Source organism: Wyeomyia smithii, chromosome 2, assembly GCF_029784165.1.
Source record: "Wyeomyia smithii strain HCP4-BCI-WySm-NY-G18 chromosome 2, ASM2978416v1, whole genome shotgun sequence".
Taxonomy (NCBI): domain Eukaryota; kingdom Metazoa; phylum Arthropoda; class Insecta; order Diptera; family Culicidae; genus Wyeomyia; species Wyeomyia smithii.
The window spans coordinates 48,630,294-48,701,444 of record NC_073695.1 but is presented as its reverse complement, the minus strand read 5'-3'; the positions used below and the strand labels follow the sequence as shown (position 1 = coordinate 48,701,444).

The following is a 71,151-nucleotide window of genomic DNA, read 5'->3' as shown; positions in this document are numbered from 1 at the left end:
AACCTGATTATAGATGACTGCAAAATAAGCGCTCAAAACCTGACCACTTTTCTCTGGTTTTCCCTGGTTGAATTACTAGATTTTTAAATTCAGGGGCCTAACTTCGATATAGACGTTAGTCAACGTCAAAAAAGTCATGATTCTTTGGTATCCCATAGCTTGGTGCCTTGGCCTGCGTTATGCCGCTAACAGCGACAACTAATGTATTAAAGTTGCCATTAAGAGCCACCTTGATTCCTTGTTGACTATTTCGAATGCACTTCGGATGGAACACATCACTTTCACGCTTTGTTTGGTAACTATAATCAACTATAACACTTGCGTACCCGACCCCTCAGGAGCCGAAAAAATGAAAAATTTTTACCTGCCATTCCGCAAGATCTGAACCGATTTTGATCGAACCTTTTTTAAAAATCACAAATTCCCAGAACCGATTTCCGGAACTCGGCCAGTAGTAACCAAAACACGCTCAATTGGCCAAATACCGATCACCGATAGTGTTCTTTGAAACTGAACTGAAAGTTTGATATGTCGCAAGCAAGGTTTCGCTACCGTTTTTAATCTAGCCTGTGTCTCTGGAAGAGTACTTACCCCACGGTTCCCCTTGATAAATCCGGAACAACGGAAAATTTCGAAATGTCTCCTACTGTTCCAAAAACTATGATAAATTTGTGATCTTTTGAAAAAGGTTCGATCAAAATCGGTTCAGATCTTGCAGAAAGGCAGGTAAAAGAATTTTCATTTTTTCGGCTCCGGAGGGGTCGGGTACGCAAGTGATAATCAACCGTCGCTTGTTTGGAAAACGTCACTCTGGCTTTGCTTATCCTGATCCATCGGAATCCGTTTTCTCACGGTACAACTGTTCTCTTATTGATGGAATGGACTTGCTAAATATGTTGCAGTTGAACACGGTTACAACTGAAGGTAATCGTACACTGGATCTCGTTTTCGGTAATGAAGAAGCCTCTACAAATTGTGTAGAGTCGGAATCCCTTGAGTCACTAATCGAAGCTGACGTTCGTCACCCTCCTTTGCTTGTACCTGTAGTAAAAAAATTCGTTTCGCTGAAGTAGCTGACAACAGACGACTTAGTTTTTCTAAAACTGATTCTGAAGGACTAACCTGCCCTCTCCGGAGCTTAAATTGGCACCTTTTACTAAACGACGATGGTGATGCTGCTTTTGAGAGTTTTTTCTCAGTTTTGATTGAGCTCTTCACTATTCACGTTCCTGTTTCACGTTCTCGGCCTTTTTGGTCGAACCGGCGACTTCGAATACTCAAACGTCTTAGAGCAGCTGCGCTTAGGCACTATACTAAGCATCGTAACCTAGTGACTTAAGGGGTTATATCTACCAAAAAAATTTTTTTTCGCCATTTATTTTTATTGGCCTAAATCATGCTAAAACTATCCAAGAATCAAAATCTACATCGCCCAAGTACAGAACTAAACTCAAAGTTCGTTTAAATCAATTTTTACTGAACAACTTTTATGCTCCAAAATAACATTTTTCGTTTATTTTGGCGATGCTCGTTTTTATTTTTAATTTCGAGGCTTTGCAAACTATTAGAAGTTACCTATGATCGATATCGTCTTTCAAGTTTGAAGTATAGATGTCGCTGCATCAAGTTTCGACCGTTACAGAGTCTCTACAGCACGTGTTTACTCACAATTTCCATTTGTTTAGTCGATCAGCCGTTCTCGTTGTGTACGTTCTTCGTTTGAGTTTTTATAATTTTTAGCTGTGAGTTATACTCAAAAGTACTTAAATATGAGTGACAAGTTTGAATTTTGCGTGGGATCGAACGCCAACCGCGTCAAAGTCACTGAGCGTCGCATGTCTGATACCGCGAAAGAGGAAGATAAAGCCCCGGAAGGACAACTTTACGGCACAGAGATAGTTGACTGAAGATTAAAAAATTATTAAGGGGATTTATTATTGCGATTCTTAAGATTTATAGCGTTTTGAAACTTTAAACGCGTTTTTCTCAAAACCATGTTTTCAAAATCGGCAAGCAGTAGAAATGAAATAGTTTACATCCGATTGACTTGAAATTTTAACTGTAGCTTCTTCATTAGATTATCTAGTGAAGTACACACGATTTAAGCGATTGATAAACAACAACTAAAGTTATAAACAATCAAAGTCGATTCTTTCGCCGAAACAGAACTTTTTTATCAAACCGTTGCCATTATGCGAAGAAAAATTCTAAAAATATAATCATGTGTACTTCACTAGCGACACTCATGTAGATAATGAAAAATTTTTTGTCTTGGTTATAGGTGGAGTTGGACACGACTTCTACTGCTCGCCGCGAAACAAATTTTAAAAAGAGCGGTTCACGGCAATCGCTGTACAGCTTCCATTTTGTTACAAAAATAGCAATAAAAATATTTTTTCTATTCTGCAATAGTTGCTCTACCCAATGATATATTATTTATATACCTTACATCTCAAATGTCCTGTAAAAAAATCATGAAAAAAGCCTTCCTTTTTTGAACATTTGGTAGATATAACCCCTTAATGCGAATTCAATTGCGCCAGTAGCAACAATAGAAATTACAACCGCTTTCTCTACAAACAATATGCGATAAAAATGTAATCAGATCTTGAACGAAATCCAAAATGGTTTTGGAAATTTGTGGACAAAAAAAGGAAAGAAACCGGACTCCTATCTACAATGTTTCTTGAGAACGAATCTGCCAGCTCACTCGATGGAATCTGTGATTTATTCGCCAAACATTTTTCGACCGTTTTCATTTTCAAGCTAATTCAGCCATCTCAGAACAATTCCAAAGAGCATTCAAGACGTTCCAACTAACTTGATTAGTCTGTCCAACATGCAGTTTTCTGACAACGATGCTAAGCTATCTACTGCTATGCGCACCTCTTAGAATTAACTTCAGCAAATCGTTGGCACAGTCATTTCTGTTCCCAGTCTTTACCACGGCCTCAAGCAATACATTCTGTGCAGTTAGCATAGCATAGCATAGCATAAACAGCTGTACAACTTCGTAGGTGGTGTCAGCAACAATACTCTGTTTACGAGAACAAATTACCCTCGTTTGTGAGCAGCAACATGAAATTTGGGATCTAATCAAATGTTGCTAAACAAAGGCCAGATGTCTCCAGAGAATTGTTACCGCCCTGACAACGTCCTTGCAACTGTTGGGGACCGGAAAAGGAATGTTAGTCAAACATTTACTTAAGAGAACCGCAGAGAACTCTGCGTGCCCTCATAAATGTTACGTGGGATGGGAAATTTTAGTAGGAAAGGGAGACCCTGGGATAAATCTGTTAGATGTTGCGGGTCGATAATTGATTATATTATTGGTATGAATCTTGAAAGCTACGAAGAGCTGAAGCTATTGTGATTTACCGACTTTTTAGTTTAATTTGTATTTTATCCGTTGAATTTTTAGAAATTATATAGAAATTTTACTGTTTTATGTTTTGTGGTTGAGGGTGAATGAATTCGTAGAGTTTAGACTCTTAATAATTTAGTTATACGCTTATTTTTATCCACCGGTTTGACGTAACTTTCATTAGTAGCAAATCAATCTTTAGTCAGCCAGCCTAAAGGGGCTTCACCTCTTAGTTGAACATTGTCAAATAAGACCTACGCGAACAAAGTCCAATGTTCTCCGAAACAAAAACCCGAAACTCTAAAAATATGTGCTAAGTGACAGATTCGTATGAACAAGACATCCTCTGTTTATTTACAAACATTTCAGTAAATAATTATTAGTTAATTTTTCCTCTACCCTCAATCAAAAATACATACGAAACAAATCTGTATGAATCTGCCTCTACACGTCGATGATCAAAGCAAAAAAATACAACGCCGCCTACATGTCAAAAACAATTGCAGTTGAGCATATAGTATGCCAACGCAAACAACTCGAACAGAAAAAAAAATCTAATGTAGAGCAACATGTCAAAAGGATCTATCTGCTTTGATCGATTTTTTGATCGATCGGTGTCTTTCAACCGCCACGGCTTATTAAATACGTTTTATGATATGTCCTTTACACCATTTGTTAGCGGAGAATCTAATCTAGCTTTTTAAATAAAAACCACGTTGGGAATAGTTACTTTAGCTGAACTATTAAACAGATGAAAAGTCAATCAAGAAAATCGATGAAAGTTGACAGACCCTTTTGACATGTTGCTCTACATATCACTAATCTCGCACGAAATCCTCCTAAGTCTGTATACTCCGATAGTTCTGTTATTTGGAACACCAACACTAGTAATTTTAATTGATTTCACCATTTATTTTCGCGCAAAACACACTTTTAATGAAGAAATTACGAGGAGATAAAAACGCGCACAAACAATCGGCCTCGTTGCCAGTTTTCCTCGCTCCAAGCAATACATTCTGTGCAGTTATAGAAAAAAAAGAAAAAATAGATTAATTATCTAAAAAACACTTCAAACTTGTTTCGTGCTATCTAAAAATCTTATCTTATCTTATCTAAAGAAGGTCATTTTTATTTTTTTTTATGAAAACTATAAAAGATCACCTAAACAATGCAACTGGTCCGATCATGTAAAAGAAAATCAAGAAAAAAAAAGATATTTAAAAAAAATAATTTTTTTACGGGGTACATTTTTTATGGAAGGACGAAATTATTATCAACAACTTTGCCAAAGAGACTATGCTGTTTCTATAAAAAATAGACTTTTAAAAAATGAGCTTTTTATATAATTAATTTTAAATTTTTCGGTCAACTTCTTTTCCAAAACCTAACACATTTTTTTAGGTGTATATTTCTTTTGGAAAGACAAAATTATTATCTACAACTTTGGTGAAGACGTCAAACAGATCAAACAAACCACTTTGGCCCTACAAATATTTGTAATCATCAATACCTTCCCAAAATAGAATTTTTCAATAGCTTCTCAAAAATGAGTCGTTCTCCAAAAAATCAAACCAATTGCACGAAATGGCATCTTTTGTTTTTAGAAACGTATATGCAAAGTTTCAGCCATGTCCTTTGCCTGCTTTTCCATCGTATTCTCGTTCGCTCTCTAGTTCGCATCCGATCCGAAACTATAACACGGGGACGGACGAACGGTGGTATGCGGTGGACAGCAAACAGCGAAGAGACCAAACGCCGAACTGTCCGCCGCCGCCTACCATCGATGCCGCCGCGCATATATAGCCGGAAGCATAACACTCGTCAAAAGATTCCCGCTTGGCGCTCTCTCTAAACACCCACACACGGTGTGCCGGTATTTTCTAAACTGGGGTCATAATACATGCTACTGCCGCTACACCCGTAACGTGGTAGCCGTATAACATTCATGCTTCTCCCTCTTCGCGCGCAGCACTTGTGAGACCACAACACACCGCCACACCGGGCGGTGAACTGCGGCTGCCACTCACAGACAACACGCGCACGCCTGTCTGTCTCCTCCCCACCAGCCAGTCACAGCCAGCCAACCAGCCAGCCACTACCAGCGGCAGAGCGGGTAAGCGGAGTGTAAGCGAGCGAACTGGCTGATTGACTACCCGCCAGCCAGCCAGCCAGCCAGCCACAGCCACGCCACACACATCACACCTAGTACCGTCGTCGCTCTGTGTACGCCCAACAGAGGTAGATGCAGCAGGCCGCATGCCACCCTACCTGTGTATGCACACACCGTGTCAGTGAGAAGTACTTTTCCGTACCAACCTCAGACTCAGACACCCTCCTATAGATACGAAAATGTATAATAATAACAGAATTCGACACACGCTTTGCCCCCTCATACTGCGCCCACAGACCGAACCGTAGTGTACGGACCGGCTAGCACGGCATTGCATGGTCGACCGTCACCCTACCATGCATCAGTGTGCGAGCCAACAGCCGGTCTGCGGTGTATGACTCCGCTAGCGCGCGCGATGGTCGAGCATCGTCATCGTACCGATGTAGCCGGCTCGCAGTGTACGGTTCCGCTTGGCCCGTATGCTGATCGGTGAGCATCGTGGTGGCCGACACTAGCGAACCAACAGCCGGTCTGCGGTGTTTGACTCCGCTAGCGCGCGCGATGGTCGAGCATCGTCATCGTACCGATGTAGCCGGCTCGCAGTGTACGGTTCCGCTTGGCCCGTATGCTGATCGGTGAGCATCGTGGTGGCCGACACTAGCGAACCAACAGCCGGTCTGCGGTGTATGACTCCGCTAGCGCGCGCGATGGTCGAGCATCGTCATCGTACCGCTGTAGCCGGCTTTAACTCAAGTTGTGCTGATAATATCTTGGAATGATAAGAGTTTTTCTTTTAAATTTTTTCTCAGAAATGCGACGAAATTATCTAATTGGAAATCGAAATATAATCATGTACCTAAACATGCAATTTCGTTTTTCAAATGCGAAAAGAATATAATTAGCGACACTGCTTCTTGAAATTGTTTTTTTTTTGGATTGCTTGACAATTTTTTTTAAATAATGTATCAGTTTTTTTCTAGACATTGATCATTTGTAGCCATAGTTACAAAAATGAGGGTTTTTGACGAGAAATGGAACTTTGATCAGAAAAGAGAGGTGCGAGAGGTGGCACCCGGCACCAAAGTTGGGATTTTTTGCATAGTGACCCTATATGAAGAACCGAGCGATTAACACAAATTAATCCTAACATAGGCCGGTTCTTTAGAAGGAAGTAGAATAAACGCAAGTGGCTTCTACAGGCCCATAAAAGCGAATACAAGAAATAATCTTCAATCATGCTCAAAATGTTCCGAAAACCAGAAAAGTTTAAACAAGAATGATCAGAATTCTAACCTGAAATTAGCACAACGCTTACGTTTACGCTTTCTGTTTAAAAAACAAGCTCACATATGCCAAAATGGTTGAGAGATGGATGAAATAATTTTAAATTCAACAAAAATTTTTTTGAAAGGTCCAGCAAGACTATAATCAAGAAATATTCTGAAATTTTAAACAAATATCGCAAAAAATCACATCTGCCGATAACTAGTTTTCCCTTCCTAATACATTGAGTGTGTTTTTTCCTTATATAACATGTTTTTGCATTTGGCATGTCACTCGGTTTCACATCATCAAGCAAGTGTCAGATCAGCCTTGAATCGATTTGTTCAAACACAAAGAAGCCCCGCAACCAAATGTGACTAACCCAACCAAACCGACATTTGTCATCCTTCAAAAAGTGAACCCAGTCGTATTGGTTGCATGTTAGATGAGCTTTTTATAAGCACCTCGATAAATTATTTCCCGCAGTTTCAACATTGCCCTGCATTAATAATTCGAATGTAAAAATCCACCGACTGCAGAAAGACGCGTGAAGGCATTTCGTTGGGAGGCGCGATCACCTTACTAACTGCCTCCCGCCCGCAGATCTGTCGCTAGGTGGGCTTTGCCATCAAGAATACGCAATTTAGCCCTATTGAATAAATATGAGTGGAATCTGACATCTGCGTCGGACACCCCAGACGAGGTTCAAAGGGCCTGGAACTGATGGTTTTGCTTCTCGGTAGCTCACGATGGTCATTTTACTCCACAGCCCCAGAAGAAGAACCGGGGCGAGGCAGATGAAGACGAGGATAAATCGCTAATGACACCGCATGTGACGTAAATAAAAGATCGCACAAGAAGAGCCTGAATAACGCCCGCGAACCGATCCGAGTGGATGGATGAGATTCTCTATAATCTTTTAATATGATTGGATTTGTTAGTAGTAAACAGGTAGAAGAAGATTTCAGAACTAAATAATTATAAATGGTGGGTAATGGATAAAATATTGCACACATAAATTTATGAACAAGCCTTACTTGAAGATCTTGATGATATTATGTTATGGGCGATAATGGATTATAATTGATAATATAAATTTAGAATATGTTTTCGCAATTTTCGATTCAACAAATTATGGTAGCTAATGCAACGCAGGAATGGAACAACAAACGGGTTTCATCGAGCGATCAAAATCTGACTGTACCTATAAGGAGAGAGAAAAAAAAAATACATTTTCCCATTACCTTGAGGAATTTCTCAGCAACTCTATTTGAAGCATTATTTCGTAACTGAATAGTTATGACAGCAACCGACCGTTGCATTCCACCGTTGCAGTCTTGGGATAAATTCTTTTCGATTCCACGAGTAAGTATTGTGGATTTAGTTAGAGTTTTGCCCGGTGTTACGTGCACTGCAATACACCGCAAAATCGCTTGTGCACGCGTGACTAAATCCAGAGTCTCATTCAGCTGGCAATGACAGTAGAAGGTACCGAACCAACCTACACAGAGATGTTGCTCTGACTAGGATCGATCGCGAAGTTACTGCAACGACGTTTATTAAAATTCTCCAGAGAATAGCTGCTGCTCGAGGCATCGCATGCAATAGTCTGATACAATTTGTCATATTTGACAGTGGCAATTCAAGCCTGCCGATCGATTGGTGAACTTAATTGCTGAACATGTGCCGCGTCTCTAGGCTCATTTTCCCTTTGGGTTTTACCTTTCTATAAGGGGAGTTAGTCGGATCGACTATGGTATCGTGAAGATCCATGAGACTAACTGCACAGTAACACCGCGGTTTGCTGAATGGATCTTGTTTGGGCTTAGCGTCAGTTTAATTAATCTGTACTGTGGATGATTAGTGACGTGAGAAAATCCAATGTTGTGCCAACGAACGTCAGATGTTGTAGAACGAGATCAAAAGCTAAGGCAGCATAAGCCTTGATTCAATTAGTGGATATAAAAACGAATTTCATCGTTTGTGAATGGTTGATGATTCAACGAATGCTTATTATCTTTAATTAACGATGAATGTATGGCTATTAGTGTGTTTCGCAAATCCGTTTCTTTTCGAATATTCCGAATACTATTTTTGGATAAAAACAAGGTGTTTTAAATCAATAATTGTTTTTAATTTTTAAAATGAACGGCCTCTATTATTACCGCGCTTTTCATTACAAGTTGCAATCAAATGTTTCATAAAAGGTCGACCCGAACTAGTTGTCAATTGTCCCTAGTTTACAAATTTACGGAAAATCTCCATTTGTCAAGACCAGTTCGATTCGGACCAGTTCGATTCGACTCCGCTCCAATTACATCCCGATACAGAGTCTGCCAACCAATACAATTCTAAAATTGACATTATTTAGAAAACGGAAGTTGTTTCTGATATGAATGTTAGTTAACCAAATGGAGAAAAGTTTGCGAATTTGAAACCACACAAGGATTTGTGGTTGGTTAAAATATCCTTCAATATGAGAAGAACAACTTTTAGAAATCGATTTCCTAAGTTATAAATTACGCTTACGTTCAGTACTTCCAATTCCGTTCTCCACGTTTTATACTTGGGAAATTTTAGGTTAAGCTTTGCGTTTTCTAATAATAAGTGAGTTTGATGACAAATCACGTCAGATTGACCGTTGATAAAAAGGGACTTTTGCGGGCATTTAGACTCTGACTTCACGATGAATGTAAACAAAAATAGAATGGAGTCATTTCGATTCGAACAGTTGAATTTTCATTTCTTTTCTTTCGGCTACTGTCATCGAATTACAATCAATATTTTGCTGTCAATCAAGTTTGAAAATGGGGTTCTTTGCCGCCGGTTCATTAAAAAAAAAAGAATAGTGAAAAACGCAACAGATGATTTTTAATTAAAAGCGAAAGTTAACAGCGTCACTATCGCCTGACGATTTTCAATTGAATGTCCTTTTCATTCCATTTCTAATAATGGGTCGGTTGGAGATGTTATATTAAAAATATCATGTGTTTCAGCAATTTTAGTGACGAAATATTTAACAAAAACCCAAACGGTCGAATCGAACATGTTTTGGTTTTTTTTGTTTAATGCTTGTTTTAGACAACATACATCTCTTCTAATAGAGTAAGAAAATTGCGGGCAGGTTGATCAATTTATTTTTATGGAAAAATCAATATGGCGGCTAAATTCAATAAGGCGATTACCCACTTCGATATTTGCCCTATATTTTCCCTTCCCAACGATTTGTTGATTTGAGTAATTCTATAGAAAAATTTGAGAACTAAAGCGATTTTAGTGTGCCGAGTTTTAACAAAAAACAAAAAACGAAAGGTCTGAAAAAAGTATTGATTTCCAATTAACGAAGGGGTAAGCAATTCGATCAACCAAATGCAGTTTCTACACTTATTCAACATGAGCTTCCAGAAAAACATAACAGTGGAAATTACTCACTTAGTAACTGTGAAAGAAAATCAACTCTGTGACTTAATTGCTCTACGACTAAATGTGGTTAGAGACCCCCCTTTTGTGAGTGAAAGTCTAGTGTCTCAAGCGTTTGATAGGTAGAGGAGGAAATATGAACAAAAATTTTTTCTTCGAAGGAATAGTCTGAAAAGAACTATTGAGTTTATTTTGAAATTATTTTTGTTAGTCGTTTCAACGTAACTTCTGGTTTAGGTATGGATCACTTCTTTATGTTTAGAATTGAAATATTAGAGATAGAAAAAGTTTCCATTCCTTGGTGTTAATAAAAATTGATAAGGCGTCTTTTGATTACACTGGTTAACACAGGTGCACTCCAAAAGCTCAAAGCGGAAAAATTGAATTTTTGACGGTACGGCTTTTGCTGGATGTTTTTTGTAATGTTTCTACTTTTTGAGAAATTCAAAGTAAACTAAAAGGAATCCATTCCATGGTTTAACAGATTGATTTATACAGGAGATATTTTTTTTAGTTTTCAATTGAATTAAATGTTGAAATGAGATTGAGATTAATAATGAAACAATCTCTATGCTAGTAGTTTCAAGCATCGTTCTAGATTTTCTTTAAGATAATAATGCAATTGTGATCAATTTGCGATTATTTACTTATCTTTTCGTTTGTGAAAGTATTTTCTCAATTTTTGTTCAAAAATGTGTATAACTTTTTAAAAAGCATTTTCAAGCATCTTTTATTTGTGTTCTTTTGACTTTGAGGCTATTCTACATTGCATTACCGGTGATAATTAGTGTTCGACATCGGAACGAAAATGTTGGGTCCGCGTTCCGGTCCGGTCCGGTAAAAAATCGGAATTAGCTCGTTCCGGTCCGATTTGGGTCCGGTCCGATTGGCTTCGTTCCGGTTCCGGTCCGGAGTCCGGTCCGAAGTCCGGGAACAAAAGTTGCCAGTTTTTTCGAGAGCGTTATTTTAGTGAAAAAAATATCATATAGACTTTTATGCATGTTGGAAAATGTTTAACTAAATCAGAACAATACAAACTAAATTATGTAATTTGTTTTTCTATTTTTTTTTATTATATTTTTTGCTAATTGAAAAAGTTGGAGGGTGGTGTCCCATACACGACCGCAAAGTTGACGTAGGACTACGATAGTTTCATATTTCATTTTGAGACTACAGGCTATATTTCATTCCGCGTCGAACACTCGACAGAAACGGACGTGCAAAGTGGTCGTTCTATTACAATCCGGTCCGTGTGTACGAATAGCCAAACAAAAGAGTGTATTATTCGCGCTAAAGGCCAACTAGATTGTGAGTTGTGTCGCTACGTTCTGTACCCGGCTCGCAACTTTGGCTGTATTGGTGCAAAATACCAGCTGCAGTTTTGATCTGTGCACAGTGAATAGATCTTTCTAATTCAAGGCCATCATTTGACAGTCGAGTCGTGTCGCTGTGCTGAGTGATCTCACAACCGGCTCACTGCTGGTGGCTGTATTGGTGCTGCTGTACTGGTGCTGCTGGCTGCTTTGGGTGCAGCTTCGAACGATCGGACAACCACTGCTGGAAGGGAGAAGTAAATAGGTACGTGTTCTTGTCGGCGCTAGTGCGCTAGTGCACTACATTTAGCGCGATGGATATAGATCCCTCGCCTCCCGTGCCACCATCCCCGAGCCCCCCTGACCCTGACCCTTCTGTTACCCCCTCCCTTGTTCATTCTCCAGTCCCCCCTCGCCGCAGGCTTTACCCGGACGGATCTCAACAGGGCAGCTATACTGTTTATTTTCGTCCAAAGGCAGGAGTGAATTCAAAGCGATTAAATATACTGCAAATTTCTAAAGACCTGACGAAGGGGTACAAGGCCGTGATCGAAATTTCCAAGGTCCGACCTAACAAGCTCCGTGTCGTGGTCAGTGATCTGACACAGGCCAATGCTATCGCTTGCTCTGAGCTCTTCACACGCGAGTATCGCGTTTACATACCCGCACGAGACGTGGAGATCGACGGTGTCATAACCGATTCGAGTCTGTCTGTCGAGTGTATCCTAAAAAGCGCAACCGGTTGCTTCAAAAATACCGAAACACAGGTGAAGATTTTGGATTGTAAGCAATTGCGGTCCATGTCTTTCGTCGGCGGTAAAAAAGTTTACACTCCGTCAGACTCGTTTCGCGTTACGTTTGCCGGATCTGCACTCCCTAGCCACGTCTCGATCGACCGGGTTCGTCTGGCTGTGCGATTGTATGTACCCCGTGTTATGAATTGCACCAATTGCAAGCAGTTAGGCCACACAGCCGCCTACTGCTGCAATAAGGCACGATGTAGCAAGTGTGGGGAGACTCATGCGGAAGATTCTTGCAGTGTTAATGCTGAAAAATGTATTCACTGTGGGGAAAACCAGCATGAGCTCTCCACTTGCCCGGTGTACATGCAGCGCAGAGATAAAATCAAGCGGTCACTTAAGGGGCGTTCAAAGCGTTCTTATGCTGAGATGCTGAAGAAGGCCGTGACCACTTCTACCATAACATCGAACCCCTTTGATCTGTTGTCCTCTGATGAAGCCGATTCTGACGATTCATCAGCGGGAACATCTTATGCCAATCCTGGGGAGTCTACGAAGAGGAAAAATGTTTCTTCTCCTAAACTTCCCCGTAAAGGTCCTAAGATTTCCCAAAGTGTAATGAAAAGTACGAACAAACCAAACAGTGCTGCGGAAAAACCGAAGCAAACTCCTCCTGGGCTTGCAAATTTAAAGTCCCAGAAGGAGTTCCCAGCACTGCCAGGAACATCTAAAACCCCAGTTGTTCCTTTTGCACATCCAGTTTATGAAACAAACTCTGGATTAGTGAAATTTTCTGACATTGTGGACTGGATTTTTGAAAATTTCAATGTACCCGATCCAATTAAAATTTTTCTTACAGCATTCCTCCCAACAGTTAGATCATTTTTGAAGCAGTTGACTGCCCAATAGCCCCTACTTGCAGCGATTGTATCCTTCGATGCCTAATTCAACTGCGTATATGAAGGATTCTATCTCTGTCTTACAGTGGAATTGTAGAAGTATTTTACCAAAAATGGATTCATTTAAAGTTTTAATAAATAGAAACAAATGCGATGCATTCTTCCTTTGTGAAACTTGGCTTACTTCAAATATTGATCTCAACTTCCATGATTTTAATATTATTCGCCTTGATCGAGACACCCCATATGGAGGAGTACTTTTAGGGATTAAAAAGTGCTATTCTTTCTATTGTATTAACCTCCCCTCGATTCCAGGCATCGAAGTTGTCGCATGTCAAATGACAATACAAGGTAAAGAGCTTTGTATTGCCTCAATATATATTCCTCCCAGAGCACAGGTTGGGCAACGGCTGCTCTTTGATTTACTAGAACTTCTTCCCTCGCCACGTTTGATTTTGGGAGACTTCAACTCTCATGGTGTGGCTTGGGGTCCCCCTTACAATGATAACCGCTCCTCTTTAATCTATAACCTTTGCGATGACTACGACATGACTATTTTAAACAACGGTGAAATGACACGTATCCCGAAACCTCCAGCGCGCCCAAGCGCTTTGGATCTATCCTTATGTTCGACGTCGCTACGGTTGGATTGCACATGGAAGGTAATCCTCGATCCTCACGGTAGCGACCATCTGCCTATTCTTATTTCAATTACAAACGGGTCAACTCGCATGCGACCAATTGACATTCCGTATGACCTCACACGGAATGTCGATTGGAAGTTATACGAGGAAATGATTTCAAAAGCGGTCGAGTCGATTCAACATCATCCACCACTTGAAGGATACAACCTACTCGCGGGCTTGATTCTCGACGCCGCGTTGCAAGCCCAAACGAAGAAATATCCCGGCGTAACGATCAAAGAACGGCCTCCCACTCCGTGGTGGGACCAAGAGTGCTCCGATGTCTACACGCAAAGATCCGACGCGTTTTTGGCCTTCCAGAAGGGAGGTATACCCGACGACTATATACGGTATTCGGAGCTTAATACCAAGCTTAAAAGCCTGGCTAAAGCAAAGAAACGCGGATATTGGCGTCGGTTCGTGAACGAGACGTCGAGGGAGACATCGATGAGCACTCTTTGGAACACAGCCCGAAGAATGCGGAATCGCGTAACGGTCAACGAAAGCGAGGAGTCTTCAAGTCGGTGGATATTTGATTTTGCCAGGAAAGTATGTCCGGACTCTGTTCCTGCGCAAAACTTTGTTCGCGATACGTCTTCGGGTCACGACGCGATAGAATCACCTTTTACGACGGCAGAATTTTCAGTTGCCCTCCTGTCCTGTAACAATAACGCGCCTGGGTTAGATAGAATCAAATTCAACTTGTTGAAGAATCTACCCGGCAATGCCAAGAGGCGCTTGTTGAACTTGTTCAATAAGTTCCTGGAGCAAAACATTGTACCGCAGGATTGGAGGCAAGTGAAGGTGATCGCCATCCAAAAACCAGGGAAACCAGCTTCTAATCACAACTCTTATAGGCCGATTGCAATGCTATCCTGTATCCGGAAATTGATGGAAAAAATGATACTCCGTCGTTTAGACCACTGGGTCGAATCAAATGGTCTACTATCGGAAACTCAATTTGGCTTCCGCCGTGCCAAAGGGACGAATGATTGTCTTGCGTTGCTTTCAACAGATATTCAGCTGGCGTATGCTCGCAAAGAACAAATGGCGTCTGCGTTCTTGGACATTAAGGGGGCTTTTGATTCCGTTTCTATTGACATTCTTTCGGGTAAACTTCACCGACAAGGATTTTCTCCAATTTTAACAATTTTTTGCACAACTTGTTGTCCGAAAAGCACATGCATTTTACGCACGGCGATTTGGCAACTTTTCGCATTAGCTACATGGGTCTTCCCCAGGGCTCATGTTTAAGCCCCCTTCTTTACAACTTTTATGTAAATGACATCGACGAATGTCTGGCAAATTCATGCACGATAAGACAACTTGCAGACGACAGTGTAATCTCTGTTACAGGAGCCAAAGCTGCCGATTTGCAAGGACCATTGCAAGATACCTTGGACAATTTGTCTGCTTGGGCCTTACAGCTAGGTATCGAATTCTCTCCGGAGAAGACTGAGATAGTAGTTTTTTTCTAGGAAGCATGAACCTGCTCAGCTTCAAACACAATTAATGGGTAAAACGATTTCTCAGGTTTTGGTACACAAATATCTTGGTGTCTGGTTCGACTCTAAAGGCACCTGGGGTTGTCACGTGAGGTATCTGATGAAAAAATGTCAACAAAGAAAGAATTTTCTTCGTACGATAACCGGACAATGGTGGGGAGCCCACCCAGGAGACCTTATAAGGCTTTACCAAACAACGATACTGTCTGTTATTGAGTACGGGTGTTTCTGCTTCCGCTCCGCAGCAAACACACATTTGATCAAACTGGAGCGAATACCATATCGTTGTTTGCGTATCGCCTTGGGTTGCATGCAGTCGACCCATACGGTGAGTTTGGAGGTCTTAGCTGGAGTACTAGCATTGAAAAACCGCTTCTGGAGCCTGTCTTCTCGCATTCTTATCAAATGTGAGGTCTTGAACCGTCCTGTGATTGAAAATTTTGAAAGGTTAATCGAACTCAATTCTCAAACCCGTTTTATGACATTGTATTTCAATCACATGTCCCATAATATTAACCCTTCTTCGAATATTCCAAATCGTGTCAACTTATCAAATACTTCTGATTCTACTGTGTTTTTCGATACATCCATGATAGAAGAAACTCGTGGAATCCCGGATCATTTACGCGTGCAGCAGATCCCCAAATTTTTTTCCAATAAATATCGAAACATCAACTGCGACAATATGTTCTACACTGACGGATCACTTCTTGATGGGTCCACTGGCTTCGGTATTTCCAATAACAATTTAACCGTCTCCCATAAGCTTGATAATCCTGCTTCTGTTTACGTCGCAGAATTAGCTGCAATTCAGTACACCCTAGGGATTATCGAAAAAATGCCCACGGACCATTATTTCATCTTTACGGACAGTCTCAGTTCCATTGAGGCTCTCCGATCGATAAAAGATGTTGAGCACTCTCCGTATTTCCTGGGGAAAATACGGGAACATCTGAGTGCTTTATCCGAAAAATCGTATCAGATTACCTTAGCGTGGGTCCCTTCTCACTGCTCGATACCGGGCAATGAGAAAGCGGACTCTTTGGCTAAGGTGGGCGCAACAAACGGTGATATTTATGAAAGACCAATTGCCTTTAATGAATTTTTCGCATTTGTACGTCAGAATACGATCATCAGTTGGCAAAATTCTTGGACCAAGGGGGAACTGGGAAGGTGGTTACATTCCATAATCCCCAAGGTGTCGACGAACCCGTGGTTCAAGGGGTTGGATGTAGGTCGGGATTTCATTTGCGTGATGTCCCGGCTTATGTCCAATCACTATAGATTTGACGCGCATCTCCGTCGTGTTGGGCTCGGGGAAAGTGGTATCTGTGCCTGTGGTGAAGGTTATCACGACATAGAGCACGTTGTTTGGTCATGCCCTGTACACCGTGACGCCAGGTCTAGATTAATAGCTTCCCTGCAGGCCGAAGGTAGGCAGCCGGCTGTTCCTGTTCGTGATGTCTTGGCGAGCCGTGACCTATCCTACATGTCCCTTATATACGTTTTCCTGAAATCCATCCACGCCCCAGTTTAGTCCTATCCCCTTCCGCCTACATCCAACCAAACGACAAGAACACGTTAAGACCCCGGATCCGGAAACAGCAATCAGACCCGCACGATACTCTCAAGGCCCGATAGAAACAACCCAATATGCCAGTCCGTAATATCTTGGCCCAGCAGCGGAACAAATTTAATATGCTGCTTACCTATGACAATGAAAATCATCAAACAGCAAACCTGTGCTTTTAATGCAAAATATTCTAGTTAGATTTAGTTTCAGCTCGTAGTCGGCAGCGAGGATAAAAAATTTGCTTTTAGTTATTAAGATACTTTAGAAAGTAAGCTACCAGATATAATTGGCGCCGTTAAACATTGAGTTGTATTTGTGCCGTGTCAAATAAACTATAGATGAAGAAAAAAAAAATACAGGCTATATTTGATTGAAGCGCGTTTTACTTTTGACACGGATCGATTTTGGCACACATGTGCCAAAAACGAGCGAATATTTTTAATCATATTTTTGAAATTATTGTTTTTTTTTACTAATTGATTTCTCCAACAGAAAGGTATTTTGATTCTCAGTACTAAAAACCGTACTACGTCTCTAATCACTCGGGTGGTCAGATTAAGTATCTAGGTCGTCATAGGCCACATGCGGACCTGTCCCCGTTGAGTTCCGGTTACTCTCAAATTATTGAGCTTAAATTCATCAAGCGAGACTTCTATCGACTTGGAACTATTTAGTCCAATATCTCCTGTTAAGGTCGTCATAGGCCACTTAAAATGTAAAAAAGCCATGAAAAGAGATCGATTCATTTTTGGCATGGTTCGATTTTGTTAATAGAAAATTTTTTTGGCGTCTTGGCAGAATCGAACGGGGGTCTGTATTTTGATTATTTATTTGCAGCATTTTAGAGGAAAAATTAAAAGGGTTGTATGGTTGTATGCAAAGCCACAACCGCAAGGTTGACGTAGAACTACATAAGATTGTTTGTTGCATTACTTGTATTGAATATGTTTGAAATTTTGTGCAAAAGAGGATTTGAAGTGCTACCGAATTTTAGTTTGCGCATACATCACTGAACAGGAATGAAACAAACACTATACAACGCAAACAAGTTTCAACAGTGAAAGTGCATGCAGATTAAAATAACATTTTACTTCTAATTCCAGCGCAAAACGAGAAAATATTATATTTTCAATAATTTGTTTGTTGTCCTTATAAGGACTGTTGTCGTACAATGTCATATAGGATATAATGTTGATCGCATCTTTTTGCTACCCCGACAGAAAAGATTAACACATTTTTCTGATAACACAGTTGAAAGCTGTTTGCACACTGGAAATTTGACGGCCCATGTACATTGAAAGCCAGCATTTATAAACCTTTGTGTGTTATCAAAATACTTTTCTTTAGAGGAAGTGCCGGCTAATGTAGCTACTATTGATACTGATCGCTACTGCACAAAAGCAGCTTTTACTAGAGGAAGTGCCGCTGCACCAGCTAGCCCCAATATCGCTGCTAATACTACTGCTGCTGCTGATGCTATCCGCTGCCACAGTTGGTACTGTTAAGTAAGGATTATTGTAGTCGCTGTCTAGGACTAATATGAGCAGGTTCGGTTGAACAGGCTCTTAGATAAGCCAAAAAGTGCATTCCGAATTACTAGGTCTATAATTCTGTCGACCGTGCTTGGGAAAGCAATCACATAACGGCCAATTAGGTCAATCGAAATTTGCTTTTCAACAAGGATTGGCCATTTTCAATAATATAGTTGCTTGTCATATTAGGCTTGACAATTTTTAAGCTTTCATAATGCGATAACCTATTTTTTATGCAGATAATGAAAACTTTCCGGTGTTGTGCTTATAACTGAAGGAAAAGATAATTCAGTACGTTCTGGGACATGGAGATGAAGTCAAATTTATAACTGTTCCAACATTTAAAGGTGTAAATTATTTTAAGAGAAATATTAACTTTTCAATTAGGGATTTATTTCATCCTGAAAAGGACAATTTGCTGTTTAATTCAATATCGGATATGATGCCGATCACTTCTCTGCGTTATCACTGACACTGCGAATAAGGTATTCCTTGTGATAGATAACACAGTGAAAAGCTGTTACACTCAAAATTAGACGGCCTCTGTATTTTGAACGCCAGCTTTCCAGAACGTTTGTGCAGTTTGTGTGTTGTCAAAATGAGACAACCTTTCCTTGGATGCATTTACTAGTGCCCGCTATCGCACAGAGACAGCATTTCACTAAAGGAAGTTCCCCACTGCATCAGCTGCCCTGCTACTATCGATGCTGAGCAAGGATGGTCAAAATCGTATCAGATAATTATCATGAGAAAATCCTATTGGATTCTGATCACGCATAACACGCGATTTTTTGTATCGTGTCTCGAGAAGAGACCTTATGTGACAAATAAATTGCCGAAAGAATTCTCCGAGAACTTCATAGCCTATTAACTATATGCGAGTTTGTCGTCGTTTGTTCATACGCTGTTTCGATTCTCTCATCGGCTCCAATCGGTAATTCATTATCGTCTCCCGATCCGATCGAACCGAGAAAGGAAAATCTTAGGTTTGAATTTGTAAATATTTGTTGTTACTTTTTAAATTTGCAAATATTTGTTTTTTTTTTTCGAATCTGTTTATATTTGCGCAAATGTATGCAGGTTTTTGCTTGTTTAAACAAAATTGCTTATTTAAATAAAGACATCGACCAACATACATCGGTGAAAAATCAGTGAAACGTGAAAAATCCTTCTATGCAAATGAAACCGACGAGAAAAGGTACATTGAGTTGACAATAACAATAGCAAGCAACATTTTCTCAAACGATGAAAAATCTATTTTACTGTCAACACTTGCGACTCAGAAAAAAGAGGGATAACTTTCCAAGCGATCGCAATCATTTCCCTCTTCCGATAATTATCGCCTCGCGATTCTTCTCTTTTGTTTTGACACTTCAATTCTATCAGTGAAGAGTGGACCATCGGTTTGTAGAGCTATTGGAAATTCAATCTCTGAAAGAGAATAAATTATTTCAACGAATCTCCGAATTGGCTCACTTGGACTGGCAATCGTACGATAATTGTTACAATCGCCTGAGAGCCGAAGTTGACTCACCCGCTGAAAAAGATCGAATGTTTTTCGCCGATCACCATTATTGATGCTGAGACCCGCTGCAACTGCCGCGCTGTTCGTTGCATTGCCACAGCTGCAGCCGCTATCCGCTGTCATTGGTATCCGCTGCACTGCTGCTGCTACTAAGGGAGTACTGCTGTTGTCGTTGTCTAGAACTAATATGAGCAGGTTCGGCTGAAGCAGGCTCTTATATGGGCTAAATAGCACATTTCAAATTACTAGGTTTATAATTCTGTCGACCGTGCTTGGGAAGCAATCATATAACGACCAATCAGAGGTCAAATTTTGCGTTTTGACAAGGCTTGACAATTTTTAATAGTACAATAGTTCGAATAATAAAATTTCAATTTTATGCATTTGGTAGGAATCTTAGAAGATTTTCTTATCTATTGCTGCAAGTACGAAGGAAATCCATCGAAAACTAACCGATTTATTAGCATTCCAAATTGGACATATTTTTCATTTTTTTCAGTTTTAAATTTTCATTTTACATCCCTATGTAGCCGAACTTCCTGAGAGACGTAGTTCTACGTCAAAATTTGGAGTGTAGTAACAAAAAAGGCTGGTTCTACAATTCTCAAACTGATTGAGCATGTATGCCGATGGCATTCAATTAAGCACAAACTCAAAACAAGTTGTGCGAGTCTATCAGTTGTTCACTAGTTTCGAAGTGATAGCAAGAGCAAAATTGAAATAGCAAAAAAAATGTAATAACCAACGTCTTTCTAATATTATAGGAACCATGTGATCAATTAAAGCATATATTACAGGTTAAAAAGGCGAGCAAGGCCACATGGGTTGACTTTCAATAACAAAAACGAAGAAAATCAAAAGGAATTAACAACTTGCTGCGTTTTATGACCTAAATTGAATAATTTTTTTCTTTCACCAAAAACGTTCGGGACCCGGAAAGCATTACCCGGTCCGTTCCAAAGTCCGGATGGCTCCGTTCCGGTCCGGTCCGGAAAAAAATCGGACTTTGAAGGTTCCGGTCCGATCGGACTTCGGACCGGACCGGACCGGACTTTTACCGCCGGACCCTACCCGGTCCGATGTCGAACACTAGTGATAATTATGCCCTCCTTCTTTCTCTTTATAACTGAATTTATTTCCCGCAACCATGTTTCGTCCATAATCTGGGTCAGTGCGGAATTTGAATGGTTTTTGTTGACAACACATGTACACACCTTGTCCGCGCTGCGCAATCATGTTCAGCCTATGGGCATCTATGTTTTAGCCGCACTTTTTGTTTCCAAACCTACCTACACGTAGGTAATATTGAAATATTAAGCATTGCTGCTATGTGGCAGCACAGAAAAAGGCGCCGCGAGTGATATCTGAAGGCGCACGGTCGCGGTCGCAAGACTAATGGTTACCCATTACTGAACTGGCGAAGGATTTCGCGGCCCTGCACTGGGCAAGGCATCCCCCATCGGCCAACTATCGTATGCTGCAGCCACCGACGTCTGAGTAGTGCTGGATGTCTAGTCGACAGGTGACAAAATTCTCGCCCTTCTACGCGAACTGGCGCGAGCAACTACTTCTCGTTGGGCTAATTTTGCTTATCGATAAGGATCGTGTTACAATTTATCACGAAAACATGCTATAAATTATGGAAATTGGTCGAAAACATGCCAAGTGCACAACGGAAAGCCGGCTTTCGTGATATAGCGTAGCAGAGCTGCTAGAGTAGTGGCGGAGGTTAGAGGCGAAAAATTGAAAGACTTGTGGGTTTTCGGTTTGGAGCAAGGCACGAACCCCGCAAGGAACACGTTTCTATTTAAAGACCGTTGGTTTTCATTGGGTGTTGTCGATATATTATCAATCATCATGTCAAATGTATTAGTAAAGCTTGTTTAAGTAAAGTAGCGAATATGACAGTGTGACAAAAGGTTTCGATTCATCTGTAAATAATCTATAGTTAGACAAATATGGTGTCCAATGTTCAACGATATATGATTGATTAGGCTACCAAGTGTCATCAAGATTTGTATCTAAGCTATCCTAGTGTCCTAGAAAACTTCAATTGTTTGCAAATGTTTCTTGCTCTGATGGTTAACTATTATGATAGTACTTCAAATTTTGCTTGATGAGTTATCTATGGATGTCATTGAATTGAGTATCACCCGAAAAAAAATAACATTAACAAAACATGAAAAAACCTTAAAAATTGCTGTAACTGTACATAGTTAAATTATGGTTTAACTATGTACATAGTTAAACCATAATTTAACTATGTTTTTCATTGTAGATACATACATCAATTTTACATTAAATATCATTGTCCAGAACAATAAAAAACATCGTTTTTGCCTTTTTTACAATGAAAAAGGGGGGTCGTTATGTATCTTAACAGCATTTTTTCAGGCATTTTTCCCATACATTTAGAAGTCACTGATAATGTTTTTCATGGTAAAATTATTGTCGGTGGTAGATTCAACAACAAAAAACCTTGTTAAAACTGGGTAATGACAACAATCCTTTACAAGCTTTTATGAACCATAAAAAACACGGTATTTTTACTGTAAGCTTGTAAACGATTGTTGTCATTACCATGTTTTAACAAGGTTTTTTGTTGTTGAATCTACCACCGACAATAATTTTACAATGAAAAACATTGTCAGTGACTTCTAAATTTATGGGAAAAATGCCTGGAAAAATGCTGTTGAGATACATAACGACCCCCCTTTTTCATTGTAAAAATGGCAAAAACGATGTTTTTTATTGTTCTGGACAATGATATTTAATGTAAAATTGATGTATCTACAATGAAAAACATAGTTAAATTATGGTATAATTATGTACAGTTACAGCAATTTTTCAGGTTTTTTTAATGTTTTGTTAATGTGATTTTTTTTCGGGCAGTTTTACATACTAAAGTTGGATTAATAGGATTTGGCTGAAATTTGGGAGTTCTTAAAAGGTTATTTTTTGTGCTATTGGAATCTCTTTTGAATTTGGGATTAATCTGTGAAAAGAGTTTAAATTGATGATTTCGAATATTTTTTGGAACAAGGATTTGTCTTTCCAAAAAAATATACACCGAAAAAAACTTTTTTTTAAATAATAAATTTTTAACCAAGGTCTCAGAAATCTTATTTTTCAAATTATATTTATGTTTCAAAAAATTAAAAAAGATTCCGGCTGAAAAATATCTTAGTAATGAATTTGCATCGTATAATGGATAGGCGCAATTAATTGCATTCGCGATAACATACCACGGTACTAGTTGGGAGGTTTCGTCAAATTAATCCAACCTTTCCAATGTAATGCATTGTATTATCAGTTAATCTACACGACTCCTTGTTTTTTTTTTTTCATTTAGACCATAGCCCTCGTAGTTTCACGAATCTGATACAAGAACTCCAGTCATGAAACAACAACAACTTATCGGCAAACAGTGACAGCGCTGCGAGAGAAAGATGTCATTATGATTTATCCTACTGCCACATTTCAGGGTGCAGTTCGGTACCGTGCTGGTGTCAAAAGCCCATGATTTACATGGGGCCCAACCCATGTTGCAACAATGTACTAGAAGCCGATACACGCACAAACGTCGGTCTGTCTAAGCGGATTACGCCAAGCCACCGGTGATCGCGTCCAGACAATCGAGAGACCGGATAACGATCCGCGGTAAGGATTCGAAGCATTGCTCGACCGTATGTGTGCGAATGGCATTTCTCTCGGTTGATCAGTAGAGAAAAACCGGCACTAGTTTTAGCCGTAACGACCTGTTGGGTCCTCATGCGAGTGATTATGCAGCCCATAAAATATGCCGTGTAACAGTTATTGTATTAATCAAAATCCAATAAAAAGGTTGCACTTTAAGCGAAACAAAGTATCCCAGTCATCATGGGACAGAACAGTGATAAAAAATCATATGATTTACGTGACACAAATCCTGCGGCAGTCTGACGGCGGAAAGGTATCCATGCATGATCCGGTCACTAGAGGACGGAACCTAAACTAGTCCTGTATAAAAGATAGACCGGTTCAAATGGGTGACACGATCGCTAGCGCTACAAAGTTGCAGTGATTATAAGGACCATTAGCGTTTCTGATGGATTTTTTATTGAAGGCCGTCTCAATGTGCATCCGGCACATTTCGTTTGCTGGTTCGAGTTCGTGAAACCTGACTGCGGTTAGTTTTTTATCACTGATTTAGAGAAGAGACAAAAAAGGCAAGCTTTGTCAACATTGTCATACTAGAGGTAAGCTTTTTGGTCTGGGTTAGATAAGAGCGAGCTGGATGTGTTTACCCGAATGATTTTTTGGAACATGAGAATATGCTGACAGATGCTTCAAAAAGTTTTATCATGACGCTCTTTATCATTATTACTGGTTTTTCATATGAAAAGCTGAAGTGATCCAGCTTACACTTCTTATAATTTATTATCTGCTTTATTTTTCTGCTTTATTTTTTATTGAATTTTGCAAAGTAATTGATATTTTACATTGTTTATATATTACTTTATTCAATATTAATTTATGCAAAGCAGACAGTGTATGTAAAAAGAAATGCGAAAACTAAACGTAGTGAAAAATGTGACTTGGGAAACACATCGAACTGGGATCATATCGTAAATTTTGGTAACTCAGATAGAACTATGGCTGACAGAGGTGGAAATTAGCTGATTCGAGTTTTCAAAGCCATAAAGCTCGGTAATAGTTAATGCGTTATCTGTGAAAACATAACCTCATGTTTCTTTAATTCCAGCAAACACGAGAATCAGTTTCCACAGGTTATCTGTGAACTATTTTCAAGCCTTGTACATTTGAAAATTCGACGTCAGCTATTTGGTCAATCATTTGTGGCTCGCCTTAAACGAAGGTTTACATTTTTCGTTGTACTTTTCTAGAATAAAAACGAGCCAAACGAAAGGTTAAACTTTGTTTAGGACACGCTATTGAATGATAATTAAATTTGGAAACACATGCATCATTCTAGGTAACCATTTATCTATGAAATCTTCATGATTTATAATACCGCAGTTAGGTCAGACTCAGAATATGCCGGGTGCTAATCACCATCGAAATATCTTTGGCTATGGCAATGTTTGTTACGCGCTATGCGAACCTCTAGACAAACGATACGATTTTAGTATTAATTTAATCATCAAGCCGTCTTTTTTCGTAGAAGCGCCATTCTTCGTTTGGTTCTGTTGAAAAAAAAATATTAATAGTGACCGTCTTAGCCATATTTTAGTTCGTGTTCCGCTACATGAGTTATGATCCTTCGTTGGCATGACATGCAATCGCGGGTGAGGTGTGACGTTCTTGTGCTTCTGTGTGGACCCCAAATAAAGTAATTAGTGGAAGATTGGAACGCGAGGTATTTTACGGTCGATAAACTACCAATGTGTCGGGTATGGCAGGGTGAAATTTATTGTTCGATTGTTTACGTTTCCTGGCCATGTTTCTACATTCAACAAGAATATAACAGTTGACTAGCAAACACTCAACACAAACAAATGAAAACGGCGTAAATGCTTTCTTCTGGAGCCAACATTGAAGGATCAAGTTTTGGGCGATTATTTTCCACAATCAATAGAACTTAAATTTTGAGATTAGTGTAAGTGCAAATTTCTGTCACGTCGCATCCGTTAGCACGTACTAAAACTATTTATCTAGCGCTATACCTGAACCCTGCGAACGAACTGAACTATGCTCTCTGATTGACGATACTCATGCGATGTAATGTTTGCTTCATGCTCGGGTTGGAATAAAGATAGCAGTATAGGTTTCGGAACCGATTAAAGCAACATTGTTGCATTTCCAGCGACGAGATCGCTTGGGCTCAAACTGAACCGGCAGCTATTATAAGGTTTATTCGGGCGATGCCACAAGCAGGGGATGTTGTTTGGCTGCCGATGAAATTTGTTGTCGCTATTGACCGTTTGAGCATAAATATTTATGATGCCAGGTGCAATTGAACAGGTTTTTATCTTGCAGTCTGAAGCTATTTTTTTGCCAATGAACAACGGTTAATAGGTTTTATAGAATAAAATTATAACGGTTGACAGGTAAATGAGAAAAGAAATTTGTGACAATAATGGAGCTAGAAAATTGATCAGCTGTTGGCATTTTCTACAGTCAAACATTCCTTCAATTTATTATATATCATCTATAAATATAACACATTTTAATCAATTTTTTACTATGACACTAAGTAAAACTTCTTGTGGAACTTACATATACTTGAATAACTTTACGGTAGGCTGCGGAAAAGTCAAAATGATCTTCAAAGTCATTCCTCAAACTATTTTCAAAGATCCTTTCACAATAATCGGTTCAGAGCTTTGATGTCCGAGCAATTTAATCGAAAATGAACTGTCGCATTATATTTTTTAATTGCCATTTTTGTAATGGCTGAAATTTTGGAAAGGTGTTCTTATTGGCTAGAGATCACCTTAGTGCTATTAGTATTCGTTTTTGGAATTACGACTCATTTCTGATAAGAGCCTATGTATAAAGGTACAGATGATTGCAAATATTTTTGGAGCCAGAATGGTTCGTTGGATCGCTGTGACGTTTTCAACAAATTTGTAGATATAAATTTTGACTTTCAAAAAAAAAGCACACCATGAATATCTATTTTTTATAAAACAAATTGGAAAAACAATAATTTCAATAAGTTATTTTTGAAAATTTTTCTTTTTATTGAAACTACACAAAGTTAGGTCATTCTGCATCTCTGGTCACAATTTCAAAATCTTCGTACGGTAGTATATGTGCAAAAAGTGATATGAAACGACGAAATACCATTTCATGAAATAAGATTCAAAACGTTTCCGTCAGCCCCCCAAGTATTATATTTTTATAATATTTGCTATTGATGGAAAGATTGATTTAAAAATCTAACGGTGGTTTGAGCGCAAAAAAATGTCATTCATTTTAGATTTAACTGTGAAAAATTGATGTTATGCGTCCTGTGTCTTCAGCCAATTTTTTTATAAGGCCTAACTCCTGGTTTCGGCTTCTCGATCAGTCTTCCAGACAGTTAGATATAGAAATAATTAATAATAAACATTTGATAAATACTGAAATAACCTATTTGTACATCGAACACAACAAAATAAAGTTTTCCGGGAAACACTACTCGAAACTAGTGTTTTCTCTATAACTTTTTTGTGTTGGTCAAAACAATATATTGTACAAAACTGCGAGGGAGGTTGAATAAATCTTAGAACATTTTGTAGTGTTTTGACAATGACAGAAAAATTGAAAGATAAAACACTAATCTTGGGGAGGGATGTCTCATGAATGAATGGAATGTTTTTGAGTGCTTTCTTGGTTTCATTTATCAATTCCTACTCAGTTTTCGCGACAAAATCTTTGGAGTAGGTCTTATGCTTCTGGTTTGCCAAAAAAAAATTCGATGGGACGCAGCTGGGAGACGTTGGGCGGGCTCACTGACTTGGGTAACACATCGATATTCAGCCGCTCCATCTCCTCCAACGATTACTTCGAGAAAGTGGGTCTACGCCAGATCCGACCAGAACATCACGTTTTCGCCCCTATGGTATTTCCTGATGAACGACGCCACTTCCAGCAGACAGCTTACTTACTTGAATTTTACGGCGACAGACCGATTATCGATCCAATGCCGAACATGGTTGATCTGAGAGTAGGCCTCTCCATTTGGGTGCCTCCAGGTGTGCTTACGTATATTCCGGCGTGCAAAATAAGTGCTACAGATAGCCATACCTCTTGCTGCAGCCTCAGGCCGTTGTTGTTCGTAATAGAGTGGAGGCTTTTTCTACCTATCACGGGGCGGAAGAAGTTCTCCTGTCCGACCTGCGCATTTGCATCCCCGTTGACGATCTTGATGTCATGTCCTGGGCACTCATTCTACGTTTTTTTTCCAGAAGCTCATAGAACTCCTCCTTCTCTTCATCGGGTTTATCGTTGGTCGGTGCGTACACATTTATCAGACTGTAGTTGAAAAATTTGCAGGCACCTCGTTCTATAAATTTCCACATTCACGGTCAGTTCGAAGCGAAAGAAGAGCGGCTTTGACATCCCCATCTCGCTGATTGTCAGTCAAAGCAGCACCTTCATGGGGAACTTGGTGTGTGAAATAAGCTTCACCTCGGAGCACCTTTCCTTTGTGGGATGAGTAAAATACGAAGTGCCCTGCCAGTCGTTGCTATCCAGGGTGAGATGAGTCTCGTCGTCCATAACCACTGCCACGTCGCGATTCGCTGGGAAAATCGACTTGACCATTTTATTCAACCGCTGCCTCCTGAGGTGTATGTCCATGATATGTGCAATCAGTTAAGCTAAGATAAGCTTATTTATCGTCAAAATGTGCAAGCAACATTTACCCCACTATTAAAAACCTTTTCCAAAGAAAAAAAAAAAAAAAACAAAAAAATAAAAGAAAATATTCATGGTCCAGTGGCTTCAATTAACTGGTTTTGAGTTCTTCATTTGTTTCCGCTCAAAATAAGTGTAGATTCTATTTAGTGACCGTTGGATTGAAAGTCTACCCATTGAATATCCACCGAGAGACCTAAGGAGACGACTCAAAGCGGGCATGTATTCAAGTCGCGTAAGAGAAGTAGAAGATATTTTAAAAAGTAATAAGTTGTACGAATTGTGCAGTTAAATATAAGAAATGATTCGTTATTTGGAAACATTTTATTTTAAGTAACACCTGGTATGATAAACTAGTTTATTGTGATTACGGAAAACTGGACTTAGTTTCGGCTTTGATACGCAAGCCTTCAGTATTGGGCCACAGATTAACAGATGTAACACTGGTGCTCTTAATCTACGCTTATTAAAATTGGAAAATTTGAGTCATCTTCAAACCTTATTGCTAAGTTTAAGTTAAAGGACAAATAATACAGCTATGCAATTGAATTGTTCGTTAAATACTTTATTAATTTAATTTTCTGATGACAGCTCACAAAATAAGTAATATTTTTTTTCTAGAATGTTGTTGTATTCGACTAAGAACTTTATATTTAAAAACTTTTCCTAATTAATTATATCTGCAATTTATCTTTAAATATTTCACATTTTTGTTAGCTACAATTTGCTCATTGCATTTCGTAGGATTTATCTTACTCGAGAATCATCACAGCTAGCTGGCTGATTTGATGGAGGAGTTCTATGATACGCACATCATCGTTATTTCAACATCACCAAGGAACAGCTTGCCGTCCTGGGCAGCGGAGACTTGCAGCGTCACCGAGGTTGTACCGATCGCACCGTTCGTGATTGATGCCGCAATTCCACCGAGTCGTTGCTGCAACTGTTCCACTTTGATATAAGTGATGTTCTTTGCAGATGGCTGTTTGATAAAAATAAAAAATTATTGATTTTTTTTTTTGGTTCATATCTGATTGGGTTTACGTACATTGTTAAACACGAATGACTTAGGGCTGGATGCGAATTTCAGGATTTCTTTGTCAAAACAAATCATGTTTGTAGCGTTGAACGTTCCAAATTCGACTAGAAATAAATTGGTACTGATTATCTTACTTTGCACTGCAGACAAGGACAGTAGAGCGTAGAAGATTCCAACTTTGAGCAGCAATAGTGAATGCATGGTGAATGTGACGGATTTTGGTGGAGAAATGATACAGAAAGTCCAATTGTGGGGCGATTTTATATCTTTCCGAATATGTCCAAATGAAAACAACACAATGCTTGTTCGAAAAATTGCGTTGAAGATATTTCCGACTTTCACTTTCGCTAATCGAGCAATTACTGTTTCTGTTTTATTTTGCAACATCCCAAAGGACAGGCAGACTCGGATGCTTTTGTTTCTCCCCTGATTGCAGTGAAAAAGGCAGCGAAAGGGTATGTCGTAATTGCACGTATGTCCGTTGCATAATACTTCCGTTGTTTTTGTTCAGAGGTAACGCTGTAGTATTGACAACATCATAAATGACTATTTCTTACGTTTAATTTTTCGAAACGGGTTAATTTTTATCATTTTTCGCCAGATTTGAATTCTGTTTTCGAATCTATTTCGTCTTTTAACCGAATATTGATGACGGTTAGTAAGTCTGAAAGGTCGATGATTACAGTAACATTTGAGCGAGAACATATGAATGATAGAGATACCCAATGATTGATTCATATTCTATTTCACAACGGAAAGAATCAAAGATGTTGTAATAAAACATTATGTCAATTTGCATAACGAGACATTCATGCAAATTAAAAAAAATTTTTTTTACCGGATCTATCGTTTGTTTCTAGTTTTTTTATGTAACAAGAACAGATAAACCGATGGCAATTTGTCATTTTTCTTATAAATCTTACAAATTGGAAACTAGTTTGTATATTATTATCTTATTAATAACGAACAAACCATTAAAACCTTGACCCTTTTATATCAACAGACTGCCGTAGATAATCTGGACGCACTGCCGATATTTTTACAGAAGTGTTGCCACATTTTAACTTGTACTGGGAGTCGAAATTTTCTTTTCATCTGTACTCTTCAAAAAAAAGTTCCTTATCACCTAAATGTATACATGTGATTGATGTGGTGATACATGGTTTATATCGGCATCAGAAACGATGATGAAAGTAAAATTTCTTTGCAGTCGTCGTTGCTTCTTGAAGCCTTGCCCAAATTATTTGTCTGCAACAATGTTGGTTGGGGATAAAATATTGATCTAAATCACATAGTAACACAGTTATTACCGTTCGCAATCTGATGTTTGTTCGATCCAATTTTTTAGATTAGAAAACAACGACGAAGTCCCACGTTAAAGATCGGAACAATTGGATAAAAAGGCTCTCAATCGCGAGTAAAATTTCGTTCCTTTTGAACCAATTTGTGGTCAAAGCGGACACCCAAGTAAAATTCTCGATTAGTTTCATGATGTTCGTACGTCAATCAAGTGAAGCACCGTTTTCAGTCACAGAATAGGTTTATTAAGGTTCGCTTGCTTACCATAACAGACATACTTAATGCTAAAAGAATAAATAAAATAAATATTAAATCGCATATTAATACTAAGAATAAATAAAATAGATATTAGTAGTGCTGGGACTGGGATATATTCGTGATCCGGTTATTTGAAGCTCGGATCACGGATGGGTAAACGAACACTTTCTGGATTTCCGGATATCTGGATATGGACTATCGAATAGTCGGTCATACGGATATCCGGATATTTACGATCTAGATATCCGCAATTTTTTTTTACTTTTTGAAGCCCGTTCAAATAGAACGTAACCTTGAAAAATGTTTTTTTTTACAAACTCCCACCCTCTCGTATCTAATTATGTTAATAAGCCTCATTAAGTTATGTTCGGATACAAAAACCGGATATCCGGATGTCCTGTCAGATAATATCCGAAAATCCGGTTTATCCCGAAGCCGGACATGTGTATCCGGATAGTCTCAGCACTAAATGTTAGTAGCAATTAAAATTTAACTGCCGATTCGCCCTATGGTGTACACATCATTTCTATCACAACAGTTGAGAAGAAGAAATAGTAGTTCGGAGAAGCGCCAATCGACATGGTAATCGAAGATGCACCGATGCCTCCGGTTATGATTTCAGCCTGAATACCGGTCGCGAAGCGTTGCGGTGTTTGCCTTATTAGAACATAGTTAATGGCATTTCCAGTAGGCTGCGAAACGACAAAAATGATCGAAAATTAAAATTTTAAGAACTACTTTCCATCGATTGGTGTACTCACATTGACAAAACTGATTCGTCTAGGGCTAGATTTGAGGGCCAATATCTTCTTATAAAAGCAGATGTAATTCGCTGCATTGTACGTTCCATATACTATTTGATGATGGTCTGGGAATCCTTGGGGTCTAGTTGTGGTAAACGGATTAACAGTCGTTGTAGTTGTAGCTGCAGTTGTAGTAGTAGTTGTGGACGTAGGTTTCGCAGTGGTTGTAGTTGTGGCAGAGGTTGTAGTTGAAGGAGTTGTCGAAGACGTAGTTTGAGCCGTGGTTGTAGATGTAGTTTGAGCCGTAGTCGTGGACGAAGGTTTCGCAGTGGTTGTAGTTGTGGCAGTGGTTGTAGTTGAAGGAGTTGTCGAAGATGTAGTTTGAGCCGTGGTTGTGGACGTAGATTTTGCAGTAGTCGATGTGGATGTTCCTTCTGTCGTCGAAGTTGTACCGCCAGTAGTGGTCGTTGTTGATGGTGTTGTCGATGTTGATGAGCTTTGCGTCGTCGAAGTTGTACCTCCAGTAGTGGTTGAAGTTGATGGTGTTGTCGATGTTGATGAGCTTTGTGTCGTCGAAGTTGTACCTCCAGTAGTAGTCGAAGTTGATGGTGTTGTCGATGTTGATGAGCTTTGCGTCGTCGAAGTTGTACCTCCAGTAGTGGTCGAAGTTAATGGTGTTGTCGATGTTGATGAGCTTTGCGTCGTCGAAGTTGTACCTCCAGTAGTGGTCGTTGTTGATGGAGTTGTCGATGTTGATGAGCTTTGTGTAGTCGAAGTTGTACCTCCAGTAGTGGTCGTTGTTAATGAAGTTGTCGATGTTGATGAGCTTTGCGTCGTCGAAGTTGTACCTCCAGTAGTGGTCGTTGTTGATGGAGTTGTCGATGTTGATGAGCTTTGTGTAGTCGAAGTTGTACCTCCAGTAGTGGTCGAAGTTGATGGTGTTGTCGATGTTGATGAGCTTTGCGTCGTCGAAGTTGTACCTCCAGTAGTGGTCGTTGTTGATGCAGTTGTCGATGTTGATGAGCTTTGTGTAGTCGAACTTGTACCTCCAGTAGTGGTCGACGTTGATGAAGCTTCCGTCGTCGAAGTTGTACCTCCAGTAGTGGTCGAAGATAATGGTGTTGTCGATGTTGATGAGCCTTCTGTCGTCGAACTTGTTCCTCCAGGAGTGGTCGACGTTGATGAAACTTCCGTCGTCGAAGTTGTACCTCCAGTAGTGGTCGTTGTTAATGGAGTTGTCGATGTTGATGAGCTTTGTGTAGTCGAACTTGTACCTCCAGTAGTGGTCGACGTTGATGAAGCTTCCGTCGTTGAAGTTGTACCTCCACTAGTGGTCGAAGATAATGGTGTTGTCGATGTTGATGAGCCTTCCGTCGTCGAACTTGTTCCTCCAGTAGTGGTCGACGTTGATGAAGCTTCCGTCGTCGAAGTTGTACCTCCAGTAGTGGTCGAAGATAATGGTGTTGTCGATGTTGATGAGCCTTCCGTCGTCGAACTTGTTCCTCCAGTAGTGGTCGACGTTGATGAAGCTTCCGTCGTCGAAGTTGTACCTCCAGTAGTGGTCGAAGATAATGGTGTTGTCGATGTTGATGAGCCTTCCGTCGTCGAACTTGTTCCTCCAGTAGTGGTCGACGTTGATGAAGCTTCCGTCGTCGAAGTTGTACCTCCAGTAGTGGTCGAAGATAATGGTGTTGTCGATGTTGATGAGCCTTCCGTCGTCGAACTTGTACCTCCAGTAGTGGTCGAAGTTGATGAAGCTTCCGTCGTCGAAGTTGTACCTCCAGTAGTGGTCGAAGATAATGGTGTTGTCGATGTTGATGAGCCTTCCGTCGTCGAACTTGTTCCTCCAGTAGTGGTCGACGTTGATGAAGCTTCCGTCGTCGAAGTTGTACCTCCAGTAGTGGTCGAAGATAATGGTGTTGTCGATGTTGATGAGCCTTCCGTCGTCGAACTTGTTCCTCCAGTAGTGGTCGACGTTGATGAAGCTTCCGTCGTCGAAGTTGTACCTCCAGTAGTGGTCGAAGATAATGGTGTTGTCGATGTTGATGAGCCTTCCGTCGTCGAACTTGTTCCTCCAGTAGTGGTCGACGTTGATGAAGCTTCCGTCGTCGAAGTTGTACCTCCAGTAGTGGTCGAAGATAATGGTGTTGTCGATGTTGATGAGCCTTCCGTCGTCGAACTTGTACCTCCAGTAGTGGTCGAAGTTGATGAAGCTTCCGTCGTCGAAGTTGTACCTCCAGTAGTGGTCGAAGATAATGGTGTTGTCGATGTTGATGAGCCTTCCGTCGTCGAACTTGTTCCTCCAGTAGTGGTCGAAGTTGATGAAGCTTCCGTCGTCGAAGATGTACCTCCAGTAGTGGTCGAAGATAATGGTGTAGTCGATGTTGATGAGCCTTCCGTCGTCGAACTTGTACCTCCAGTAGTGGTCGACGTTGATGAAGCTTCCGTCGTCGAAGTTGTTCCTCCAGTAGTGGTCGAAGATAATGGTGTTGTCGATATTGATGTGCCTTCCGTCGTTGAACTTGTTCCTCCAGTAGGGGTCGACGTTGATGAAGCTTCCGTCGTCGAAGTTGTACCTCCAGTAGTGGTCGAAGTTGATGGTGTTGTCGATGTTGATGAGCCTTCCGTCGTCGAACTTGTACCTCCAGTAGTGGTCGACGTTGATGAAGCTTCCGTCGTCGAAGTTGTACCTCCAGTAGTGGTCGAAGATAATGGTGTTGTCGATGTTGATGAGCCTTCCGTCGTCGAACTTGTTCCTCCAGTAGTGGTCGACGTTGATGAAGCTTCCGTCGTCGAAGTTGTACCTCCAGTAGTGGTCGAAGATAATGGTGTTGTCGATGTTGATGAGCCTTCCGTCGTCGAACTTGTACCTCCAGTAGTGGTCGACGTTGATGAAACTTCCGTCGTCGAAGTTGTACCTCCAGTAGTGGTCGAAGATAATGGTGTTGTCGATGTTGATGAGCCTTCCGTCGTCGAACTTGTACCTCCAGTAGTGGTCGACGTTGATGAAGCTTCCGTCGTCGAAGTTGTTCCTCCAGTAGTGGTCGAAGATAATGGTGTTGTCGATATTGATGTGCCTTCCGTCGTTGAACTTGTTCCTCCAGTAGGGGTCGACGTTGATGAAGCTTCCGTCGTCGAAGTTGTACCTCCAGTAGTGGTCGAAGTTGATGGTGTTGTCGATGTTGATGAGCCTTCCGTCGTCGAACTTGTACCTCCAGTAGTGGTCGATGTTGATTGAGTTGTCGATGTTGATGAGCCTTCCGTCGTCGAACTTGTACCTCCAGTAGTGGTCGACGTTGATGAAGCTTCCGTCGTCGAAGTTGTACCTCCACTAGTGGTCGAAGATAATGGTGTTGTCGATGTTGATGAGCCTTCCGTCGTCGAACTTGTTCCTCCAGTAGTGGTCGACGTTGATGAAGCTTCCGTCGTTGAAGTTGTACCTCCACTAGTGGTCGAAGATAATGGTGTTGTCGATGTTGATGAGCCTTCCGTCGTCGAACTTGTTCCTCCAGTAGTGGTCGACGTTGATGAAGCTTCCGTCGTCGAAGTTGTACCTCCAGTAGTGGTCGAAGATAATGGTGTTGTCGATGTTGATGAGCCTTCCGTCGTCGAACTTGTTCCTCCAGTAGTGGTCGACGTTGATGAAGCTTCCGTCGTCGAAGTTGTACCTCCAGTAGTGGTCGAAGATAATGGTGTTGTCGATGTTGATGAGCCTTCCGTCGTCGAACTTGTACCTCCAGTAGTGGTCGAAGTTGATGAAGCTTCCGTCGTCGAAGATGTACCTCCAGTAGTGGTCGAAGATAATGGTGTTGTCGATGTTGATGAGCCTTCCGTCGTCGAACTTGTTCCTCCAGTAGTGGTCGACGTTGATGAAGCTTCCGTCGTCGAAGATGTACCTCCAGTAGTGGTCGAAGATAATGGTGTTGTCGATGTTGATGAGCCTTCCGTCGTCGAACTTGTTCCTCCAGTAGTGGTCGACGTTGATGAAGCTTCCGTCGTCGAAGTTGTACCTCCAGTAGTGGTCGAAGATAATGGTGTTGTCGATGTTGATGAGCCTTCCGTCGTCGAACTTGTACCTCCAGTAGTGGTCGACGTTGATGAAACTTCCGTCGTCGAAGTTGTACCTCCAGTAGTGGTCGAAGATAATGGTGTTGTCGATGTTGATGAGCCTTCCGTCGTCGAACTTGTACCTCCAGTAGTGGTCGACGTTGATGAAGCTTCCGTCGTCGAAGTTGTACCTCCAGTAGTGGTCGAAGATAATGGTGTTGTCGATGTTGATGAGCCTTCCGTCGTCGAACTTGTACCTCCAGTAGTGGTCGACGTTGATGAAGCTTCCGTCGTCAAAGTTGTACCTCCAGTAGTGGTCGAAGATAATGGTGTTGTCGATGTTGATGAGCCTTCCGTCGTCGAACTTGTACCTCCAGTAGTGGTCGACGTTGATGAAGCTTCCGTCGTCGAAGTTGTACCTCCAGTAGTGGTCGAAGATAATGGTGTTGTCGATGTTGATGAGCCTTCCGTCGTCGAACTTGTACCTCCAGTAGTGGTCGACGTTGATGAAGCTTCCGTCGTCAAAGTTGTACCTCCAGTAGTGGTCGAAGATAATGGTGTTGTCGATGTTGATGAGCCTTCCGTCGTCGAACTTGTACCTCCAGTAGTGGTCGACGTTGATGAAACTTCCGTCGTCGAAGTTGTACCTCCAGTAGTGGTCGAAGATAATGGTGTTGTCGATGTTGATGAGCCTTCCGTCGTCGAACTTGTACCTCCAGTAGTGGTCGACGTTGATGAAGCTTCCGTCGTCAAAGTTGTACCTCCAGTAGTGGTCGAAGATAATGGTGTTGTCGATGTTGATGAGCCTTCCGTCGTCGAACTTGTTCCTCCAGTAGTGGTCGACGTTGATGAAGCTTCCGTCGTCGAAGTTGTACCTCCAGTAGTGGTCGAAGATAATGGTGTTGTCGATGTTGATGAGCCTTCCGTCGTCGAACTTGTACCTCCAGTAGTGGTCGACGTTGATGAAGCTTCCGTCGTCAAAGTTGTACCTCCAGTAGTGGTCGAAGATAATGGTGTTGTCAATGTTGATGAGCCTTCCGTCGTCGAACTTGTTCCTCCAGTAGTGGTCGACGTTGATGAAGCTTCCGTCGTCGAAGTTGTACCTCCAGTAGTGGTCGAAGATAATGGTGTTGTCGATGTTGATGAGCCTTCCGTCGTCGAACTTGTACCTCCAGTAGTGGTCGACGTTGATGAAACTTCCGTCGTCGAAGTTGTACCTCCAGTAGTGGTCGAAGATAATGGTGTTGTCGATGTTGATGAGCCTTCCGTCGTCGAACTTGTTCCTCCAGTAGTGGTCGACGTTGATGAAGCTTCCGTCGTCGAAGTTGTACCTCCAGTAGTGGTCGAAGATAATGGTGTTGTCGATGTTGATGAGCCTTCCGTCGTCGAACTTGTACCTCCAGTAGTGGTCGAAGTTGATGAAGCTTCCGTCGTCGAAGATGTACCTCCAGTAGTGGTCGAAGATAATGGTGTTGTCGATGTTGATGAGCCTTCCGTCGTCGAACTTGTTCCTCCAGTAGTGGTCGACGTTGATGAAGCTTCCGTCGTCGAAGATGTACCTCCAGTAGTGGTCGAAGATAATGGTGTTGTCGATGTTGATGAGCCTTCCGTCGTCGAACTTGTTCCTCCAGTAGTGGTCGACGTTGATGAAGCTTCCGTCGTCGAAGTTGTACCTCCAGAAGTGGTCGAAGATAATGGTGTTGTCGATATTGATGTGCCTTCCGTCGTTGAACTTGTTCCTCCAGTAGTGGTCGACGTTGATGAAGCTTCCGTCGTCGAAGTTGTACCTCCAGTAGTGGTCGAAGTTGATGGTGTTGTCGATGTTGATGAGCCTTGAGTGGTCGAAGTTGTACCTCCAGTAGTGGTCGATGTTGATTGAGTTGTCGATGTTGATGAGCCTTCCGTCGTCGAACTTGTACCTCCAGTAGTGGTCGACGTTGATGAAGCTTCCGTCGTCGAAGTTGTACCTCCAGTAGTGGTCGAAGATAATGGTGTTGTCAATGTTGATGAGCCTTCCGTCGTCGAACTTGTTCCTCCAGTAGTGGTCGACGTTGATGAAGCTTCCGTCGTCGAAGATGTACCTCCAGTTGTGGTCGAAGATAGTGGTGTTGTCGATGTTGATGAGCCTTCCGTCGTCGAACTTGTTCCTCCAGTAGTGGTCGACGTTGATGAAGCTTCCGTCGTCGAAGTTGTACCTCCAGTAGTGGTCGAAGATAATGGTGTTGTCGATGTTGATGAGCCTTCCGTCGTCGAACTTGTTCCTCCAGTAGTGGTCGACGTTGATGAAGCTTCCGTCGTCGAAGATGTACCTCCAGTAGTGGTCGAAGATAATGGTGTTGTCGATGTTGATGAGCCTTCCGTCGTCGAACTTGTACCTCCAGTAGTGGTCGACGTTGATGAAGCTTCCGTCGTCGAAGTTGTACCTCCAGTAGTGGTCGAAGATAATGGTGTTGTCGATGTTGATGAGCCTTCCGTCGTCGAACTTGTACCTCCAGTAGTGGTCGAAGTTGATGAAGCTTCCGTCGTCGAAGATGTACCTCCAGTAGTGGTCGAAGATAATGGTGTTGTCGATGTTGATGAGCCTTCCGTCGTCGAACTTGTTCCTCCAGTAGTGGTCGACGTTGATGAAGCTTCCGTCGTCGAAGTTGTACCTCCAGTAGTGGTCGAAGATAATGGTGTTGTCGATGTTGATGAGCCTTCCGTCGTCGAGCTTGTACCTCCAGTAGTGGTCGACGTTGATGAAACTTCCGTCGTCGAAGTTGTACCTCCAGTAGTGGTCGAAGATAATGGTGTTGTCGATGTTGATGAGCCTTCCGTCGTCGAACTTGTTCCTCCAGTAGTGGTCGACGTTGATGAAGCTTCCGTCGTCGAAGTTGTACCTCCAGTAGTGGTCGAAGATAATGGTGTTGTCGATGTTGATGAGCCTTCCGTCGTCGAACTTGTACCTCCAGTAGTGGTCGAAGTTGATGAAGCTTCCGTCGTCGAAGATGTACCTCCAGTTGTGGTCGAAGATAATGGTGTTGTCGATGTTGATGAGCCTTCCGTCGTCGAACTTGTTCCTCCAGTAGTGGTCGACGTTGATGAAGCTTCCGTCGTCGAAGATGTACCTCCAGTAGTGGTCGAAGATAATGGTGTTGTCGATGTTGATGAGCCTTCCGTCGTCGAACTTGTTCCTCCAGTAGTGGTCGACGTTGATGAAGCTTCCGTCGTCGAAGATGTACCTCCAGTAGTGGTCGAAGATAATGGTGTTGTCGATGTTGATGAGCCTTCCGTCGTCGAACTTGTTCCTCCAGTAGTGGTCGACGTTGATGAAGCTTCCGTCGTCGAACTTGTACCTCCAGTTGTGGTCGAAGATAGTGGTGTTGTCGATGTTGATGAGCCTTCCGTCGTCGAACTTGTTCCTCCAGTAGTGGTCGACGTTGCTGAAGCTTCCGTCGTCGAAGTTGTACCTCCAGTAGTGGTCGAAGATAATGGTGTTGTCGATGTTGATGAGCCTTCCGTCGTCGAACTTGTTCCTCCAGTAGTGGTCGACGTTGATGAAGCTTCCGTCGTCGAAGATGTACCTCCAGTAGTGGTCGAAGATAATGGTGTTGTCGATGTTGATGAGCCTTCCGTCGTCAAACTTGTTCCTCCAGTAGTGGTCGACGTTGATGAAGCTTCCGTCGTCGAAGTTGTACCTCCAGTAGTGGTCGAAGATAATGGTGTTGTCGATGTTGATGAGCCTTCCGTCGTCGAACTTGTTCCTCCAGTAGTGGTCGACGTTGATGAAGCTTTTGTCGTCGAAGATGTACCTCCAGTAGTGGTCGAAGATAATGGTGTTGTCGATGTTGATGAGCCTTCCGTCGTCGAACTTGTTCCTCCAGTAGTGGTCGACGTTGATGAAGCTTCCGTCGTCGAAGTTGTACCTCCAGTAGTGGTCGAAGATAATGGTGTTGTCGATGCTGATGAGCCTTCCGTCGTCGAACTTGTTCCTCCAGTAGTGGTCGACGTTGATGAAGCTTCCGTCGTTGAAGTTGTACCTTCAGTAGTGGTCGAAGATAATGGTGTTGTCGATGTTGATGAGCCTTCCGTCGTCGAACTTGTACCTCCAGTAGTGGTCGACGTTGATGAAGCTTCCGTCGTCGAAGATGTACCTCCAGTAGTGGTCGAAGATAATGGTGTTGTCGATGTTGATGAGCCTTCCGTCGTCGAACTTGTACCTCCAGTAGTGGTCGACGTTGATGAAGCTTCCGTCATCGAAGTTGAACCTCCAGTAGTGGTCGAAGATAATGGTGTTGTCGATGTTGATGAGCCTTCCGTCGTCGAACTTGTTCCTCCAGTAGTGGTCGACGTTGATGAAGCTTCCGTCGTCGAAGATGTACCTCCAGTAGTGGTCGAAGATAATGGTGTTGTCGATGTTGATGAGCCTTCCGTCGTCGAACTTGTACCTCCAGTAGTGGTCGACGTTGATGAAGCTTCCGTCGTCGAAGTTGTACCTCCAGTAGTGGTCGAAGATAATGGTGTTGTCGATGTTGATGAGCCTTCCGTCGTCGAACTTGTTCCTCCAGTAGTGGTCGACGTTGATGAAGCTTCCGTCGTCGAAGATGTAACACCAGTAGTGGTCGAAGATAATGGTGTTGTCGATATTGATGAGCCTTCCGTCGTCGAACTTGTACCTCCAGTAGTGGTCGACGTTGATGAAGCTTCCGTCGTCGAAGATGTACCTCCAGTAGTGGTCGGAGATAATGGTGTTGTCGATGTTGATGAGCCTTCCGTCGTCGAACTTGTTCCTCCAGTAGTGGTCGACGTTGATGAAGCTTCCGTCGTCGAAGTTGTACCTCCAGTAGTGGTCGAAGATAATGGTGTTGTCGATGCTGATGAGCCTTCCGTCGTCGAACTTGTTCCTCCAGTAGTGGTCGACGTTGATGAAGCTTCCGTCGTTGAAGTTGTACCTTCAGTAGTGGTCGAAGATAATGGTGTTGTCGATGTTGATGAGCCTTCCGTCGTCGAACTTGTACCTCCAGTAGTGGTTGACGTTGATGAAGCTTCCGTCGTCGAAGATGTACCTCCAGTAGTGGTCGAAGATAATGGTGTTGTCGATGTTGATGAGCCTTCCGTCGTCGAACTTGTTCCTCCAGTAGTGGTCGACGTTGATGAAGCTTCCGTCGTTGAAGTTGTACCTTCAGTAGTGGTCGGAGATAATGGTGTTGTCGATGTTGATGAGCCTTCCGTCGTCGAACTTGTTCCTCCAGTAGTGGTCGACGTTGATGAAGCTTCCGTCGTCGAAGTTGTACCTCCAGTAGTGGTCGAAGATAATGGTGTTGTCGATGCTGATGAGCCTTCCGTCGTCAAACTTGTTCCTCCAGTAGTGGTCGACGTTGATGAAGCTTCCGTCGTTGAAGTTGTACCTTGAGTAGTGGTCGAAGATAATGGTGTTGTCGATGTTGATGAGCCTTCCGTCGTCGAACTTGTACCTCCAGTAGTAGTTGACGTTGATGAAGCTTCCGTCGTCGAAGATGTACCTCCAGTAGTGGTCGAAGATAATGGTGTTGTCGATGTTGATAAGCCTTCCATCGTCGAACTTGTACCTCCAGTAGTGGTCGACGTTGATGAAGCTTCCGTCGTTGAAGTTGTACCTTCAGTAGAGGTCGAAGATAATGGTGTTGTCGATGTTGATGAGCCTTCCGTCGTCGAACTTGTTCCTCCAGTAGTGGTCGAAGTTAATGGTGTTGTCGATGTTGACGAGCCTTGCGTGGTCGAAGTTGTACCTTCAGTAGTGGTCGATGTTGATGAGCTTTTCGTCGTCGAACTTGTACTTCCAGTAGTGGTCGACGTTGATGAAGCTTCCGTCGTCGAACTTGTACCTCCAGTAGTGGTCGAAGTTGATGGTGTTGTCGATGTTGATGAGCCTTCCGTCGTTGAACTTGTACCTCCAGTAGTGGTCGACGTTGATGAAGCTTCCGTCGTCGAAGATGTACCTCCAGTAGTGGTCGAAGATAATGGTGTTGTCGATGTTGATGAGCCTTCCGTCGTCGAACTTGTACCTCCAGTAGTGGTCGACGTTGATGAAGCTTCCGTCGTTGAAGTTGTACCTTCAGTAGTGGTCGAAGATAATGGTGTTGTCGATGTTGATGAGCCTTCCGTCGTCGAACTTGTACCTCCAGTAGTGGTCGACGTTGATGAAGCTTCCGTCGTCGAACTTGTACCTCCAGTAGTGGTCGAAGATAATGGTGTTGTCGATGTTGATGAGCCTTCCGTCGTCGAACTTGTACCTCCAGTAGTGGTCGACGTTGATGAAGCTTCCGTCGTTGAAGTTGTACCTTCAGTAGTAGTCGAAGATAATGGTGTTGTCGATGTTGATGAGCCTTCCGTCGTCGAACTTGTACCTCCAGTAGTGGTCGAAGTTAATGGTGTTGTCGATTTTGACGAGTCTTGCGTGGTCGAAGTTGTACCTTCAGTAGTGGTCGATGTTGATGAGCTTTCCGTCGTCGAACTTGTACCTCCAGTAGTGGTCGACGTTGATGAAGCTTCCGTCGTCGAACTTGTACCTCCAGTAGTGGTCGAAGTTGATGGTGTTGTCGATGTTGATGAGCCTTCCATCGTCGAACTTGTACCTCCAGTAGTGGTCGACGTTGATGAACCTTCTGTCGTCGAACTTGTACCTCCAGTAGTGGTCGACGTTGATGAAGCTTCCGTCGTCGAAGTTGTACCTCCAGTAGTGGTCGAAGATAATGGTGTTGTCGATGTTGATGAGCCTTCCGTCGTCGAAGATGTTCCTCCAGTAGTGGTCGACGTTGATGAAGCTTCCGTCGTCGAAGATGTACCTCCAGTAGTGGTCGAAGATAATGGTGTTGTCGATGTTGATGAGCCTTCCGTCGTCGAGCTTGTTCCTCCAGTAGTGGTCGACGTTGATGAAGCTTCCGTCGTCGAAGATGTACCTTCAGTAGTGGTCGAAGATAATGGTGTTGTCGATGTTGATGAGCCTTCCGTCGTCGAACTTGTACCTCCAGTAGTGGTCGAAGTTAATGGTGTTGTCGATGTTGACGAGCCTTGCGTGGTCGAAGTTGTACCTCCAGTAGTGGTCGATGTTGATGGGCCTTCCGTCGTCGAACTTGTACCTCCAGTAGTGGTCGACATTGATGAAGCTTCCGTCGTCGAAGATGTACCTCCAGTAGTGGTCGAAGATAATGGTGTTGCCGATGTTGATGAGCCTTCCGTCGTCGAACTTGTTCCTCCAGTAGTGGTCGACGTTGATGAAGCTTCCGTCGTCGAAGTTGTTCCTCCAGTAGTGGTCGAAGATAATGGTGTTGTCGATATTGATGTGCCTTCCGTCGTTGAACTTGTTCCTCCAGTAGTGGTCGACGTTGATGAAGCTTCCGTCGTCGAAGTTGTACCTCCAGTAGTGGTAGAAGTTGATGGTGTTGTCGATGTTGATGAGCCTTGAGTGGTCGAAGTTGTACCTCCAGTAGTGGTCGATGTTGATTGAGTTGTCGATGTTGATGAACCTTCCGTCGTCGAACTTGTACCTCCAGTAGTGGTCGACGTTGAGGAAGCTTCCGTCGTCGAAGTTGTACCTCCAGTAGTGGTCGAAGATAATGGTGTTGTCGATGTTGATGAGCCTTCCGTTGTCGAACTTGTACCTCCAGTAGTGGTCGACGTTGATGTAGCTTCCGTCGTCGAAGTTGTACCTCCAGTAGTGGTCGAAGATAATGGTGTTGTCGATGTTGATGAGCCTTCCGTCGTCGAACTTGTTCCTCCAGTAGTGGTCGACGTTGATGAAGCTTCCGTCGTCGAAGTTGTACCTCCAGTAGTGGTCGAAGATAATGGTGTTGTCGATGTTGATGAGCCTTCCGTCGTCGAACTTGTTCCTCCAGTAGTGGTCGACGTTGATGAAGCTTCCGTCGTCGAAGATGTACCTCCAGTAGTGGTCGAAGATAATGGTGTTGTCGATGTTGATGAGCCTTCCGTCGTCGAACTTGTTTCTCCAGTAGTGGTCGACGTTGATGAACCTTGCGTCGTCGAACTTGTTCCTCCAGTAGTGGTCGAAGTTGATGGTGTTGTCGATGTTGATGAGCCTTGAGTGGTCGAAGTTGTACCTCCAGTAGTGGTCGATGTTGATGAGCTTTCCGTCGTCGAACTTGTACCTCCAGTAGTGGTCGACGTTGAGGAAGCTTCCGTCGACGAAGTTGTACCTCCAGTGGTGGTCGAAGTTGATGGTGTTGTCGATGTTGATGAACCTTCCGTCGTCGAACTTGTTTCTCCAGTAGTGGTCGACGTTGATGAACCTTGCGTCGTCGAACTTGTTCCTCCAGTAGTGGTCGAAGTTGATGGTGTTGTCGATGTTGATGAGCCTTGAGTGGTCGAAGTTGTACCTCCAGTAGTGGTCGATGTTGATTGAGTTGTCGATGTTGATGAGCCTTCCGTCGTCGAACTTGTACCTCCAGTAGTGGTCGACGTTGATGAAGCTTCCGTCGTCGAAGTTATACCTCCAGTAGTGGTCGAAGATAATGGTGTTGTCGATGTTGATGAGCCTTCCGTCGTCGAACTTGTTCCTCCAGTAGTGGTCGACGTTGATGAAGCTTCCATCGTCGAAGTTGTACCTCCAGTAGTGGTCGAAGATAATGGTGTTGTCGATGTTGATGAGCCTTCCGTCGTCGAACTTGTTCCTCCAGTAGTGGTCGACGTTGATGAAGCTTCCGACGTCGAAGTTGTACCTCCAGTAGTGGTCGAAGATAATGGTGTTGTCGATGTTGATGAGCCTTCCGTCGTCGAACTTGTTCCTCCAGTAGTGGTCGACGTTGATGAAGCTTCCGTCGTCGAAGATGTACCTCCAGTAGTGGTCGAAGATAATGGTGTTGTCGATGTTGATGAGCCTTCCGTCGTCGAACTTGTACCTCCAGTAGTGGTCGACGTTGATGAAGCTTCCGTCGTCGAAGTTGTACCTCCAGTAGTGGTCGAAGATAATGGTGTTGTCGATGCTGATGGGCCTTCCGTCGTCGAACTTGTTCCTCCAGTAGTGGTCGACGTTGATGAAGCTTCCGTCGTTGAAGTTGTACCTTCAGTAGTGGTCGAAGATGATGTTGTTGTCGATGTTGATGAGCCTTCCGTCGTCGAACTTGTACCTCCAGTAGTGGTCGACGTTGATGAAGCTTCCGTCGTCGAAGTTGTACCTCCAGTAGTGGTCGAAGATAATGGTGTTGTCGATGTTGATGAGCCTTCCGTCGTCGAACTTGTACCTCCAGTAGTGGTCGACGTTGATGAAGCTTCCGTCGTCGAACTTGTACCTTCAGTAGTGGTCGAAGATAATGGTGTTGTCGATGTTGATGAGCCTTCCGTCGTCGAACTTGTACCTCCAGTAGTGGTCGAAGTTAATGGTGTTGTCGATGTTGACGAGCCTTGCGTGGTCGAAGTTGTACCTTCAGTAGTGGTCGATGTTGATGGGCCTTCCGTCGTCGAACTTGTACCTCCAGTAGTGGTCGACATTGATGAAGCTTCCGTCGTCGAAGATGTACCTCCAGTAGTGGTCGAAGATAATGGTGTTGTCGATGTTGATGAGCCTTCCGTCGTCGAACTTGTTCCTCCAGTAGTGGTCGACGTTGATGAAGCTTCCGTCGTCGAAGTTGTACCTCCAGTAGTGGTCGAAGATAATGGTGTTGTCGATGTTGATGAACCTTCCGTCGTCGAACTTGTACCTCCTGTATTGGTCGACGTTGAGGAAGCTTCCGTCGTCGAAGTTGTACCTCCAGTAGTGGTCGAAGATAATGGTGTTGTCGATGTTGATGAGCCTTCCGTTGTCGAACTTGTACCTCCAGTAGTGGTCGACGTTGATGTAGCTTCCGTCGTCGAAGTTGTACCTCCAGTAGTGGTCGAAGATAATGGTGTTGTCGATGTTGATGAGCCTTCCGTCGTCGAACTTGTTCCTCCAGTAGTGGTCGACGTTGATGAAGCTTCCGTCGTCGAAGTTGTACCTCCAGTAGTGGTCGAAGATAATGGTGTTGTCGATGTTGATGAGCCTTCCGTCGTCGAACTTGTTCCTCCAGTAGTGGTCGACGTTGATGAAGCTTCCGTCGTCGAAGATGTACCTCCAGTAGTGGTCGAAGATAATGGTGTTGTCGATGTTGATGAGCTTTCCGTCGTCGAACTTGTACCTCCAGTAGTGGTCGACGTTGAGGAAGCTTCCGTCGTCGAAGTTGTACCTCCAGTAGTGGTCGAAGTTGATGGTGTTGTCGATGTTGTTGAACCTTCCGTCGTCGAACTTGTACCTCCAGTAGTGGTCGACGTTGATGAAGCTTCCGTCGTCGAAGTTGTACCTCCAGTAGTGGTCGAAGATAATGGTGTTGTCGATGTTGATGAGCCTTCCGTCGTCGAACTTGTTCCTTCAGTAGTGGTCGACGTTGATGAAGCTTCCGTCGTCGAAGTTGTACCTCCAGTAGTGGTCGAAGATAATGGTGTTGTCGATGTTGATGAGCCTTCCGTCGTCGAACTTGTTCCTCCAGTAGTGGTCGACGTTGATGAAGCTTCCGTCGTCGAAGTTGTACCTCCAGTAGTGGTCGAAGATAATGGTGTTGTCGATGTTGTTGAACCTTCCGTCGTCGAACTTGTACCTCCAGTAGTGGTTGACGTTGATGAAGCTTCCGTCGTCGAAGATGTACCTCCAGTAGTGGTCGAAGATAATGGTGTTGTCGATGTTGATGAGCCTTCCGTCGTCGAACTTGTTCCTTCAGTAGTGGTCGACGTTGATGAAGCTTCCGTCGTCGAAGTTGTACCTCCAGTAGTGGTCGAAGATAATGGTGTTGTCGATGTTGATGAACCTTCCGTCGTCGAACTTGTTCCTCCAGTAGTGGTCGACGTTGATGAAGCTTCCGTCGTCGAAGATGTACCCCCAGTAGTGGTCGAAGATAATGGTGTTGTCGATGTTGATGAGCCTTCCGTCGTCGAACTTGTTCCTTCAGTAGTGGTCGACGTTGATGAAGCTTCCGTCGTCGAAGTTGTACCTCCAGTAGTGGTCGAAGATAATGGTGTTGTCGATGTTGATGAACCTTCCGTCGTCGAACTTGTTCCTCCAGTAGTGGTCGACGTTGATGAAGCTTCCGTCGTCGAAGTTGTACCTCCAGTAGTGGTCGAAGATAATGGTGTTGTCGATGTTGATGAGCCTTCCGTCGTCGAACTTGTTCCTCCAGTAGTGGTCGACGTTGATGAAGCTTCCGTCGTCGAAGTTGTACCTCCAGTAGTGGTCGAAGATAATGGTGTTGTCGATGTTGATGAACCTTCCGTCGTCGAACTTGTACCTCCAGTAGTGGTCGACGTTGATGAAGCTTCCGTCGTCGAAGTTGTACCTCCAGTAGTGGTCGAAGATAATGGTGTTGTCGATGTTGATGAGCCTTCCGTCGTCGAACTTGTACCTCCAGTAGTGGTCGACATTGATGAAGCTTCCGTCGTCGAAGTTGTACCTCCAGTAGTGGTCGAAGATAATGGTGTTGTCGATGTTGATGAACCTTCCGTCGTCGAACTTGTACCTCCAGTTGTGGTCGACGTTGATGAAGCTTCCGTCGTCGAAGTTGTACCTCCAGTAGTGGTCGAAGATAATGGTGTTGTCGATGTTGATGAGCCTTCCGTTGTCGAACTTGTACCTCCAGTAGTGGTCGACGTTGATGAAGCTTCCGTCGTCGAAGTTGTACCTCCAGTAGTGGTCGAAGATAATGGTGTTGTCGATGTTGATGAGCCTTCCGTCGTCGAACTTGTTCCTCCAGTAGTGGTCGACGTTGATGAAGCTTCCGTCGTCGAAGTTGTACCTCCAGTAGTGGTCGAAGATAATGGTGTTGTCGATGTTGATGAGCCTTCCGTCGTCGAACTTGTTCCTCCAGTAGTGGTCGACGTTGATGAAGCTTCCGTCGTCGAAGATGTACCTCCAGTAGTGGTCGAAGATAATGGTGTTGTCGATGTTGATGAGCCTTCCGTCGTCGAACTTGTACCTCCAGTAGTGGTCGACGTTGATGAAGCTTCCGTCGTCGAAGATGTACCTTCAGTAGTGGTCGAAGATAATGGTGTTGTCGATGTTGATGAGCCTTCCGTCGTCGAACTTGTACCTCCAGTAGTGGTCGAAGTTAATGGTGTTGTCGATGTTGACGAGCCTTGCGTGGTCGAAGTTGTACCTTCAGTAGTGGTCGATGTTGATGAGCTTTCCGTCGTCGAACTTGTTCCTCCAGTAGTGGTCGACGTTGAGGAAGCTTCCGTCGACGAAGTTGTACCTCCAGTGGTGGACGAAGTTAATGGTGTTGTCGATGTTGATGAACCTTCCGTCGTCGAACTTGTTTCTCCAGTAGTGGTCGAGGTTGATGAACCTTGCGTCGTCGAACTTGTTCCTCCAGTAGTGGTCGAAGTTGATGGTGTTGTCGATGTTGATGAGCCTTGAGTGGTCGAAGTTGTACCTCCAGTAGTGGTCGATGTTGATTGAGTTGTCGATGTTGATGAGCCTTCCGTCGTCGAACTTGTACCTCCAGTAGTGGTCGACGTTGATGAAGCTTCCGTCGTCGAAGTTGTACCTCCAGTAGTGGTCGAAGATAATAGTGTTGTCGATGTTGATGAGCCTTCCGTCGTCGAACTTGTTCCTCCAGTAGTGGTCGACGTTGATGAAGCTTCCGTCGTCGAAGATGTACCTCCAGTAGTGGTCGAAGATAATGGTATTGTCGATGTTGATGAGCCTTCCGTCGTCGAACTTGTTCCTCCAGTAGTGGTCGACGTTGATGAAGCTTCCGTCGTCGAAGATGTACCTCCAGTAGTGGTCGAAGATAATGGTGTTGTCGATGTTGATGAGCCTTCCGTCGTCGAACTTGTTCCTCCAGTAGTGGTCGACGTTGATGAAGCTTCCGTCGTCGAAGATGTACCTCCAGTAGTGATCGAAGATAATGGTGTTGTCGATGTTGATGAGCCTTCCGTCGTCGAACTTGTTCCTCCAGATGTGGTCGAAGTGGATGAAGCTTCCGTCGTCGAAGTTGTACCTCCAGTAGTGGTCGTAGATAATGGTGTTGTCGATGCTGATGAGCCTTCCGTCGTCGAACTTGTTCCTCCAGTAGTGGTCGACGTTGATGAAGCTTCCGTCGTTGAAGTTGTACCTTCAGTAGTGGTCGAAGATAATGGTGTTGTCGATGTTGATGAGCCTTCCGTCGTCGAACTTGTACCTCCAGTAGTGGTCGACGTTAATGAAGCTTCCGTCGTCGAAGATGTACCTCCAGTAGTGGTCGAAGATAATGGTGTTGTCGATGTTGATGAGCCTTCCGTCGTCGAACTTGTACCTCCAGTAGTGGTCGACGTTGATGAAGCTTTCGTCGTTGAAGTTGTACCTTCAGTAGTGGTCGAAGATAATGGTGTTGTCGATGTTGATGAGCCTTCCGTCGTCGAACTTGTACCTCCAGTAGTGGTCGAAGTTAATGGTGTTGTCGATGTTGACGAGCCTTGCGTGGTAGAAGTTGTACCTTCAGTAGTGGTCGATGTTGATGAGCTTTCCGTCGTCGAACTTGTACCTCCAGTAGTGGTCGACGTTGATGAAGCTTCCGTCGTTGAAGTTGTACCTTCAGTAGTGGTCGTAGATAATGGTGTTGTTGATGTTGATGAGCCTTCCGTCGTCGAACTTGTACCTCCAGTAGTGGTCGACGTTGATGAAGCTTCCGTCGTCGAAGATGTACCTCCAGTAGTGGTCGAAGATAATGGTGTTGTCGATGTTGATGAGCCTTCCGTCGTCGAACTTGTACCTCCAGTAGTGGTCGACGTTGATGAAGCTTCCGTCGTTGAAGTTGTACCTTCAGTAGTGGTCGAAGATAATGGTGTTGTCGATGTTGATGAGCCTTCCGTTGTCGAACTTGTACCTCCAGTAGTGGTCGACGTTGATGTAGCTTCCGTCGTCGAAGTTGTACCTCCAGTAGTGGTCGAAGATATTGGTGTTGTCGATGTTGATGAGCCTTCCGTCGTCGAACTTGTTCCTCCAGTAGTGGTCGACGTTGATGAAGCTTCCGTCGTCGAAGTTGTACCTCCAGTAGTGGTCGAAGATAATGGTGTTGTCGATGTTGATGAGCCTTCCGTCGTCGAACTTGTTCCTCCAGTAGTGGTCGACGTTGATGAAGCTTCCGTCGTCGAAGATGTACCTCCAGTAGTGGTCGAAGATAATGGTGTTGTCGATGTTGATGAGCTTTCCGTCGTCGAACTTGTACCTCCAGTAGTGGTCGACGTTGAGGAAGCTTCCGTCGTCGAAGTTGTACCTCCAGTAGTGGTCGAAGTTGATGGTGTTGTCGATGTTGTTGAACCTTCCGTCGTCGAACTTGTACCTCCAGTAGTGGTCGACGTTGATGAAGCTTCCGTCGTCGAAGTTGTACCTCCAGTAGTGGTCGAAGATAATGGTGTTGTCGATGTTGATGAGCCTTCCGTCGTCGAACTTGTTCCTTCAGTAGTGGTCGACGTTGATGAAGCTTCCGTCGTCGAAGTTGTACCTCCAGTAGTGGTCGAAGATAATGGTGTTGTCGATGTTGATGAGCCTTCCGTCGTCGAACTTGTTCCTCCAGTAGTGGTCGACGTTGATGAAGCTTCCGTCGTCGAAGTTGTACCTCCAGTAGTGGTCGAAGATAATGGTGTTGTCGATGTTGTTGAACCTTCCGTCGTCGAACTTGTACCTCCAGTAGTGGTTGACGTTGATGAAGCTTCCGTCGTCGAAGATGTACCTCCAGTAGTGGTCGAAGATAATGGTGTTGTCGATGTTGATGAGCCTTCCGTCGTCGAACTTGTTCCTTCAGTAGTGGTCGACGTTGATGAAGCTTCCGTCGTCGAAGTTGTACCTCCAGTAGTGGTCGAAGATAATGGTGTTGTCGATGTTGATGAACCTTCCGTCGTCGAACTTGTTCCTCCAGTAGTGGTCGACGTTGATGAAGCTTCCGTCGTCGAAGATGTACCCCCAGTAGTGGTCGAAGATAATGGTGTTGTCGATGTTGATGAGCCTTCCGTCGTCGAACTTGTTCCTTCAGTAGTGGTCGACGTTGATGAAGCTTCCGTCGTCGAAGTTGTACCTCCAGTAGTGGTCGAAGATAATGGTGTTGTCGATGTTGATGAACCTTCCGTCGTCGAACTTGTTCCTCCAGTAGTGGTCGACGTTGATGAAGCTTCCGTCGTCGAAGTTGTACCTCCAGTAGTGGTCGAAGATAATGGTGTTGTCGATGTTGATGAGCCTTCCGTCGTCGAACTTGTTCCTCCAGTAGTGGTCGACGTTGATGAAGCTTCCGTCGTCGAAGTTGTACCTCCAGTAGTGGTCGAAGATAATGGTGTTGTCGATGTTGATGAACCTTCCGTCGTCGAACTTGTACCTCCAGTAGTGGTCGACGTTGATGAAGCTTCCGTCGTCGAAGTTGTACCTCCAGTAGTGGTCGAAGATAATGGTGTTGTCGATGTTGATGAGCCTTCCGTCGTCGAACTTGTACCTCCAGTAGTGGTCGACATTGATGAAGCTTCCGTCGTCGAAGTTGTACCTCCAGTAGTGGTCGAAGATAATGGTGTTGTCGATGTTGATGAGCTTTCCGTCGTCGAACTTGTACCTCCAGTTGTGGTCGACGTTGATGAAGCTTCCGTCGTCGAAGTTGTACCTCCAGTAGTGGTCGAAGATAATGGTGTTGTCGATGTTGATGAACCTTCCGTCGTCGAACTTGTACCTCCAGTAGTGGTCGACGTTGATGAAGCTTCCGTCGTCGAAGTTGTACCTCCAGTAGTGGTCGAAGATAATGGTGTTGTCGATGTTGATGAGCCTTCCGTCGTCGAACTTGTTCCTCCAGTAGTGGTCGACGTTGATGAAGCTTCCGTCGTCGAAGTTGTACCTCCAGTAGTGGTCGAAGATAATGGTGTTGTCGATGTTGATGAGCCTTCCGTCGTCGAACTTGTTCCTCCAGTAGTGGTCGACGTTGATGAAGCTTCCGTCGTCGAAGATGTACCTCCAGTAGTGGTCGAAGATAATGGTGTTGTCGATGTTGATGAGCCTTCCGTCGTCGAACTTGTACCTCCAGTAGTGGTCGACGTTGATGAAGCTTCCGTCGTCGAAGATGTACCTTCAGTAGTGGTCGAAGATAATGGTGTTGTCGATGTTGATGAGCCTTCCGTCGTCGAACTTGTACCTCCAGTAGTGGTCGAAGTTAATGGTGTTGTCGATGTTGACGAGCCTTGCGTGGTCGAAGTTGTACCTTCAGTAGTGGTCGATGTTGATGAGCTTTCCGTCGTCGAACTTGTTCCTCCAGTAGTGGTCGACGTTGAGGAAGCTTCCGTCGACGAAGTTGTACCTCCAGTGGTGGACGAAGTTAATGGTGTTGTCGATGTTGATGAACCTTCCGTCGTCGAACTTGTTTCTCCAGTAGTGGTCGAGGTTGATGAACCTTGCGTCGTCGAACTTGTTCCTCCAGTAGTGGTCGAAGTTGATGGTGTTGTCGATGTTGATGAGCCTTGAGTGGTCGAAGTTGTACCTCCAGTAGTGGTCGATGTTGATTGAGTTGTCGATGTTGATGAGCCTTCCGTCGTCGAACTTGTACCTCCAGTAGTGGTCGACGTTGATGAAGCTTCCGTCGTCGAAGTTGTACCTCCAGTAGTGGTCGAAGATAATAGTGTTGTCGATGTTGATGAGCCTTCCGTCGTCGAACTTGTTCCTCCAGTAGTGGTCGACGTTGATGAAGCTTCCGTCGTCGAAGATGTACCTCCAGTAGTGGTCGAAGATAATGGTATTGTCGATGTTGATGAGCCTTCCGTCGTCGAACTTGTTCCTCCAGTAGTGGTCGACGTTGATGAAGCTTCCGTCGTCGAAGATGTACCTCCAGTAGTGGTCGAAGATAATGGTGTTGTCGATGTTGATGAGCCTTCCGTCGTCGAACTTGTTCCTCCAGTAGTGGTCGACGTTGATGAAGCTTCCGTCGTCGAAGATGTACCTCCAGTAGTGATCGAAGATAATGGTGTTGTCGATGTTGATGAGCCTTCCGTCGTCGAACTTGTTCCTCCAGATGTGGTCGAAGTGGATGAAGCTTCCGTCGTCGAAGTTGTACCTCCAGTAGTGGTCGTAGATAATGGTGTTGTCGATGCTGATGAGCCTTCCGTCGTCGAACTTGTTCCTCCAGTAGTGGTCGACGTTGATGAAGCTTCCGTCGTTGAAGTTGTACCTTCAGTAGTGGTCGAAGATAATGGTGTTGTCGATGTTGATGAGCCTTCCGTCGTCGAACTTGTACCTCCAGTAGTGGTCGACGTTAATGAAGCTTCCGTCGTCGAAGATGTACCTCCAGTAGTGGTCGAAGATAATGGTGTTGTCGATGTTGATGAGCCTTCCGTCGTCGAACTTGTACCTCCAGTAGTGGTCGACGTTGATGAAGCTTTCGTCGTTGAAGTTGTACCTTCAGTAGTGGTCGAAGATAATGGTGTTGTCGATGTTGATGAGCCTTCCGTCGTCGAACTTGTACCTCCAGTAGTGGTCGAAGTTAATGGTGTTGTCGATGTTGACGAGCCTTGCGTGGTAGAAGTTGTACCTTCAGTAGTGGTCGATGTTGATGAGCTTTCCGTCGTCGAACTTGTACCTCCAGTAGTGGTCGACGTTGATGAAGCTTCCGTCGTTGAAGTTGTACCTTCAGTAGTGGTCGTAGATAATGGTGTTGTTGATGTTGATGAGCCTTCCGTCGTCGAACTTGTACCTCCAGTAGTGGTCGACGTTGATGAAGCTTCCGTCGTCGAAGATGTACCTCCAGTAGTGGTCGAAGATAATGGTGTTGTCGATGTTGATGAGCCTTCCGTCGTCGAACTTGTACCTCCAGTAGTGGTCGACGTTGATGAAGCTTCCGTCGTTGAAGTTGTACCTTCAGTAGTGGTCGAAGATAATGGTGTTGTTGATGTTGATGAGCCTTCCGTCGTCGAACTTGTACCTCCAGTAGTGGTCGACGTTGATGAAGCTTCCGTCGTCGAAGATGTACCTCCAGTAGTGGTCGAAGATAATGGTGTTGTCGATGTTGATGAGCTTTCCGTCGTCGAACTTGTACTTCCAGTAGTGGTCGACGTTGATGAAGCCTCCGTCGTCGAACTTGTACCTCCAGTAGTGGTCGAAGTTGATGGTGTTGTCGATGTTGAAAAGCCTTCCATCGTCGAACTTGTTCCTCCAGTAGTAGTCGACGTTGATGAACCTTCTGTCGTCGAACTTATACCTCCAGTAGTGGTCGACGTTGATGAAGCTTCCGTCGTTTTAGTTGTACCTTCAGTAGTGGTCGAAGATAATGGTGTTGTCGATGTTGATGAGCCTTCCGTCGTCGAACTTGTTCCTCCAGTAGTGGTCGACGTTGATGAAGCTTCCGTCGTCGAAGATGTACCTCCAGTAGTGGTCGAAGATAATGGTGTTGTCGATGTTGATGAGCTTTCCGTCGTCGAACTTGTACCTCCAGTAGTGGTCGACGTTGATGAAGCTTCCGTCGTTGAAGTTGTACCTTCAGTAGTGGTCGAAGATAATGGTGTTGTTGATGTTGATGAGCCTTCCGTCGTCGAACTTGTACCTCCAGTAGTGGTCGACGTTGATGAAGCTTCCGTCGTCGAAGATGTACCTCCAGTAGTGGTCGAAGATAATGGTGTTGTCGATGTTGATGAGCCTTTCGTCGTCGAACTTGTACCTCCAGTAGTGGTCGAAGTTATTGGTGTTGTCGATGTTGACGAGTCTTGCGTGGTCGAAGTTGTACCTTCAGTAGTGGTCGATGTTGATGAGCTTTCCGTCGTCGAACTTGTACCTCCAGTAGTGGTCGACGTTGATGAAGCTTCCGTCGTCGAACTTGTACCTCCAGTAGTGGTCGAAGTTGATGGTGTTGTCGATGTTGAAAAGCCTTCCATCGTCGAACTTGTACCTCCAGTAGTAGTCGACGTTGATGAACCTTCTGTCGTCGAACTTGTACCTCCAGTAGTGGTCGACGTTGATGAAGCTTCCGTCGTTTTAGTTGTACCTTCAGTAGTGGTCGAAGATAATGGTGTTGTCGATGTTGATGAGCCTTCCGTCGTCGAACTTGTTCCTCCAGTAGTGGTCGACGTTGATGAAGCTTCCGTCGTCGAAGATGTACCTCCAGTAGTGGTCGAAGAAAATGGTGTTGTCGATGTTGATGAGCCTTCCGTCGTCGAACTTGTACCTCCAGTAGTGGTCGACGTTGATGAAGCTTCCGTCGTTGAAGTTGTACCTTCAGTAGTGGTCGAAGATAATGGTGTTGTCGATGTTGATGAGCCTTCCGTCGTCGAACTTGTACCTCCAGTAGTGGTCGAAGTTAATGGTGTTGTCGATGTTGACGAGTCTTGCGTGGTCGAAGTTGTATCTTCAGTAGTGGTCGATGTTGATGAGCTTTCCGTCGTCGAACTTGTACCTCCAGTAGTGGTCGACGTTGATGAAGCTTCCGTCGTCGAACTTGTACCTCCAGTAGTGGTCGAAGTTGATGGTGTTGTCGATGTTGATGAGCCTTCCATCGTCGAACTTGTACCTCCAGTAGTAGTCGATGTTGATGAGCCTTCCGTCGTCGAACTTGTACCTCCAGTAGTGGTCGACGTTGATGAAGCTTCCGTCGATGAAGTTGTACCTTCAGTAGTGGTCGAAGATAATGGTGTTGTCGATGTTGATGAGCCTTCCGTCGTCGAAGTTGTACCTTCAGTAGTGGTCGAAGTTGATGGTGTTGTCGATGTTGATGAGCCTTCCATCGTCGAACTTGTACCTCCAGTAGTAGTCGATGTTGATGAGCCTTCCGTCGTCGAACTTGTACCTCCAGTAGTGGTCGACGTTGATGAAGCTTCCGTCGATGAAGTTGTACCTTCAGTAGTGGTCGAAGATAATGGTGTTGTCGATGTTGATGAGCCTTCCGTCGTCGAAGTTGTACCTTCAGTAGTGGTCGATGTTGATTGAGTTGTCGATGTTGATGAGCCTTCCGTCGTCGAACTTGTTTCTTCAGTAGTGGTCGACGTTGATGAAGCTTCCGTCGTCGAAGATGTACCTCCAGTAGTGGTCGAAGATAATGGTGTTGTCGATGTTGATGAGCCTTCCGTCGTCGAACTTGTACCTCCAGTAGTGGTCGACGTTGATGAACCTTCTGTCGTCGAACTTGTACCTCCAGTAGTGGTCGACGTTGATGAAGCTTCCGTCGTCGAACTTGTACCTCTAGTAGTGGTCGACGTTGATGGAGCTTCCGTTGTCGAAGTTGTACCTCCAGTAGTGGTCGACGTTGATGAAGCTTCCGTCGTCGAACTTGTACCTCCAGTAGTGGTCGAAGTTGATGGTGTTGTCGATGTTGATGAGCCTTCCGTCGTCGAAATTGTACCTCCAGTAGTGGTCGACGTTGATGAACCTTCTGTCGTCGAACTTGTACCTCCAGTAGTGGTCGACGTTGATGAAGCTTCCGTCGTCGAACTTGTACCTCCAGTAGTGGTCGACGTTGATGGAGCTTCCGTTGTCGAAGTTGTACCTCCAGTAGTGGTCGACGTTGATGAAGCTTCCGTCGTCGAACTTGTACCTCCAGTAGTGGTCGAAGTTGATGGTGTTGTCGATGTTGATGAGCCTTCCGTTGTCGAACTTGTTCCTCCAGTAGTGGTCGACGTTGATAAGCCTTCCGTCGTCGAACTGGTACCTCCAGTAGTGGTCGACGATGATGAAGCTTCCGTCGTCGAACTTGTTTCTCCAGTAGTGGTTGTTGTTGAAGGTGTTGTCGATGTGGATGAACCTTCTGTCGTTGAAGCTACAGTACTGGTTGTAGAAGAAGCCTCAGTCGTTGATATGGATGAATCTTCTGTCGTTGTAGCTGCAGTACTGGTTGTAGAAGAAGCTTCAGTCGTCGCTTCTGTCGTTGAAGTTGTAGCTGCAGTGCTAGTTGTAAAAGGTGCAGTTGTCGGGTTAGGTTCTGTAGTGCTGGAGGTAGGTTCCGCAGTTGTTGTAGTGAGAGGTGTTCCAGTTGATGTAATTACAACTGCGGTTGTCGTCGTGGTTTCCGTAGTGGTTGTAGTTGATGGAATTTCTGTTGTCGAAGATGTTGTTACGACTGTGGTTGTAGTCGATGTATCAGTCGACAAGGTAGAAACTTCACTTGTAGTTGTAGTTTGTTGAGTAGTGGTTGGTAGTGTTGTTATAACTGTTGTGCTACTTGAGGTCGACGGCATTTCGGTTGTTGATGTTGTAGTCGCGTCGGTAGTTTCCGTTGTTGATGATGACGTTGCATCTGTGGGCTATGAATAGCATTGAAATAAAATGATTAAATTTATATTTCTTACAATTTCACTCTCATCTAAAGCAGAACATGCAGACATGTGCTCTTGCACTAGATTTAGGTCATCGTACAAGTAGGTTTACTCACATCCGCGAAAACTATCCCCTTGGTCGTCTCGTGTTCTACAAACTCCCGCTGTTGATAATTTAAATCTCTAGGAATCGCAGCAGAGTTCAGGAACGACACTAGTACTAACGGCACTATTAAAATGCTGATATCTATTCTGAAGCTAACGGTCATTTTGATGCAAGCAACACGTTACACATTCTCTACTGGACTGACAGGGTAAGTTTCCCAACCAGAGAGTTTTATAAACTGAATCATACGTTATCTGCTTTGATACTTTTACCATAGTTAGGAGAAAATCAAACGGTTCACTTCCTAATATACAATTCCGACGAAAGTTTTCGGATAAACCGATAAAGACAGCTTAAAAAGCTTATCATCGCTCCATAGGATTCTCCACATTTTCAAATTAAGAGACAAATTTCGTTTGTATACCTACGCAATTTCAGCTTTGTTAACAGAAATAATATTGAACTGAAAATAGTTTCGTTCGCATAGAACCGTTTGAAGAATTTGTTTTCATGTTTAAGATTCTTTACTATTTTTGACCGACGGTGTAGAATAGCGATAATATTCAAATGTGCAAAATTAGAATTCATTAGAAAAAGTCCGAAGCTGCGATAGATGTGAGAAACGTTCAAGCTTCTTATCGCGGTTTTGGCGTTTGGAGACGCTTCAAACCTGTTTTTTTATTATCATATACTTCGCCGGGATGTAGCAAAGATCCGATTTTAATTCGAGCCCGAATTGCAACTTTTCGAAAGTGTTACAGTTGTGGTGGTGAATAACATTCTACTCTCTTTCAAACAGTTATATGAGACACGGAAGGCAGTAGAAAAACAGTAGGAAATAAAGATTTATTATTACATAGTCGTGAAAGAAATTGAACCTGACGGAAACGATCCATAACGGTGGCGTAAACATGGATCAAATTGAATGACATAAGAATTTACTTGCCGATGAAACTTAACCAGGACAATTTGGTTTCGGATAGTATATTTCTGTAATATCTTGATAGGCCTAAGTAAACTTTTAATGTAGACAACAAAGGTTTATCGTTTCTTTTGTCAATAAAAAAATCGGTATCGATTGAAAAGAACTTTTATATATATTCATTTTAATTCTCATCATTTCGCAACCAAATCAAAACCAAGGTGCCACATTCCGTTTCGGAATTTGATTCGCTGTTTATTTGACACATGGATGTTGATGTGGAGGTAAAGGTGGAAATGGAAATGGTTGCGGATGTGGATGTGGTGACGACGGTGGAGGTGGAGGTGGTTGTGGTTGTGAATGTGATGGGGGTGGAGCACACATCATTTCAATCACAACATTGGAGGAAAATAGCTGTCGATTTTCACTTGCTTGTACAGAGAGAACAACCGAAGGTGTATTGATTCCTCCGGTTATAATTTCTACTTACGTATATCTGCCAATCGGTGTTTGTTGGATTCTAATATATTTGATTGCCATTCTGGTCGGCTACGAAAGGAAGTAGGAAAAATGAAATTAAAATAGTTATTTCAGTTGTTCTGCAATTTGAGATTTATTGGAACGTTATGTACTGGCGCTGATCATGTTTTTCAAATTATCAAGAAATACTATTCATATTACAGCACAACAAAACTTTCAATAAGTGTGTTCAATGTACCAAATAATTGCATAAGGCTTTGAGATTGCGATCAATCGGTAATCAGGTTTAGATTCAACAAAGAACTAGATGGCGATCAACGGTTTTTGCCTACTTTATTTGTTTCAGTTCCAGATCTTTTTGTAATTGAATTATTGTTGTAATGTCTCAATTTTGTTCAGTAGAAATATTTAGCAAACTTATCACGTTCTAACACACGTTTCGAAAAAAAAAAAGAATTAAACTCGGATTACTCACATTTGCAAAAACAACTCGTACAGGGCTGGCTTTGTTTGCCAGTATCTTCTTGTGAAAACATATATAATCAGTTGCATGGTATTTTCCAAATTCGAGTAGCGGATATTCGGGATATTCATCGATGAACTCAGCGCACACTAATGATACCGGTACTAGCAGCACTAACAGGCAGCTTATACTGAATCTAATTCTAACGGTCATTTCAACACAGACCGTACTCAACGTCTGAGATATTTCAATGCACTGGAAAGTTAAGACGTTTGATCAAGGATTTTTATAAATTTAGCTACACTAGAAAAAAACAAAAAAGAATAAAAATAAAAAAATAAAACCCATCATAAAAAACTGAATGCATATATAATAGGTCGTTGCCCATATGCACCGCGTCGACGGACACCTCCGATCGTGTCGAATCTTTTTGACCGACTAATATTTAAAATGGAAATTTCAATATTATTGCCCTACCATGATTAATATTTCTGCTGTCGGATTGAAAACGATCCTCAAACGTTTCTTTCTTTTTATCACTTTCCGCAGATTTTCAACCAGGACTGCAAGAAAATGATCAACTAGATTTGCATAACCCGCTGCTCATGTTGACGATTTATGTCTGCTGCAGGAATGCAAAAAAAAAAACATTCGTTATTTACTGCATTTTGGCGTTCACGGATTCTGTGTGGGATATCTAAAATTTGATTGAAATGCTATATTATGCTCAGGCCTGGAAATAACTTTTTTGTTTCCGGAGTAGAAAACCTGCTTTTAAACCTGGAACCAGGTTGAAACATAATTTGCGCAATTTCTGAAACATAATTTGCACAACAAAACCTTTTAAAATCAGTCCTTCAATTACAGTAATCTGTAAAAATGTTCAAAGTATATTTTGTAGAAAGTATTAGTAAAAAGTCCTTGTTAAAATTTTGAGCTCATCCTGGTTCCGCTAGGTAGATGAGATCTGGTGTTATCGCAAAATCTCTTGGTCTGTAAAACATCGACTTCCTGGGATTGGAAACTTTCAAGCTGGAAGAATGGATGAACATGAGCACATGAAGGATTAGATTTTTATTTACTAAGACATTCCGGCGACCGCACATTTCGTTGTTGCTCCTCCTTGATGGATTTGAGGTAGTTGATTTGCACAAAGAACCACAAACAAATGGCTATTTGTGATTGTTTTAATGTACAACATCTTCCATGTACAACAATTCAGTAGCTTCCGCTTTGTGAAGATCGATTACGCCACCGGCTACGTTTTTACGGTCGGTTAGGGAAAGAAAGAAGCATGAGTTACAATCGTTGTTGCCAGAGATCAAGTTTACCTCTGCATCTCTAACGACTATAATAGCGGAAAAGAAGGTTCGTTTTGCCACCCTTCCCTCTACATGCCTGTATATAGACTATACTGCTCGTTAGTTACCCTGCAAAGTATCAGAAATTATTACTGCCTGGAGAGGTATTCATTCGAATTTGTATGTTTTTTTTTGGAATCTAGCGTGAGGGAAGAATCAAGTAGGGGGATAAGAGGGAGCCCGAGAATAAATCCATGCGTGAAAGTCCTTCTGACATCAAGCGATCTTGATTCTTGTAAGATTCGAACTCGTGGCCAATCGCATGGCAAAGTGGACTCTGTAACCTTGAGGCTATGAGATCTCCCAATTACCAAGATATTTATGACAATGACTTATCCCGATGATTTAATAAAAACTGTTTTACTTCATGACGACCATTTCATTCCCATCTTCATTGCTTTGATCATCAAGAGTCATTGTGTCAGACAACACCAGGGCGCCCCGTGTATAGCACTATGGAAGCTTCTAGGCCACCCGACGCAGTCGCGCATGTTGTGACCTGCCATCAAAGTCGTCTTGGTCCTGCGGTCGGGGTCGATGAAGGAGTCTTCCAACCTGTGTTTCCAGGCAAGCACAATTCAATTAATGATGCTTCTTTGCGTTGTAGTCTACCGGAGCTCCACGATACGGTGTCTGCAACAATCTATTTCTCATAAATGCTACAAATCTACTATCATAACGTTCGTGGCCTATGAACGAAAATCGACAGGGTGTTCTTTGCCACTGCAGAACTGGATTACGATACCTGGCTTGATGACAGCATTCAATCTGCTCAACTGTTCTGTAACGAATACCCTGTGTTTCGTGTGGATCGTTGCGCAACAAACAGCACCCGTCGACGTGGTGGAGGCATATTTGTAGCTTTAAAGCCATCATAGAACGTGTGGAAATGTAGATTTGCGCGCTGTACATTCCATCTGATAATTGCTCTTTCATGCAACTTCATTTTGATGCTATATCTGCAGTTGATAGAACTCGGAACGATGCCAGTGCTGTTGTCAAACTAGGTGGTTTCAATCTATCAATCTGGAAGAAAACAACCAATGGTTGTGCGTTTGCTGATCCGTTGCACTCCCAGATTAATATGACCAGTCGAGTTTCAGCCAGCTCTACACAGAGAATGTGCGATTTTTTCTCGCAACATTTTGCGGGTGTTTTCGTGGATCGTGCCCCACGTCAGAAGAAACTCTTGCTGCTGCCAATGGAGTTCCCAGGGACGCTATCGATTTTGACGCTTCCGAAATATCAGATGTAATGGTTGAGTCTGCGATACAAAAACCCAAGCCATCATTCACACCTGGCCCGGATAATGTACCCTCAGGCGTATACAAGAGATGTTCCACCTCACTGGCTCCGCCTCTTTTAACAATTTTTTATCGGTCTCTACAACTGCAACAGTTTTTATCTATTTTGAAATCTCCCGGACCTAGATTCCGATGTTTCTCTAACGTGATTTTCATCATGCGTATGCGGGATGTGAATTGTTCTAATAAAAAAAAAATTTTCGACTTACGATAACTGAGTTTTTAACTGCTTGTTATACACTACAGTGGGCCCAGACGTAAAAAAAGTTGAATATATTATTATCAATAGTTTCTGTTGTTTTTTCAGTTTTAAAACAATTATTGAAAAATTGTGTTTCTGAACACATTTGCGCGAACGCTCCCTTCCCCACGGAATTGAAGGGGAGGGGTGCCCGATATGTTTTTTCTTGTACCTAACATTCCCAGCTATCATATACAGAAAATGTGTTTCGGGGGTGAATCAACGAGAAATTTATCCGGGCTCGCGGGGGACACTTCCCGGCACTGTAGTAATTTGACCGACCAAACGAAATGCGAAAAAAGCGAAGATAAAAATGGTTTTCGGACCGACGATTAATAACTTTGTAGGAATGCGAACTTTACGCTACGATGGTTCTATTTGTTCTGTCTTATACATTGTTAACAATGATTTCCGTTCTCTTGTCTGCGTGCATTTTATAGCGATAGTGAATCAAAGTGAGTAAATGTAGGTAAGTATAATTCTGGGATGATTTGTGTTGGATTTTATTTCATAGTAAATTCTAATTTCTCTTTTCAGGCGTTTAGAAGAGTTGCTGTTCTCAACATGCCGGCCGCCGTTGAAACCGTCCGTTTCAACCGACAACCACGTCGGAAGTTGAGATGCGTCTACCTCGTCGTCGGAATCGATTGGAAGGACCGCAATCTCCGTGACCGCTCGCTTGAAATCCTTCGAAGCCGTCCTGACTATCACGACTCAAACTCGCCCGTCCGAACCGGGGATAGTTTCGATGATGCGCCCGAGAGGCCGTTGTAGTGGAGGGTAGTTGTCTTGCTTCAACAACACCAACTGACCCTTGCGGACGCCCACTGCCGGGCGCCTCCACTTGCTGCGCTGGTGGAGCTGGCTCACGTAGTCCCGCGACCAACAACGCCAATGATCTTGGATCGAGCGTTGCATGTCCTGCAAACGGGTGATGCGATTAGGGGACTGGTGAAGTAGATCAGGCTCAGGAATGGAGACAAGAGGCTCTACAATGAGAAAGTGCCCTGGGGTCAGAACGGAGAGGTCGTTAAGCGAATCAGAAATGGGAACAAGAGGACGAGAGTTCAGGACTGCCTCTACTTGAGCAACGGCCGTTAGAAACTGGTCCATTGTGAAAGCCTTTTGTCCTATGACGCGACGAAAATGGTACTTAAACGATTTCACTCCGGCTTCCCAGATGCCTCCGAAATGTGGAGAGCGGGCTGGAATGAACCGGAAGGTGATGCCATTGTCCGCACAGTAGAGACCCCATTCCGCCGACTGGAACTGCCACAGATACTCTTTCCGCAGCTGACGCAGCCCACGATCTGCATCGACGAAAGCGGTTGCATTGTCACATTGCAACTCAAGACCCCACCCGCGTTTTGCAACGGAGCGTTTGACGGCGTTTATGCACGCGGCGGACGACAGATTAGCGACGACCGCGAGTTGCACTGCCTTCACCACCATGCAGACGTACAACGCGACGTACACCTTAACGGACGAGCATTTCCCAATTAACGGACGAACGAGAAACGGCCCACAGTAATCCATCCCCGAGTACGTAAAAGCTCGAGCTGGTGAGGCGAAACGACGGATAAGGTGCCATAATCTGATTTCCTGTTGTAGGATTGCACCGGAAGCAGGTGACGCATCGTCGAATGACTTTACGAGCTAACTCACGACCCCGGAGCGGCCAGAATTGTTGACGGATGGTAGCGAGCATCAGCGACGGTCCACCGTGAAGTGTCTGAAGATGATGAAGATGAACTGACCTGGCGATGAGGACGCTCAGACTATGTTTTGCTGGGATCAGAATCGGAAAGCGAGTGTCGAACGGTGCGTTTTTCAACCTTCCGTCCATCCGAAGTAACCCGAAATCGTCCATGAATATGTTCAGGTTTTGTAGTGCCGATTTCGATGCGACCCTCACTGTGTTCTCGGTCTGCTTTCGACTGTGCAGTTGAACTTCTGTTGGGAATTCCTGGCGCTGGGCGAGGCGAACTATTGATTTCAGCGCACAGTCCACTTCTTGAGGCGACAGCGGGGGCAACACGCGTTGATCTTTCGGAAGCTTGGAGTTGTTCCGAAACCGAAAGCAGTACGCGACGAAGCGCGTTAGCTTGGCTAACTCCGAGAATGCGCTAAAGATCGTTCCGTTGTCTTGTAGTAGATGTAGGGAAACCAACATACGCATTTTATCCTCCAATTCCGTTTTATTCGGCATCGAAATCAGACACTTTGGCCATTGCTCAACGGGGAATGTGAGATACTCTGCCCATGCCATCACAGCTTGTCGTAGTTGATCTGGCTTGCAAGTAATCCTCGGGAGATATTAAGTTAAGCGTTGGATGTCTGCGACCCGTTTCGACACTTTCCAGGAATTCGATCTGGACTTGATCCAGTCAAGTGCGATAGTAGAGTCGGTCCAAAATGTGACTGGTCCAGTGATGTTGGTGTCAGTTCGTGAGCAGTGGACCAGTTGACTCCCGAGAAGGGCTGCGCGGAGCTCCAAGCGTGGAATTGACTGTCCACGAAGAGGTGCGAAGCGAGAATTCGACGTGAGCAGGTGTGAATGAAGCTGGCCATACTCATCCAAAGATACAAAGTACACGCAGCATCCGAATCCCTTCTGCGAGGCATCGCAGAAGCAGTGTACTGAGTACTGGCGTTCTATATCCTTGTTCCACAGGACCCTTCTTGGAACCTGCAGCGGGATGAGCTCCTTAAAGATACTTCTTCCACCATACGGCTGCTTCTTTCACAAGCTCAGAGTCCCACGACATATGTGCTGCCCAGAGAGATTGGATGAACATTTTGGCACTGACCACCACAGGTCCTAGGAGTCCAAGCGGGTCGAAGAGTTAGGACATCTCCGACACGACAATCCGCTTGGTGACGACCTCAAGCTCTGGACGAGCGGGAACCGTGATTTTGAAGACGTCATGCTGATGAGGAAACCACAACAACCCCAAAGTCTTGACGGTTTGCGAACGATCGAGCTCCAATTCTGCCGAGGTCTCCAAGAGTTCTTCTGGAACTTGACTGAGGACTGTCTTGCAGTTGGATGCCCACTTGCGAAGTATAAAACCACCGGATTTCATCATCTCCCTCAACTGCTTGCAAGTTTCGACCATCGTGTCATGGTCATCATGTGGTAGCAAACAGAGCTAGCTGAACTGTTGGTCCGACGTAAAGGGCATCATTCAGCGACAAGGAAGCAGCTCCACGACATGCACCGTCGAATACCACTCGTAATTTTGTGGCCGTACTCTCTGGACGCTGGATGGCATAGTGGGGAAGAAAAAACTGTGGGCTACGCGACGCGACGGGACTCAACTCCATATGATCCAACCTCTCATACTCCTCAATGAAACTTTACGAAGATGTTCATCAGTGAAGAACCGTTTTTCCATTTGCTGGAACCTTCGAACAGCGGCGGGGTATAAATCTCCTAACATTTCCACTTTGTCTTCCTTGAGTGGCAGACGAACGACATAGCGGCCCGTAACGTCACGAGTAACAGTCGGTTGAAAGTGTTCTTCGCAGAATTGTTCGTCTGGAGTGAGAGCTTTACAGTCATCGAAATTCTCGATTTCTCAGAATCGTTGAAGCATGGTATCAAGCGTATCTTCTACGCAGAAGTGGCAGGACTGTGTGTCAGTGACCTCTGTGGTCGGCTGCTCTAGCTTTCCACAGACGCAATAGCCCAGAAACGTTTTCTGCAACGTGGGATAGCCAGCGGCGAGAGAGAGTTGCTGGTTTTCGAGAAGCTCGAAAAATAGACCAGCTCCGATTATTATGTCCACACCTTGGCTTATGTTGAATTGCGGATCAGCCAGTAGAAGATTTCTAGGGATCCGCCAGCGAGAGATGTCAATGTGGTGACTAGGCAGCGAGACGGTAAGCTTCGGCAGTACTAAGCAGTCGGAAACAAGTGTCTCCCACTCACGGAGTGTAACGCTATCAAGACATTGACTGAATCGCTCTACTAGAAAGGCGTTCCAGTGGTTTTCAGAATTTTCGAGTTTCTCCAACAGCTGTACATGACAATCGAATTCGTCGGCGAGATCTGCAAGTCCCTGTGCAGACTCTTTTTTCAGCGAAGGAATTGTAAGTAGGGCAGAAACATGCCGTTTCACCAGCAGGTTCGTGTTTTCAAAACGTTCCTTCAACAAATTCCATACAACAAGGTACTTGTTGGCGGAAATCTCGAGCGAGGAAATAACACGAGCCGCTTCACCAGAAAGCGCTGCTCGCAAGTAATGCATTTTCTGCACTGCCGTAAGTTGCACACTCGAGTGAATAAGCGAGATGTTTAGATTACGAAAAGAAACCCAATCATTCCCAGAAAACTCCTTCAATTTTATTTCCGGCAGACGAACGCTCGACGAGATGGGAACAACGGACGAGAGCGGTTGTGCTGGAGCGGGGGGTGGTACGGGTGGTACGGGTTGTACAGGGATTTTACTTTGCAATGACGCTTTAAGTTCATAATAGATTGTTTGAAAGTCTTGCCTCTCTTGAGCGAAATCTGCTTCATTATCCTCAAGAACCTCAATTTCATCTTGAGTCTCCTCAAATTACCGCCATAGAGCATCAAGACGTTGAATGCGAATGGCAACTTGGGCAAGTTTAGTGGGATCGAATGCGTTTATTAATTTTGCGGAACCAAAAATGCTGGTCCGCCGACGGTATAAAATTTTCAACTTCGTTTGTTTAGACGCTTTTTGCTTTTTGGGCGTCATTTTTGCCTAATAAAACGTAACAAAATTCACGTACCTGTACTTTTTGCTACTTACTAACACCTTGCCCTACCTCCCCTGAGCTGTTCTAGGTTCGATCGATCCGCCGATACAAATGCTGCCACTGGTGGTCACCAAATGCTGTCGAAGATGGTGGTGATTTGTCGCCGACGGGGTAGAAGAAGCGACTTGGTTGCGATCCACTGCCAGCCCAAGTAACAAAATTGGTTTTATCAAAGTTTTATAGCGCTGTTTTGGCTGTATTAAGCGCTATAAACCTTTGATAAAACCAATATTGTTACTAGAGAGGGGCGTACCACTATCCACAGCTGCTGCTCGACGATGACGAGCGACGGCGATAATGACTGTTGCCACCCTTACTGATGCTGTTGGCTGGCCGAATATGATCGGCGATGACCACGACGACGACGACGCTGATGATTGCTGCTGCTGGGCAACAAATTTCTGCATATCGTTGACGAACGGCAACGACAACGATGTTGCTAGTTTAGCCTATCCGCGGCACGATTTGTTAGCTGGGAAATGTTTCTGCTGCTACTTGCCGGGCGGCCGACAATCGACGACGAGAAGATTTCGACACACGTGGCCAAGAGGTTAGCTTCGCTGACATAAGGTTGGCCAATCTGCGGCGACGATGGTGGCAGCGGGAAGATGCTTCTGCAGCTAATAGTCCGACTGAATAGCTAGTTCCGTTGCAACTTCATTCTCCTTGTTTTTTTATATTAATAGACCATACGTAACATAACATAAAACAAGACTCCAGCAAGAATCCGATTACCCCAAAAAAAAGTTATTCTTAGACCTCAGGTATATATTTTTGTGAAATTTCAAATATCCTACACAGACTGCAAAAAGAACCGTATTTCTTAGCATTTTTACCCATTTATCAAATTCTCGACATAAGCAGCTGATTATGCAAATGAAAATCAGTACTTTTTTGCAGAATTGTTAGAAAATCTGCGATCATGAGAAATAGTGACACTGCTGCTGAAAAGTTTGTATACCTCAACAAAAAATGGTGAAATGTATTTAGGCATTGTTTAAATCGAATTGTAAAAACATATTTCACGGTAGAGCAACAACATTAGGATTTACGCTAGTTTATTTGCCAACATACTAACCCGGTTTCCAGTAGTTTTCTTTTTTCACAAATGACTTTTGATCACAGGTGTCCGTCGGCAAAAAAAATGGGAAGTGACCATTTTTTGTGCATCCAGATTGCTAATCCAATGATAGAGCCTAATATACAAAAATCTCTGATCAGAAGACTTCACATTTCAGTGCAATGTAGAATCTCAGATGCTGAATATCACTCGTACTGAAATGATTGCTAGAATTTGGTTCGGTATCAGCTGTCTGTTAGTGCTGCTAGTATCGGTATCGTTTGTGTGCACTGTTGTTATCCCTCATTATCTGAATCATCAGCTACGAGAGTTTGGAAAATATAATGACGTTAATCGTACATGTTTTTACAAGAAGATATTGGCAAACAAGTTCAGTCCTGCACGAATAGTTTTTAAAAATGTAAGTGATCCGAGTTTAATTCGAGCTGTGTTTTGAAACGAAAATTGTCATAAAATTTTATCAAAGTGTGGCTAAAAATTAAGAAATATACCAAATGGTGCTGTGTTCGGTGTTTGATACGATACTTTGCCAAAGAGCATAATTTACGAATGTTCATTAGTTTAGTGTTAATCTCGCTGATTAGATCATCATAACTTAACTTAATCACGCCGATAACTATTACTCAAACGTTATAAAAATGTCCTATTTAAAACAATTTCTCAAACAGAACGCTTTCTTATGTTATATGTTAAATAAGTTGTGAAATATATTTTAATTGTAAACTTTTTGAAATATTTAGACTTGTTATAAAAATTGTGTTTTCAAATATAACTAAAACAAACCGTTGCAAAACAACTCTATTCAGTATTCTCATTCACTTAATGTTTCTGTATTTTCATTACCAACCGGAATGGTAATCAAATATATGAAAACTCAGCAAATACTGCCACGAAACTCGGTAGGCTTGCAAGCTGAGATTATAACAAGTGTTTGTTAGAGAACCGTACCACCACCTCACTTTTCTTTCTGGCTATAGAAATGATGTGCGCTCCTGCACCTTCACCACCACTACGGTGCAGCCACCATCAACAACGACAACTAAGACAACTACAACCACTACAGGAGCAACAAATACAACGGCAATTCAACCATCCACGACAACTGAGGCAACAACAACCACTACAAGAGCTACAACTACAACAACTCAGAAACCATCGACAACGACAACTGAGAAAACGACGACTGCATCCATTACAACTACGAAAGCAACACCCACAACTATGAAGGCAGTCACGACCCCAACTGAAGCAAAATCTCAGGCAACAACAACCACTACAAGAGTTACAACTACAACAATTCCACCTCCTCATCCACATTCACCACCGCGTTCAACCACAACAACGAAGAAACCATCCACGACGATTAAGGCGTCGTTGACTACAACCACTACAGGAGTACCAACTACAACAACTCTTCATCCTCATCTTCATCCACATCCATATCCACCGAAGGAAACTCCACTCCCTCATTCATAGCCACCACCGCATTCAACTACAAAAACACAGAGACCATCCACAATGACAATTGAGAAAACAATGACCACTACTAGAACAAGTATCGTCTTTATTTTACATACATAAGAAGTTTATCTTTGGCTAATCCTCTAAAAGTCAGAAAAAGCATTTTTTTACAAAAATAAAATATATTTTATACTTATTTTTATGTAACTGCAGTCAAACGTTAGAACAATGGCTGGTAAACGGCTGGATATTGCATACCATCGGTGCCAAGAGCTCCTACAGGAATGAAATAGACCTCACACGTGACCCTTACCATTTTATCCAGCCACTGCTATCCCGACCTCCACGCGGTGCCAGCTGGGATACGAGCAACCAAGGGAAGATCGGGTAACCAACCCCGGTGGGAACTTCGTCGTATGCTGATAGGAAAGGAGGGTTCTTTTGAGTTTGCGAACGTCTGTTCTTTACGTTAGGAGCGGTTCAAAACAGCGCCTGTACTCCAGGTTAGGAACGGCCGATTATCGTCCTCATGCCAACGTGAGACTTTAAATATTGTTGTGCACGATGGCCCTTCAGCGATCAGGGGGTTGGTGCGCAGGCCTTACTAGCCGCCATCGTAAAACACTCACAAGTTTTCAACGAGGAACAAATAAATTCAGATTGGAACAATCGGCACTGACCCAAACGACGAAAACAGACTAACGATTGGAAACTTGGGACGTCGAATCTCCATGAGTGATCTTCGAAGGATTGAAATTCCGCAGGTTCGACGTCGTAGCACTGCAGGAGGTGTGCTGGAAGGGCCAAACGGTACGTATGTTCCGGGAGTGTCTGCCATCTACCAGAGCTGCGGAAACACACAATAGCTGGTGACAGCTTTTATAGTGATGGGAGAGATGCGGAAACGGGTGATTGGGTGGTGGTCAATCAGCTCTTGAATGTGCAGGTTGAGAATCACGGGTCGGTTTTTCAACATCAGCATGATCGAGAACACGCGCGAAAGTGGCCAATGTGGTCCTAGGCACTTGGTTTGACTCCCTCTGATATAGTCGATTCTAAGTAACATGAAGTACTGCATAATGGGTGTGGTATGTTTTCTAGGTTTCGACCCGACAACATGTTGCATAGTTTACTTCTTATAGAAATCTGACTAACGCCAGTACATTGATAGTGTTGCCAGAAAAAAATCACCGCAAGCATTTAATTTGCCGGTTTCTTGGCTATTATCGGTGATAATTAGAAACATAGTTTTATTTCGCGTAACGCGTTTCGGTCTGGGTACTCTTACACCTTCCTCCGACCAACACTGGTTGATCGTCCACGACTTTGCTCGAGATAAAGGGCCTCAACATTAAGAATCATTTCTTATATTTCACTGCCCCTTTAGCACAACTCACTTCACACGTATTACGTCACCTTTCACATCTTATGATTCAATTATCACTCCAAATAGACTACGACGGAAGGTTTTGGGTCACTTGTGCAACGAGAACTGTCTGAAAGCATGTCATTCTTAAATTTATTTTGACCACAAATTAATATATAGGCAAAAATCGTGATTTATGGTTTTTACTATTCAATTGAGACTGTGCTCAAATAGTTTTGTTCGTGGTAGTTTTATTTCTGTTGACGAAAATAGACTTTTTCACATCTGTGTTACTAAGTCTCATGTTGGCATTCATTTAGGACATTTAGCTTAGGGGTCATCCACATACCACGTGGACAGATTTTAAACGATTTTTACCCCCCCCGTGGACAATTGCTCTTATAAATTCTGAATATTGTGTATGGACCGTGGACATTACACATACCACCCCCCCCCTCCAAAGCTGTCCACATGGTATGTGGATGGCCCCTTACTAAGTCTCATGTTTGCATACATTCAGACATTACTTGTGGGTGAAAATTTAGTTCCAGTTTCAGAGGCAAAAGCCGCCAAAAGTATTATTTGGAATACTTGCCGATCACTAATGAACTAATAGAAAATGAAACTTTGATCGCTTTGACGCTCCCCTTCCCAAAGTTTGATTGAGCTCCGATTTTGCACCTGGACTTTTGAGCCCCACCGC

At 43.5% G+C, this 71,151-nt stretch overlaps 4 protein-coding genes across 4 annotated transcripts; 1 reads left to right on the top strand and 3 right to left on the bottom strand.

Annotated features, from left to right (window-relative positions):
• Positions 1-28,582: 28,582 nt before the first annotated feature.
• Positions 28,583-29,542, bottom strand: LOC129724516 (uncharacterized). The gene is made up of 2 exons (XM_055679476.1): positions 29,322-29,542; positions 28,583-29,255 (listed from the first exon to the last, which is right to left on the bottom strand). The coding sequence occupies exons 1-2, from the start codon at positions 29,511-29,513 to the stop codon at positions 29,073-29,075; spliced, it is 375 nt and encodes a 124-aa protein (XP_055535451.1). The 5' UTR covers positions 29,514-29,542; the 3' UTR covers positions 28,583-29,072.
• Positions 29,543-30,975: 1,433 nt separating this feature from the next.
• LOC129719608 (mucin-2-like) lies at positions 30,976-57,141 on the bottom strand. The gene is made up of 11 exons (XM_055670998.1): positions 56,989-57,141; positions 56,381-56,860; positions 44,699-44,749; positions 42,368-42,631; positions 41,382-42,013; positions 41,227-41,333; positions 41,027-41,046; positions 34,633-35,377; positions 34,120-34,133; positions 31,631-32,974; positions 30,976-31,561 (listed from the first exon to the last, which is right to left on the bottom strand). The coding sequence occupies exons 1-11, from the start codon at positions 57,139-57,141 to the stop codon at positions 31,376-31,378; spliced, it is 3,996 nt and encodes a 1,331-aa protein (XP_055526973.1). The 3' UTR covers positions 30,976-31,375.
• Positions 57,142-62,463: 5,322 nt separating this feature from the next.
• On the bottom strand, positions 62,464-63,201 carry LOC129719606 (uncharacterized). The gene has a single exon (XM_055670997.1). It carries the CDS (start codon positions 63,199-63,201, stop codon positions 62,464-62,466), a length of 738 nt encoding a protein of 245 aa, XP_055526972.1.
• Positions 63,202-67,019: 3,818 nt separating this feature from the next.
• Positions 67,020-69,097, top strand: LOC129719605 (integumentary mucin C.1-like). The gene is made up of 2 exons (XM_055670996.1): positions 67,020-67,090; positions 68,599-69,097. Exons 1-2 carry the CDS (start codon positions 67,020-67,022, stop codon positions 69,095-69,097), a joined length of 570 nt encoding a protein of 189 aa, XP_055526971.1.
• Positions 69,098-71,151: the final 2,054 nt, after the last annotated feature.

Coding starts and splice junctions, on each gene's coding strand:
- LOC129724516 (XM_055679476.1), bottom strand. CDS start 29,513: ATGCATTCACTATTGCTGCTCAAAGTTGGAATCTTCTACGCTCTACTG. Junction 29,256..29,321: donor AGTCATTCGTGTTTAACAAT/GTACGTAAACCC, acceptor TTTATCAAACAG/CCATCTGCAAAGAACATCAC.
- LOC129719608 (XM_055670998.1), bottom strand. CDS start 57,141: ATGACCGTTAGCTTCAGAATAGATATCAGCATTTTAATAGTGCCGTTA. Junction 56,861..56,988: donor AGGGGATAGTTTTCGCGGAT/GTGAGTAAACCT, acceptor TGCTATTCATAG/CCCACAGATGCAACGTCATC. Junction 42,014..42,367: donor CAACATCGACAACACCATTA/TCTTCGACCACT, acceptor GGTACAAGTTCG/ACGACGGAAGGCTCATCAAC.
- LOC129719606 (XM_055670997.1), bottom strand. CDS start 63,201: ATGGTGGTGAAGGCAGTGCAACTCGCGGTCGTCGCTAATCTGTCGTCC.
- LOC129719605 (XM_055670996.1), top strand. CDS start 67,020: ATGTTTCTGCTGCTACTTGCCGGGCGGCCGACAATCGACGACGAGAAG. Junction 67,091..68,598: donor TCGACACACGTGGCCAAGAG/GTTAGCTTCGCT, acceptor TTCTGGCTATAG/AAATGATGTGCGCTCCTGCA.